The 72089-nt window shown below is 35.2% G+C and overlaps 3 protein-coding genes across 5 annotated transcripts; all 3 read left to right on the top strand.

Annotated features, from left to right (window-relative positions):
* Positions 1 to 13404: 13404 nt before the first annotated feature.
* LOC136226078 (uncharacterized) lies at positions 13405 to 21470 on the top strand. 2 transcript variants are annotated; one of them, XM_066014373.1, is made up of 10 exons: positions 13405 to 13659; positions 13736 to 14265; positions 14373 to 14450; positions 15501 to 15744; positions 16136 to 16390; positions 19303 to 19684; positions 19765 to 19921; positions 20082 to 20369; positions 20668 to 20775; positions 20878 to 21470. In XM_066014373.1, the coding sequence occupies exons 2-10, from the start codon at positions 13738 to 13740 to the stop codon at positions 21298 to 21300; spliced, it is 2463 nt and encodes an 820-aa protein (XP_065870445.1). In that variant the 5' UTR covers positions 13405 to 13659; positions 13736 to 13737; the 3' UTR covers positions 21301 to 21470. The 2 variants fall into 2 exon arrangements, with proteins under 2 accessions (XP_065870445.1, XP_065870446.1); XM_066014374.1 differs by having other exon boundaries at positions 13406 to 13659; positions 19795 to 19921.
* A 12129-nt stretch (positions 21471 to 33599) lies between these two features.
* On the top strand, positions 33600 to 40989 carry LOC136225962 (uncharacterized). Of its 2 annotated transcripts, none has more exons than XM_066014180.1 (14): positions 33600 to 33869; positions 33950 to 34533; positions 34720 to 34797; positions 35570 to 35813; positions 36895 to 37140; positions 37657 to 37872; positions 37992 to 38207; positions 38613 to 38980; positions 39132 to 39335; positions 39419 to 39511; positions 39607 to 39714; positions 39815 to 40162; positions 40254 to 40325; positions 40678 to 40989. In XM_066014180.1, exons 2-14 carry the CDS (start codon positions 33952 to 33954, stop codon positions 40702 to 40704), a joined length of 2802 nt encoding a protein of 933 aa, XP_065870252.1. In that variant the 5' UTR covers positions 33600 to 33869; positions 33950 to 33951; the 3' UTR covers positions 40705 to 40989. The 2 variants fall into 2 exon arrangements, with proteins under 2 accessions (XP_065870252.1, XP_065870253.1); XM_066014181.1 differs by having other exon boundaries at positions 33936 to 34533.
* Positions 40990 to 56989: 16000 nt separating this feature from the next.
* On the top strand, positions 56990 to 63879 carry LOC136226382 (SWR1 complex bromodomain subunit bdf1). Its single transcript, XM_066014836.1, has 8 exons — positions 56990 to 57146; positions 58114 to 58799; positions 58922 to 58999; positions 59362 to 59605; positions 61224 to 61317; positions 61898 to 62030; positions 62914 to 63312; positions 63373 to 63879. The coding sequence occupies exons 2-8, from the start codon at positions 58122 to 58124 to the stop codon at positions 63571 to 63573; spliced, it is 1827 nt and encodes a 608-aa protein (XP_065870908.1). The 5' UTR covers positions 56990 to 57146; positions 58114 to 58121; the 3' UTR covers positions 63574 to 63879.
* Positions 63880 to 72089: the final 8210 nt, after the last annotated feature.

Genomic DNA, 72089 nt, shown 5'->3' with positions numbered 1-72089 from the left:
TATCACCATCGCCCTTTTTGCCATCGTTTTGGATGAACCGATCCAATTTGCCTCTCTCAATGAGACGCTCTATTTCTCGAGCTAACTCCCAACATGCATCTGTGTCATGGCCATTTTTCCTGTGATACTTACAATAATTTTTAGGATTTTTACCAGTATTGGTATACTCCCCCTCTTTTAGTTCGGGGTATGAAATGCTCCGCTTGTGTTGACTGTTCTCAATCCACATAAGCACTTCGCTTTTGGAAGCATTGAGAGGTGTGAAGGAGGTGACAAATGCCGATTTGTTTTTAGAACCTCTTCGCCTACCTCGAGAGGAGGAATCCTGATGTTTGTCCTTTTCCCTATCTCGATGACGAGATTCGCTTTTGTCCCTCCTAGGCGGAGATGCTGATTCACGGCGAATGTCATCTACCTCCATAAAGTCCTTGCAGCGCTCTATTAGTTCTGCCATGCTGGTAGGCTTCTTGCGAATTAGATCCTCCTGTAAACTCTTACAAGTGGTATTTTTTACCAGAGATTCCACTGCCATGGAGATATCTACATCCACAATTTGTATACACAATTTATTGAAGGAGTTTATATAATCTCGAAGGGATTCATTCGCCTTCTGCTTTAATTCAAAGAGCTTCCTGGATTTGACTACTGGAGGGATACAGCCAGCGAATTTAGCACAAAATTCTCTGCTTAGTTGGTCCCAACTATCTATCAAGCCAGGTGGTAATGATTGGAACCAGCCATAAGCAGGACCTCCTAACGTGGTGACAAACATTTTGCACAGCACTGGCTCAGTTGCACGGTTGAGGCGAAGCAATATTCGGTATTTTCGGACATGGGCCTCTGGGTTGTCAACACCCGTGTATATGGCGAGATTTGGTATTTTAAAATGCCTATCCGTTTCTTCTGCCTCAATCCAAGCCGTGAAGGGCGAATCTCGATTGGCGAATGGATTATGCCTGGCATTCTCCTCATTCATGCGAAGCACCGCAGCTCGAACTCTGTCGTCAAAATTCTCCGGATCCACCCTTGGGCGACCCCTCCGTGGAGATCTGCTTGGAGAAGATGATGAACTAGATCCCGAAGATGGATCTGAAGGTGATCGTCTGCCACGTCCGCCTCCGTTTCCACGTCCGCCACTTCCTCCACCTCCACCTCCTCCACCCGGGGGAGCCTGACCGTTACCCCCTCCAGAGCCTCCTGAAGGAATGTGTCCATCATTCCCGTGGTGTGGTGGTGGTGGTGGCTCGCTTGGATGTGGCGCGTCTACTAGCCTTTTGCTGTGTCTACGCCTAGTAGATGGGGGTGATCTGCCCTTGCGGGAGGATCTCGGTCTTCGGGGCGAGGGCGATTCGGTCCGCCTACTTTTCTCTTTTCTACGCTTTTTGTGTTTTCGCCCTTCCGATCCACCCAAGGAGAGATTTGACCGTGGTCGCCTTGGATACCTGATCCGCCCAGATTGATCCCATGGCTAATAGATCCGCCAGCATGAGTTTGATTGTTCCTTTGACTTCCTCCTGCGCCAGCAGGGAATAACTCTCGATTGATCGGTCGTTCTCCCAACGCCGCCGTGGTAGTTATAATAGATTCTGTATTGTGGGCTTGGAGAAACGAAGAATTGTGGGCGTTTGGTCCTAGATTCATCTGGGGCCAAGAAGATATCGTAGATGAAGGCGCTAAGCTCCAAACCGGAGGAATGTTCATGAACGACCGTAGGCGGTCACCTATTTCAGAGCCAAACTTTTCCCCTATAGCTTCTGCACACATTTTGATGAATGCGTCCGGGGGCATACTACTTTCGGCTTGTGTTGTGGGAACATTCGAATCAGTGCGGCCAACACTAGTTATTGGCGGTGTTTCAACCCTTGAGGAGGGGTTATGATCTCCATTTGTCATATTTCTTGTAACCGTGAATGAAAACCCTTTATTTGTTTAAGGATTCCACGCTCACCACACCAATTGATGACAAGTAGAGAAATTTTGATCAACTTCCGTCCCTGTGGGGGCGTCGTTGGGTTCGACGGGGGGAAGCTCCGATGCCAAAGTCAGTAAGGATGAACAAAAGGGCAAACTGAATTGACAAAGGGTAAGGGAATGTGTGTGTGTGTGTACCTGGATAGCCTGAGACGTAGGCTATATATAGCTAGAAAGTTGTAACCTTCAGTAACTAGAAAGTCTCCATTAATGTTCCATTAATGGCGGTTACAAGTTATCCTTAAGCTGGCGGTTAGCTAATTGATAGCTCATTAATGGTCTTTATGGCCAGGTCAGCTCAGCCGTTATAATGGCGAATGAGTGTCCAAGGAGATTCGCCTCATAGGTTCGCCGTCGGGTCTCTTTTAATGGGCCCTTGGAGATCCGGTGATCCGGTGATCCGCCAGGCGGATCTCGTCAATACGCGGCGTTTCCTTAGGTGAATATCCCCCTAAGTCCTCGGGATAATATCTCAATGTTATCAGATTCTTAGATAAGTCAATGGCACTTTTGTTGTCACATTTGACTTCTATTGTTTCTGTTTTAACACCATAATCCTCAAGTTGTTGCTTAATCCATAGGACTTGGGCCACACAGTTTCTAGCAACAACGTACTCAGCTTCAGTTGTAGGCAGGGCTACTGATGACTGCTTCTTACTAAACCACGAAACCAGACAGCTTCTTAGGAATTGACATCCTCCTGAAGTGCTTTTTCGTTCTAGCTTATCTCGTCCATAGTCAGCATCAGTATATCCAATCAGTGTGAAGTCACTTGTATTTGGATACCATAAACCTGCATTAACTGAGCTCTGCAAATATCTGAAAATTCTTTTTACAGCTATTAAGTGAGATTCTCTAGGGTTGCTTGATATCTTGCGCAATAACATACTGAATACTGAATGTCAGGTCTACTGGCAGTAAGATAAAGTAGATAGCCTATCATACCTCGATATAACCTGCTGTCTACAGACTTACCTTTTTCGTCAGCACAAAGGGCAGTGTCAATACCCATTGGGGTTGATATGGGTTTACATTCCTCCATATCAAACTTCTTTAGCATTTCTTTGGCGTACTTAGACTGACTTATGAAGATGCCATTCTTACCTTGCTTGATTTGAAGTCCAAGGAAGAAGTTGAGTTCACCCATCATAGACATTTCGAACTCAGTCTGCATATGTTTACTAAACTCTTTGCATATAGAATATTCAGTAGCACCAAAAATTATGTCATCCACGTAAATTTGTGCAAGTAGGGTATTTTTACCCTTTTTCTTAATGAAAAAGGTTGTGTCAGCTTTGCCTCTGACATAATTACTGGTCAGCAGAAAGTTGGTCAACCTTTCATACCAAGCTCTTGGAGCTTGCTTTAGCCCATATAGGGCCTTTTTGAGTTTATAAACGTGGTTTGGAAATTTTGGATCTTCAAACCCTGGAGGCTGACTGACATATACCTCTTCATTTATAAAGCCATTAAGAAATGCACTCTTAACATCCATTTGATATAATTTAAAGTTCATAAAACTTGCATAGGCACACAGTATACGTATAGCTTCTAACCTAGCATCGGGTGCAAAGGTTTCACCATATTCAATGCCCTCTTGCTGACTATAGCCTTGGGCTACAAGTCGGGCTTTATTTCTGACTACGTTGCCTTGCTCATCTAATTTATTTCTAAAGACCCATTTAGTTCCTATGGTCTTTTGATTCCTCGGCTTAGGCACTAAATCCCATACCTCATTTCTTGTGAATTGATCAAGCTCTTCTTGCATAGCATTGATCCAATATTCATCGTGCTCAGCATCGGCAAAATTCTTTGGCTCATGCACTGAGACAAAGGCAACGTTGCTGAGATACTTCCTAAGCTGATCTCTTGTCATCAGCTTGTTGTCAGCAGCATCAAGAATAGACTTCTCCGAATGTCCTCTTGGAATTTTTATTTCTTTGGGCAATATTGAGTTGTTTGGAATAGGTGTTTCTACAATCTCTACAGGAATAGATTGGTCAGCAAAGGTTATTTCAATTTCTTGCTTACCTTTGGTCAGCCCTTGTATTGATGACTCAGAGGCTTCATCTTGATCAGCGGAAGCTGAGCTTGGTTCATCTTCAACGAGCTGAGTTGACTTTCTTGCAGGGTCAGCTTCATCGAACTCAATATGGACAGACTCTTCTACAACCTAAGTTCGTTTATTATACACCCTATATGCTTTGCTGTTAGTTGAGTACCCTAAAAAGATCGCTTCGTCAGCTTTGGCATCAAATTTTGCAAGATTGTCTTTTGTGTTGAGTATAAAACATTTACACCCAAAGGCACGAAAGTAGCCAATGTTGGGCTTTCGTCCTTTCCAAAGTTCATGTGGGGTTTTCTTAAGAATAGGTCTAACTAAAGCCCTATTGAGAATGTAGCATGCTGTGTGGACAGCTTCACCCCATAAATACTTTGGAAGCCTATTTTCACTCAGCATTGTCCTGACTATTTCGACAATTGTTCTGTTCTTCCTTTCAACAACCCCATTTTGTTGAGGTGTTCTAGGAGCAGAGAAATTGTGGTCAATACCACTGGTTTCACAGAATTCATCAAACTGTTGGTTTTTTAATTCTCCACCATTGTCACTTCTAATGTGAGCTACTTTTAGGTCTTTGTCATTTTCAAGTTTCTTAATCAATGTGCTGAACATCTCAAATGTTTCATCCTTGCTACTCAGCAAGATGATCCAAGTGTACCGAGAGAAATCATCTACAATGACTAAGGAAAATTTCTTACCTCCCAATCTGAGTGGCTGGACAGGTCCGAAAAGATCCAAGTGTAGTAATTCCAATGGTCTTTTGGTTGAGACAATATTTTTACTTTGAAATGACTTCTTAGTTTGTTTGCCTTGCTGACAAGCATTACACAATTGATCTTTTTCAAATTTAAGTTTGGGCAATCCCTCAACTAGTTGCTTTCTAGCTAGTTTGGCAAGAAGGTACATGCTTACATGACCAAGTCTTCTATGCCATAGCCAGGAGTTATCCTCTTTAGACACTAAGCATATATTTTTAGAAAACTGTTTTTCTAGACTCAGCATGTATACATTGTCTACACGAGGGGCAGTTAAAATCACATCGTTTGTTTTTCCCTCGAGTATTTGACACTGAGTATCATCAAATACAACCTTTCTTCCACTCTTGCAAAGCTGAGCTACACTCAGCAGATTGTATTTGAGACCTTTAACTAAGGAGACTGACTCAATAGTTTGGTTACCTCCGATAGTACCTGAGCCGACTATCTTACCCTTCTTATTGTCTCCAAAGCTTACACTTCCACCTCGTTTAAGCTCTAGTGTGATGAACTGAGTTTCATCACCAGTCATGTGCCTCGAGCATGCGCTGTCTATATACCACAATTTTGATTTCTCCACGCATCTCAGGCTCACCTGCATTTTAGACTATTCATCTTTAGGTACCCAATTCTTTTTGGGTCCTCGTTTGTTAGCATAAACAGGTGCAAACTCATATTTCAATTTATGACGACATACTTTTATCGTGTGGCCATTTTTACCACAGAAGTCACAATGAATTACCCTTTGAGGGTGATGTTGAGTGTGGTCAGCATTATTGTGCTGAGCATGCCAACATATCTTAGTGGTATGTCCTTTCTTTCCGTGGAAGTCACATTGGACAATCCGCTTATTGTACCAACACACTTCTCTTATGTGCCCCTTTTTCCCGCAACAGTCACACTGTGTGAACTGTTTATGCTTACTAGTACTTGAGTACTTAACATGGGATTTTTTATTTGAGCCTCTTATTTGGCTCTGTAGGGTAGTGACATCCTTTTTCAGTTTCTTTGAATCTGATTGGACCTCCGAGACAAACTTATGCATAAGTTCTATGTTACTATGCAAAGTTGAGTTGTCTTGGAGGAGATATCGGAGGTCACTCAGCTTGACCTCTTCAATCTCATCACACCGCCTGCTGAGTGCCTTTACTTTCTTATTGCACTTTTTAGTTAGCGCATATAAATCACTCAGGGCGTTTATCATCTCAGTTCTAAGCACAAGTAAGGATGTTACCTCATTATTGTGTTCCTCCTGGTCAGTTTCATCAGAGAGGGCAGCTTGCTCAGAATAAGTGCAGTCAGCATCATCGGCCATGAAACATATATTTGTCATTTCATTTGCATCAGCTTCAGATGAGTTTGACTCATCACTATCACTCTATGTGGCCACCATTGACTTTTTGCTTCCCTTCTTGTCCTTCTTCAGATTAGGGAAGCTTGACTTGATGTGCCCAGTTTGATGACACTCAAAGCATGTGACAGATTTGGGGCTGTCCTTTTTGTATTTATCACTGGACTCAGCTTTGTACCTGTCGCCTCTTCTGAATGGCCTCTTGCTGTTCTTTTCATTCTTTCTGAACAGTTTCTTCATCTTCCTTGTGAACATGGCCATTTCCTCATCGTCCGATGAATCAGCTTCGGTTGAGTCAGCTTTCATGACAAGTGATTTTTGTTTCTTGTCTTCTGACTTTTCTTTTGCTTCAAAATTTTTCATAGAGATCTCATGAGTCAGCAGAGATCCGATTAACTCGTCATATTTATATGTGGTCAAGTCTTGAGCTTCCTCCACGGCAGTTTTCTTAGCTTGCCAACTCTTTGGTAAGCTTTTCAGAATTTTCTTCACCTGCTCTTCTTCAGTGAAGTTCTTGCCGAGCCTTTTTAGCTCATTTATGATGTTGGTGAATCTAGCGTTCATTCCGGAGATGTCCTCATCGTCGTTCATCTCGAACAGCTCGTATAATCTCATATGTTGGTTCACCTTTGACTCCTTGACCTTGCTTGTACCTTCGTAGGTTACTTCAAGCTTTTTCCAAATCTCCTGTGCTGACTCACAACCTGAAATCTTATTGTATTCTGCAGCATCTAACGCACAGTGAAGCATATTGATAGCTGAAGCATTATTTTGTAATTTTTTAAGGTCATCTTCTGACCACTCAGTTTCACTCTTAACAACTTTCTCATTGTCAACAGTTTTATATGGCACATATGGGCCTTGAACTATTGCAAGCCATGCACTCATGTTTGTGGCTTGAATAAAGTTCTTCATCCTATTCTTCCAGAATGTATAATTGGATTCAAAGAATAGGGGAGACCGACTAATTGATAATCCCTCTGGGAGTATCTGTGTTGCTTGATTCCCTGGAAGGAAACGAGTGCTGTTCTCAGCCATTTATCGGGATCAGCTCAAGATAGTTATATCTTTGAGTAGTGAGCTTAGGCTCTGATACCACTTGTTGGTCCCGTGTGATTAGTTCAAAGGGGGGGGGGGTTAGGAACTAATATAACTTTTTTGTATTTAATTAATCTTGCTGACTTGATAATTTTGGTGAGTTTATTAACTCAGCTTTGGTCAACTTGGCCGATCTTAATGTAAGACAGCTTTAGTCAGATGCTGACTAAGACTGTTTCGCTTGAGAGTAGGGAATTGACACTTTTGTGGTCAACTTCCAACTCAACACTCTAATTTAATCAGTGTCAGGTTTAAACAGTTTATATGCTGAGTAAATATAACAAGCAACACATGCACATATATATAGACAAAAGAGTTAGAAATTACGCAGTATCACTTATCCTGGTTCGGCCTCTCTGCCTACGTCCAGTCCCCAGACTCGTCCGGGCTTTTAGAATCCAATACTGAGCTCTTTAAGGGTAGAGCACAAACCGGTTACAAGGCAGTTGAATATGCAAGAGTACCTTCCTCTATTCGTCTACTCAACTCCTACTAAGTGCTACAACCCAGCACCTAGATTTCTCTACCACTGAGTATTTACAACCAAACACTCAACTTAACACTCTCAATTCACAATTGATACAACTTGCTCTTTTTGGGATAAAGAACACTTTAGATGATTACAAAACAATCAATCTAGCATTTACACAGGAATAGAAAGTGGGTGTAAGGTTTCTTTCTTGTTTTTGAGTGCTTTGAACTTGTATTTTTCTCTCTTGTAGTTTCTGTAATTCGGCAATGATCCAAGAGGATTGCTTGTCCTTTTATAGTTGATCTTTGAGGATCAAATGATTTGAATTTGATTTGTCCGTTGAATCCAAAACGGCTCTTTTGGGGGACAAGCTTCTGGTCAGCTTCAGATGTGCAGGCCTATCATGTTTTCTGATTTCCTCAGATGTCAGGCTTGTCTTCTTCCTACAGGCTTTGTCTTCTTGCGGCAGTTTGTCTTATAGCAAAGAAAAGTTGACCCATACACCTCGGAATTTGGCTTTTGCGTAATTCCAAGGCTTCTATTATTGGTGCAGACAGTTGTCGAATTTGTCTTTTAGCTAATGGATCATTCATGTTGTCCTGAAGATCACTCAGCTTCACTTCGATAGTCATTGTCTTTGATTGTCACCAATTCTCATACTGAGTTCTTTTTCACTCAGCTTCCATGGCCAGCTTCGTTCTGCAAGATCTAGTTCTGAAGCAAACTTCTTTTATGCTGAGTTCCGTTCCACTCAGCTTCTTTGACCAGCTTCTTTCTTGAGCTGTTGTTTTGAAGATGACTTATCTTCTCTTATGCTGAGTCGTTATTCACTCAGCTTGTATTGTGTTCTCATGCTGACTTTGTCCTGTCTTAATCTTTATTTCCTTTTGCATTTATACTCAATATTGAACAAACAGATTAGTACAATTAAATCAAAGCACTTAAATTTAATTGTCTCTTAATCATGATTTAAACTTAAATGATTTTGTCAAATCAAAATCTCGTGGAAAGGTGTTTCAACAAAATGCATGTTTTGCGCGACTGTCCAAAAGCGGCAAAAATATGGCTCAAATTCATTCCAATCACTCATCGTACCCAGTTTTTCAATATGGATTGCAAAGACTGGCTTTGGGAGAATTTAACGTATATGGCTGTGTATGATGGTATCCTCTAGTCGTGTCTGTTTTCAATATGCTTGTGGTGGATTTGGAAATGGTGTTGTCAAATGGTGTTTGGAGATGCAGAGTGGGTATGAGATAAGGCGGTATTCGTCATGGCTCGAGCGAAGGAAGTCATAAATTCACGACTTTTGCTAGTTAATTCCATGTGTGCTAAAAGTAGGGATATTTGGATTCGATGGTACCCTCCAAACCCGTCCTAGATTAAGGTAAATACTGATGGTGCCAGTAAAGAAAACCCAGACTCAGCATCTGCTGGGGGCCTAATCATGGATGAGCAGGGGCACTAGAGATGTCGATTTATGGTTAATCTCGACATTTGTGCGGTTGTATTAGCCGAGCTCTAGGGTCTCTACTTCAGGCTTAAAATGGCTTGGGATAGAGGTTACAAAAGGGTCCAAGTGGAGCTTGATTCACAGACTGTTTTGGCAATGATACATGGGGAGACTGACAGGCACCACCGATTAGCTTGGCTGTTGACGAGATGCCAGGAGTACAGGAGTCGAGATTAAGAGCTGAGTCTGATTCATACGTTTCGTGAAGGTAATCAAGCTGCTGATTAGATGGCGAACTTCGCAGGGTCATTTCCTTTGGATCATCACGAGTGTGATGTGCCTCTTGTAGGCCTCCAGGCTATTCTTTGTGAGGATCGGCTTGGCCAGCACTCATATAGGATGGGTCGTTAATGAGTTTTCCTTTCCTTGTTTTGTTTGGGTTTCACCCTCCTCCGATACCAAAAAAAAACATACAAAATTTAATTCATATTCTAAATAAAAAGATGTATATCATGATAAAATATTCATCAAATTATCTATTCATATACATATAAAAATGGCATAATATCAATTTGGATCCTCAAACTAAAACTTCAAAGTCAATTAGGATTTTAAACTATCAAAATCATCAATCAGGTTTCTGAATTAAGTAAAAATCACAATTGAGTCCTCATCCTAAACAAAAATCATTAATTGAGTTCTCATTGAAAATTATTCGGTTGAATAGTTTCAGACCCTATTCTCCAAATGCATTTTGAGCCAACATAGAGATCATTACAGTCAATGTCAAATAGTCACAGTTTCTGATTTTAAAATAATATAAGGGCTCAATTGATGACTTTTGCTTAGTTTAGAGACTTAATTAATGATCTTGATAGTTTAAGATCCTAATTGACTTTGAAATTTTAATTTAAGAATTAAAATGAATGTTATGCCTATAAAAATTTAGGTTCTTTTGATCCAAATATTAACGAACAGGGATTTTCACATGCACCTTAATGAGCAAGTGAATTTGCTCATTCACCGTTAGATATAAGCTTATTAAATCTAAGCCTCATGATAATTTGAATCTTCATCTTAGAATTCTAATAAACCTAGATCTAACGATGAATGAACAAATTCTATATGGTCATTAAAGTGCATGTGATCAAGACTGTATTAACGAATATCTATAATCGAGTATTTTAGTAACGTTTAAGAATCTGCAAGATCATTTTCCATAAAAAAATATATATATGCAAGATCATGTAAAATCAAGAATTTGCAAGATCATGCTCGAGCTTATATAATACAATCGGATGGTGAAAATAAATTCAATAACCGTTCATAATTTTGGAGGGTAAATTTCATTAATAGTATACAACGTTTGCCTATTTTCACAGTTTGGTGTACAACCTTTAATTTGTCACACTAATATGTACGAACTTATAGGTGACCTCCCACTATGGTAGGGATGGCAACGGGTAGTGTACCCGCGGGTACCCGGCACTACCCGACCCTATTGGGACTACCCGTACCCTGTATAAAAGGGTATGAGACGGGTATGGGATTAAAATCATTACCCGTTAGGGTAATGGGACGGGTATGGGAATACCCCCTAGGGTACCCGGTACCCGTTACCCGTCATAAAAAAAATTTATATTAATAAATATCATTGTTTTTTAGATGTAAGACATAAAATTTAAACCCCAACCATTTATTTTTCAACAATTGAGTGATACCACTAAGCTACTTTATTCTTATTAATTAAGGTTCAATTCATTCAATTTTTAGATTGATGATTTATTAAATTTATAGTTTGTTAAATTTGTAATATTTTTTTTGTTATTTATTGATTCTTAACGGGTAAGGGTACCCGCGGGTACCCGCGAATTAAATGGGAAGGGTATGGGATGCAAAAAGTATACCCGTTAGGGTAATGGGACGGGTACGGGTAATTAAAAAATAAAAGGGTAAGGGTTTGGGAATGACATTACCCGCGGGTACCTTACCCGTTGTCATCCCTACACTATGGTGTACAGCAGGTAAAAATGACCGGTCAACGCTCAGTCAACGCGCCACCTCAGCTTTGACCGGTCAAAAAGTCTAAAAAATTCAACCACTTAATATAAAATTACTTATATGCGCTCCATCTATTCATCTTCTCCCTCAATTTCTTTCTCTCTCTTCAAATTTCTCTCTCTAACCTCTTTCTTTCTCTTCGATCAAACTCTTATGGATTCTTATTGGCCCTTATTTTGAAATTGAGGAAGTGTCAGTGATATGGTTATTAGTCCAACTTGTCTTTAGGGAGTTTCATGGTCAGATTGACTTTGTGCTTTAGGAGCGGATTTACTTTAACTTCTTATTGCTTTTCAATTGTGGACAATGTTTGAGTTGTTTCTGTGGGTTTATGTGTTTCTATCATTCAGTGGTTAGTAATATTGACACAATAAATAGGTTACAATGTTACAAGCATTACTGATGCTTCTTGTTACTTTTAATTATTTATCAAAATACAAGTCAAGCAAGTCATAAGTTGGCATTATGATTGATGGAGATGCCCTCTGTTGTTTATTTGAGTTGAGGCCACTGAATGAAATATTTGTGATGCAATACCATGTCCGAGGTATTTAAATCATAAGGTTCAACTTTATGAAAGGAAGGTGTTTGATATTTGCTGCAATTTTTTCGAGCATAAGATGGGCAAAACCATGTCTTGATAAATGTTAGATACCTACTAAATTTGCTTTTCAATCGGTAAATAATTTGATGTTAAAGCTACCTTAGCCTGTGCTTAATTAGCGTCTCTTTGATAATCTTAATATTTGGCAAAAGAAGAGCATGGGCTGCACATATCATTTTAAACAATCAACAGCCAACGGATTTCAAAATTGACAAGAGCTTGATTGAAGAGAGAGAAAGAGATTAGAGAGAGAGAGAGGAATTAGAGAGAGATGAGTTAGAAAGAGAAATTTGAAGAGAGAGAGGTGTTAGAGAGAAATTTGAAGAGAGAATGAAATGGAGGGAAGAAGATGAATATATGGAGAGATAGAGGTATATAAGTAATTTTATATTAAGTGGTTAGATTTTTTTGACTTTTTGACCGGTCAAAGCTGAGGTGGCGCGTTGACTGAGCATTGACCGGTCATTTTTACCTGCTGTACACCATAGTGGGAGGTCACCTATAAATTCGTACATATTAGTGTGACAAATTGAAGGTTGTACATCAAATTGTGAAATGTGACAAAGGTTGTACACGATTGATGAAATTTACTCTAATTTTGGAAGTTTTGAAGGAGATTTGCTATCTCCTGGGAGGAATATCTCGACTTTGAAACTTGAAATTTTAAAATAAATTTTTTGCTTCCATATTAAAAAAAAAAACATTTTCTCTTAAATTAGTTTTTTTTTTGAGATAAATATCAAATTTTAATCTAATGTTTTTGAAGGAAAATATTCAAATTTAATCTTAATTTTTTTAAATAATATTTATATTATATATATATATTTTAAAATTAGCTTGACTGCTATTTAGTAATTGTCACATATACTTTTCAAATATAAATTACGTTTAAAATATTTAATTTAATGTCTCATTATTACAAAATAAATAAATAAATAAAATACTAACAACTAAGTTTATTATATACAAGTTAATCATAAAATTTTGACACGTAATCCTAGATTTTTTTATCAATGTGTTTAGAATGTTTATTGTATTACTAATATAGTTACAAATAATCAACTCAAAAAATGTGAAACTCTTTTAGTTTATCGACCATTTTGATGGAAATGGAAAGACATTAAAAAAAGAGATATACTCCTTTATTTATGTAATCACTAAAATAGTACGACGATGGCCCTTTTAAAGATAGGTGTATGACCCCCGAAAAAATATTACTCCATTCATTCCCTTATATAGACCATTTTAAGGTACTTCATACAAATTAAGAAATATATTGATTAGTTTCAAAAAAAAAAAGAAATATATTGGTTAATTAAAAAAATCTCTCTCGTGTTATTATTAGTGCTATTTTTATTTTTCAATACTTAAAATTTGTTGATATTTTAATACTTAAATATTTAAATACATTTATCATAATATATTATTATATTTCTAATGAAATTCATTCTCTTTTTTATTGAAAATATAAGAAAACACATGGATAATTAATGTTTATATACAACCCTAGGATTGTATATATCATTTTTTTTTTTTTTTTTTTTTATATATAAGTTAAAGATATACTATTTGCTTTGGTTGTTAAAATACGAGGAAATTACTCTCCAAATCGAAGAATCTGCCGTCGGCTTCAGCATCTAGCAAAGAGTAAGACTGTAGCAGCACCATTTTCTTCCTTATCTAACCGAATCGATCTTTCTGTCTCTCTCAGCTATTCCTTCCAGTCTTATAATTCCGATTCATAGATGTTGATATAACTACGCGCTAAAACGGAAACGAAGTTGTAGAAAACCCTAATTTTTCTCATTGAATTCCAACTCAGATCCAATAAGGTACTCTTTCCGTTTGTGGTTTTCCTCCTATTTACATTTGGAATTTATTTAGTTGGTGAATTGTTCTTGTGTATAGACATGAAGCGGAAGCGTCCAGCCCGAAAGAAATCAGCAAAAAAGCCTACCCCGTCGGTAAATGTCGACGAAAGAGTGTTCATAAACTTCGTAACAAAATCTGTGGTAGATGACATTAACAATAATAATCAGTCTGATCAAGTTAATGCTGGAAAGGATTTGAGGTACTCGTCTTCTTCTTCTTCAAGCGACAATGGCGGGTCTTTTCATCTCGAGATAGATAGTAGTGGGCCTGATGAGCCAGCAACTGTTACAGAAAAAAAGAAAGGGGAAACTTCAACTGTTACAAAGAAGAAGAGATCAGTTAGCAATTATGGTTCGCAGAAGAAAGGGGCAACGTCAAGGCAAACTACCAATGCCTCAGTTATGCCACCGAGAGGATTGGTTCCTAATGTTACGTCTTCAAGATCAGGTTCTAAGGTTATGCCTTCTAAGGGATTAAGTTCTTTAAGCAGGCAAGCATTGCCAGCTCCAAAGATATCAAGTCAGGATCCTAGGTACAATAAGTTAGAATTGAAAACCTCCTTAGCGGTATGTGAGAGATATCTTTCTAAATTATGTATTTGTGGAGAAAGTTTGCATTTTTATCCAAGTTTTCTTATGATGTTTTTTTGTTTCTGTTTTTCTTTTTGCTTTAGGTGATAAAGAAGGTAATGGCAATGGATGAAGCTAGACCTTTTAGTGCTCCTGTGGATCCTGTTTCTCAGGGATTACCTGTAAGTGCGAATTACTAAATGGTGCAGTATACATCTTAGTAGAGTGTAGAATTTCTCAAGGATAGCGCTAGGGGCATGTGTTCTCAATTAACTTAATCCGTTGTAACCAAAAAATTAAACTTAATCTATTGGATTATTGAGGTTTGGTAATTATTCTGGCCCAATATATGACCTGAAAACATTGATTGACCAATAAAGAAGAAGAAAAAAAAGAAATATGTTGATTACTTGATAGTGTATCATTTATGTGGACACTTGGTCCTATCTAGCTGCTTTGCGGCTTAAGCTTGGATTGGAAGGATGCAGACAGATACTCAAATCTTTCAGTACTATTTTAGATTCTGGATTTTGTTCACCCAGTTATTTATCACGGAACTGCTTTACACAGAGCAGTTTGTTACCTACCGACTGACTGTTACCTTTGCCAATTTTGGATGAGAGTCTATGATGCACGGAAACGGAAACGGAATTTCTTAAAACATAGGAAACGGAAACGCGGGGGAAACGTGTAAATATTAAAAATACAGGGGCATATTTATAAATATTAAAAAATATAATAAACATAATAAATTATAAATATATAAAATAATTATGGATAAAGTATAAAAAAGTTTTACATTATGGTCTTTAAAAATGTTTCCGTTTCGGGGCGTTTCCGTTTCCCACATCTTGTAGAAACTTTGAAACGTTAGTTCAAGAATGTTTCCGTGCTTCATAGGAGAGAACCTTTAAAGAATTTCTTTCTAAAATTTGTAGCTGCCTTGCATTTGTCTGTTTGTTGCTTTTGGAAGGAATATATTCCTTTCTACTCATGGTGTCTCTACTATTTTCCCTATTGCGATGTAACATGGATAATAAAAATTGTTCTATGGCGTCCAATTATGAAAGTGAAGAAGTGGTTATTATTTGGCGTATTTATCATACTTGTGTTGTCTTACATATTAGCTTGGACTTCGAGTTAGACAGCTTCCTCCACTATAACAAATCTATAACATGGACTGACTCTCTCTTTCATGCATCTTGACGGTTGGGGTGTCTGATGCCAAACAGGATTACTTCACTGTAATAGACACGCCGATGGATTTTGGAACAATATGTAGCAATCTTCAAAGTGGTGTCAAGTACATGAACTCAGATGATGTTTATGAGGATGTAAATTACATCTGGGAAAATTGTCGCAACTACAACAAAAAGGGTGACTATATTGTGTACCTTATGAAGAGGGTAAAAAAGAAGTTTATGAATTACTGGAAGTCAGCCGGGCTACGCGCTGAGATACTGAGGGAGCATAGTGGTATGGATTCATGCTTTTTCTCGCTTTGGCTTACTTGAATACCTGGGGAGCAATTATTTGGGGACTATTGCTATGATTTCATGTGAATGATGTGTGTTAATCATTTTGATGTTTTAGTTAGTATTGTTGTTTATTTCATGTTTGTCTGTCAGTTATTATTAGTCTCTTTGACTATATTCTGTACTGAACTGCAGCACTGTTTACCATTCATTGAACTGTGGCTGTGCTTGCAAGGTAGTTTTTTAATAGTGTAATATATCAGACAATCAAATACTCCAACTTTCACTTATAGGATTGGATGTGCCTTGATAATATATGTATCATGCTTAACATTTGTTTCCACTATTTTACAATTGCTTTTTTAATTATTGTTTATTGGTATACTTTGTAGGCCATTCTCATTCAATGGCTTCTAGTGATCATACTATGTGGCAGAGCAGACATGAGGCATTGTCTGTGGTGAACCGTATGGTAACCAACTCCAATAGGATGCAGAAGGAAAAACCTGGCACCAGCCAGCCTCAGCCTCAAGTAGTTCCATCTGGTAACGTTCAGCCTTATCAGTCTCGTCGTCAGCCTCAGCCAAGTAGCACTCAAGTGCCTTTATTTTCCCAGTTACATGCTGGTGAGGGAAGTAGTTATACAGGTATGTTATTCCTCAATGACAACAACAGGCATATCACAATTTTTCAGTTTTGACATATGTATTATTATCATCCCTAGACTTCGGCCTCGGTGACAACAACAGGCATTTTACAATTTTGCAGTTTCGACATATGTATTATTATCATATCCGTAGATTTCGGCTGCACTAGGACCATCTTTCATTTAGCAAAATATCTAATTTACCTCAGAATTGCACCTGATACAACTTGCTCTTTATGTATTTATTTATTTATGAATATCGGTACCCAATGGCAGAGCCATAAATAAATACTCAGGGGTCAATGTACGAAAATATGTTAAAAGTTACAAATTGATTTTGGGACTAAGTATCAGAGACCAGTAATGCCGTCGCAACTTCCGCTGCTAATGTTAATTCCGTTACATATTCTAAATAGAGTTAAATTACCGACGGAAGCTGTACATTTACCGACAAAATGTCTGTCTGTAAACCTAATTCTCTTTTATTTTTTTATCGGAGTCAAGGGGGTCAATGGACCCTTCTCCGCCTCTGTCGGTACCTATCTTCTGTTGTTTGGGACATCTAGTAACATAAATATGGGCTTGAACTTGCCAATGAAACCAAAAGTTACTTGTTTACAATCGAGTTACTGGATATATGGACATGGGAATGCAAAGTAGTTTTTTTGGGTTCCTAGAATAGCAAATTGATGTATCAAATTGTTATGGCCAATAATGGCCTTGGGATCTGGTTGTATGTCTATGATTTTTCTGTGGTTTTCTTTCTTTAGAACTGCAGATTACTAACAAGGGCTCATTTGGGAGAACTTTTTGATGAAAATACTGCTCGTCTTCGTTCATCTACAGAGGGACTGCCGTAATACAGCTACACACAACTGTCAGCATAGTTGTTAAAGGCGCAAGGCGCACTAAGGCGCCAAGGGGTCCTGGAGCCTAGGCTCAAGGCGAGGCGCTCGCCTTAGAAACACGAGGCGCATAAAATAAAATAAAAATATATACTATTGCATAAACAAACAAACAAAAAAACACGCAAACAAAACAAAACCACATAAAAACATAATACTAAATCATAAATGCAAAAAACACCAAATTAAGTCCATACTTCATAGAGACACGTATACTTTTCTTAACCTAAAGTACCTATCTATAACTAATGTTGCTAAATTAATAACCACTCATTGTCCATAAAAAAGAACACACAACAAAAACTAATAACCATCATCATCAAGATCATCCTCCAAATTAATATGGTCCTCTACATATACTTAATGTGACAGTCTGTCATCATGTTACCAAGAGTGGACAGGCAGTTATATTACTATTACATATGATTTAGTATTGACACAGGACAGAAAATACTTAGACACTTGCACAAAGCACTCGAGTACATATTAGCCCATGACACAAATGATGATTTTTTGAGATGTGGATATAAAATCGAAATAAACTGAAGTATGAGGATAAAAATGTCAAATGAAAATGCTTGATTGAAAGAGATCAGTTTCAATGTTAAGCTCAAATATTTGTTGAGTTGATGATGGATGAAATTTAAATGATAACCACTCACATAGTGCATTTCATAATTGATGCAGCAACTTATATTGGAATTAGAGGTCACTGAACACAATGTCCGCATCTTTCTTGTTCTTGGTGCACATATATAGAATTGTGACCTTAATTGCTTACTGTGACAACTAGCTAGACAGCCATAATCATTCTACTTGAAGAACTAAGTGGAATGCTGCCAGAACTTTTACGATTATGTGGCGATTTTACCACGGGTCAGCATAAATATCAACTATGAACAGTTGACTATTTATATGTGAAAAATTTAAGCATGATTGGCAAGTATAAGCTGCTACAAGATAGCTGTAGGGTTGCTATGTTTCCTTAATTGTAGGAGTAATTTAGGAAAACCTTGTATATATGTGTGTATTCCACCTAAGGTAAATATATTCATGTGGCCCTTCAGAAACATGGTATCCCATGTGTTTCTTTCTGTTTACATGGTACCTTGCAGTATAACACAAGGTTCAAATTGCAGTGAGAAAGGAACCAAATATTAATGGTCACTTGTAAGAGGTTAATAGGTTATATTATATATTACTAACCTGCCATGTCCATTAAGACTGGGAACTGTTATTCAAGTGTGAGTGGTTTGATTAGGAGTCTGATCTTGGATTGAAATTCACCTTCTCCATAAATTGGTTGATGCTAAGTCTTACCCACAGACACATGTAATAAATATGACTTGTTCATCCTTGCAATTGAAGAAGTTCAGATTTACTATCTTCCTTATCCGGCTTCTGATGATAATTATGATCAGTATGTGATCTACAAAATTAAAGCAAGAGCCAAGAGAAGTCTGTTGTATGATGGTTTAGGTCCTCTAAAAGATCCAAATGGATAATTTATTGAGTACGAACTAGTAACAAAGGTCTATCAGATGTGCCTGATTTTGATTTGGACTGGGCACTGCATAGAGGATGACAGTGATAATGGTGATTAATTTGTGCCAATACTTTTAGGATTTTATTTGTAATTAGATTTATTATTCCCATTTGAGTGTGTATCAACAATATCTCATTTTGGACCAGTATTATTGTATGCATATAATTGATAATAATTTCTCTATAATTTTCTCATTGCATATTTTTTAATGTTTAGCGGGTCAGCCTTGGTGCAATGCTAAGGTTGATGCCGTGTGAATAAGATGTCACGGATCCGATTCGTGGAAACAGAGACTTGCAAAAAAAAAAAAAAAAAGGGAAAGGCTGTGTACAATGAACTCGACCCTCCCTGGACCCCGCATAGTGGGAACCTTGTGCACCGTATTTGCACTTATTATATTTTTCAATATATTTGTTAAATATGCATTTACCTAATGAATTGTAATTTCATGGTTGTTTATAGATATGACAAGGAGTAGAGCCCGTGATACTGGTGGCAAGAATAGATGGGATCGAGATTCAGGGGGTAAGACTACTCCAAAGACTAGTGTGCGTACTGGTATGTTTGCGGGAGCATCAATGGCTGATGGAGCAGGTCCATCTGCACCCACCTTTCTCACCCCTAGCTGTTCCCAGACTTCACAGGATGTGCATACACCGCAGCCATCACCAAATAGTCCGCAGTTGCCTGCTATATTTAGACGTACTCAACAGCTAGCACCTCCTGAGCCAGAACCAGAGCCAGAGCCACAACCACAACCACAACCACAACCAGCACTTCCTGAGGATGAAGTTGGAAATTCTGTACTTGGTGGTCGCATTGAGCTCACATTATCTGGGGATGTGTAAGTTTGATGTTTTCATAATATAATAATGATGATGTGATATGCACGTTGATACTTTTGCACTTATGTTGCTTTGACAGCCTTCTGACATGCGTCACTCAATGTTATAGGATATTACCTTCTGATAAGTCTTCACGTGCAATTAGAAAGATATTCGAGAAGAAACTCGATGTAGAAGGAGCAAAATGGAAAATGGTATCACAGGAGACAAAGGAGTTTTATTTTCAAGAGTTTAAGGTATGAGCTGATAGCAGGTTATTGAAAATAAAAAAATTGCAAACAATTCTAATAACGTTTGGATATATCTGCACCTTTTAGTTGAGGACAGAATCTGATTCTCAATTGAGATTTGCATCCAATTATCTGTAATTACTCTGTGTAATCTTAAATTTTGCAGAAATGTTTCTTCTGGGATCAAGCAATTGATCCTATGGTAAAACATGCCTGGCATAAGAAGGCTGCTATGCGTTACAGTGACCTGTTGAGCGAAACAAAGAGCAAGGGCGTTAGACCTGCTTTTATTCCTCATGATGTTTGGAAAAGATGGTTGGAACTGTGGTCTGATCCTGCATATGTCCGCATGTCTCAGCAGAACAAACTGAATCGCCGTAAAGGGGAAGATGGTCCTGCAGGTGCCTGCCACACTGGGGGATCTGTTCCCCATCTCGAGCATAGAAAACGACTTGTGAGTATTGAATATGTCTAACTATTTATAATAATATGATTTGTAAATTGAGACAATTATTGAATTCAGGTGATCTGAATCAAAGTTATGTACATGTCATAAAGCTAGTTTAAGAAATATGAAATTCCTTTGAGTGATGAGTGGTAGAAGGAATGATAATTGCAAGCCTTAAAAGGCATCAAATCGATATGGGTTGTGTAGGGAAATTAATGTTTGTGTTGTCCATGTTTTCAATAGAAATTATGAAAGAGGTGTTATTTTTATGGAATAATCAGTATTTGTTTTCATTTACATACAGGCTGAACAATTGGGTCGGGATCCAACTCCCCATGAGTTATTCGTCTACACTCACACCAGGAAGCATGATGGCCAGTCATTTGTGGACCAGCGAGCCAAAGAAGTCCATGTAAACTTTTCATTTCTCTTTTTGGCACACTACTTGCTAATTTGTTGCTTTCATAAACCATAACTAGAGCAGTGACTATATCTTTTCATTCTGTATTTACAGGAACGGGTGGAGTCTATCAGGGAGCAGATGACACAAAACTCTTCCACAGTGGATGAGTCAAAGGTGTTCTATGAGGCTGCTGGTGGGAAGCGGAGAAGTCGAGTCTATGGACTTGGCTCTGAGGGACCGGAGTACTATAACTCCTATAAGTCGTGCAAAGTTTCAATATTTCCACCCAAAATCCAGTCTGCAGAATTAAAGCAACAACTCGAGCAGTTGCAACAGCAGCAGCATGCTACGGAGGAGCGACATGAAGAAAGATATAATGTTCTGTTGGAAACCATCCAGAAACAAACCGAAATCATTCATGCCATGCACAAACAGATTGAGACCTCACCCCTCACTGCTCCTGCTGATGTTCCTCCTATTACGGCTGCCAAAAAAAGTCCGAAAAGTAAAGCAAAAGCCAGATCTAGGAGATAAATTGATCAAACTGTTGACTTTAATTTTCAGGAGTTGGATTTGTTTTTGTTATTGAAGATGAATGATTAGCTATTATGTTACATATATTTATTAACCTTAATTTGAGTTGTATGTATATTTATAAACCTTAGTTTTTTCGAATTAACAATATAAATGTATGTTTGTTTGTTTGTTTGTTTGTTAATTAAAATTTTGTTAGCCTTACAGATATTTGAATTCAGACAAATATCTGTTAGGCATTGAGAATCTCCCTACAACCTGGGCATATGCCATTTGTTTCATTTGTTCAGGAATGAAGTGGAAGTTGAAGCCATCATATTTCACCCGGTTCAGACATCCAAACCATTTGTAAAGCCCTTGATTTGTGATCTATTAGGGATGACAATGGATACAAGTTTTGCAGGTGTCTATACTATTTGACTCTTAATTGGAGTATTTGAATCTTATATAAAATGATTTGAGATGAGAATAAGATTTTTAAAACGAAACCCGTGAAGGATATGAGACGGGAATGGAAGTACTCCTAGGTACCCGTTACCCTTCATATATTTGCTAATTTATATTCTTTTTCTTTGAATTTATATGGATGCATGCTAAATAACCTTCAATATTAAATATTTTATGTTCTTTTATTGTTATTAAATTGTATATAATGTTATTTAGAATTTTAAGTTTTTTTTTTTTTTTTTTTTTTTGTGTGGAAATTTGTGAATGGTTTTGTTAAATTTGTGGATAATATTATTAAATTTTGAATGGATTTGTTAAATTTGTGGAATATTAAGTTTATGTATATTTTTTTATTTATTTAAACGGATATCCATGGATACCTGTGAATTATGTGGGCGGAAAAAAATTTAGATTTGTGTAAAGGTAATGAGTCCGGACGGGTAGTCCAACGTAGGCATAAAGACTTATATGGCTCATGTAGTATTCAAAATTTTGTCATATATGGTATCATTTGGTAACATTATCTTCTAGGATATTCTAGTATGTGACATTTAACACATTTTGGATGAGAAGTTAACTTATTTGCTAATTATTGTCACATCACACAATAGTTGGCACGTGATTTATACATATGACAATTGTTTTAATATTTATTTTTCATATAGACTTAATATGTGAATAAATAGGAAAGAATTTGTCATTTGGCCTCTGTGGTATTATTTGGTAATATTTGCTCTATGTGTATTCTAATAGGTGACATTTTAACCCATTTTGAATGAAAATTTATTTAATTTTTCACATGGCACAGATGTATTCACAAGGCATTTATTTAATTTATTTGGTAATATTTGCTCGCCTCTCTTTCGTTGCGGGTGCTTTGTGCCATGTGAACAAATTAAATAAATTTTCATTCAAAATGGGTTAAAATGCCACCTATTAGAATACCTTACTAAATAATACCACAGGGAACAAATGACAAAATTTTAAATACTACAAGAGCCAAATAATGCTTTAATCCTTCAAAATATAAAAGGCAAATATAGATATGATAAGTGTCCAAAACCCATTCGCTTCAAATCACTATTTGCCATTTAAAATGTTGATTTTTGCCATTTGATATATTATTTGGTAACATTTGTCTAAAAATCTATTCAAAATACTTGTTTTGTTTATCCTTTTATCTATTATTTGGTAACATTTTCCTATTGATCTAACAAAATTAGTGAAATCTCGGTTGAAATGGATGATAAATTACTGGTTGAGATATCATCAATTTTGATAGTTAAGGGGAAAATACTACTAAATAATAAGTCAAAGATAAAAATCAACATTTTAGATAAATCAATGAGTAAATGTTATAGAATAATAGGTCAAAAATAAAGGCACAAGGCAAATGATACTTTTACCCAAAAGAAAATTATCATACACATAGGAATAAAAAGTAAGTTACATACTAGAACTCTCAACGTTATCAATATTGTACAACTATATAGATGTATTTCAAGTTGTGGCGGATCAAAGGGGGCCAAAAGGGTTTAAGTATGTTAAATATTGAGAAATTTCATAAAAAATTGTGTACATAACTTTTTTCTCTAAAAATCCTAAAAAATTGTGTATATATTATCAGAGAGTAGATTTTCAATACTCCTAGTCAACAAATCTTGAATACGTAACGTATCTCAAGATTACAAGAGTAGATTTTCAAAGCTATATAGATACTTGTCATGGCTTGAAGGTCAAATTCTCATATATTTCCCGTAGCAAAAAGGAATAGAAGCAAATAGTAAATGGAAGCATAAAAAATGATTTGATGCTTTCAAGGAACCACACATCTTCAAGAAAATACATACACTTTTATTGAAAAGTGATATCTTTGTTAGCATTTAAGGAGATAATCAAAGATCTCAAATAGAAAGTAGAAATTTTACGCTACTACCGAAGCAATCGATTCATTTATGTTTGGAATAAATAATTTCTAAATTCAAAAAAACATTCAACATAACATTACATTAGAAATAAGAGATGTTGAAAATATCAACCACTACATCTAACTAATCTGCTGTTACATTAACAAAATGACAAAATAACTTCCAAAATCACATATATTAACCTATTTGAGTGACTTTATTCTAAATAAGAAGTTGAGAAACTTAATTGTAACGTTTTGATGTTCATAGGATCAGTTGCAGTTTTTGGACAATTTAGAAGATTACGGATTTATTAAGCCTATTTAATTTTTATTTTAAGTATATTTGATTTATATTTGTTTGACTAATAAAATTTAGCTTAACTTTTAATTTTAATGGCAAAGACGAATAGTTACGATAAAGAATGTTAGGAAATTCATGCACCTTTAAAACGACAATCCCTTTTGATGCACTAGATTCAATAGGAAGAACAAGTACATTATGAACCTCTGGGAGCCATCGAAATGGATCAGTCTTTTTCTTCTTCTATTTTCATCATCCGCCTCATAGATACTTACTGATTGTTTCTGAGGGATAAGTTGTTCACATATACATTTTCTTCGTTGACCATTTCTTCGGGGTCGAAATGACCCCAAATATCTTTTTTCATAATTCGTTTCTTCCAAAACATAAAACAGATTCGAGCTAATATCAATTAAACCATGGTTGGATGCGAGGTTGAAATTAGTGATATTTTCTTTGCCTGGCCGATGAGTTTTGACTTTAATGGTTGTGCCCACTTCAATAGTGGCATCAAAACTTGATTGAATAACATTCTCTGTCTTTATAGATTGCGGTAGTTATGGATTTATTGTTCGTGATTCAAAATAAACATATAATGGGATAACAACGCTTGGATTCATCCGAAAATACTCTATGAAGCACTCAACATCACTTGAATCAACAATCGGAACTATTATACCAGGAACTTTGTTTGGACCATATGTAGTTTGCATAGTCATACGTACGTCAAATGGTGTTGAATCAACATGGAGAGAAGTGTAGACTCTCTCTTGAAGCATTTCCAAGTTGATTTTCGTTGAAAGTCGAATCAACTTCGATTCACCCCCCATGTGTCATGGCTTTTCCCATTGTTTTCCATAGCAATGTTCGGTTAACATACTGCTACTATTAACAAATAAGGACAATACAACTTAGTGTCAAACAATGTACTAAAGGAAGAAAGAAAATATGTTCCGCAATTACTTGAACTGTGAAGCAACATACTCAACTACGAATTCGCAGGTCTTCGCGGTTAATGGAACCATGAAGTATGTGTATGTTTTGGCTTCACATTTTTATATGATATGCGAAGCCTATAAGCTTCGCAGTTTATGATTTTATGAAGGAAAATCGCAAACCCCGAAGCTGTCGGTAAATCTTAAAACTCCAAATGTAGGATCAATACACAAAACCTATGGTTCCAAAAGAATTTATGAATAGAAAATGAATATAGTACTTACATGAAGAGCTTAGATCTTGGATTGATGTATGAAAATGAAGGGTTCCCAATGAATAGAATAAGAGGAAGGAAATGTCTATGTGGTTATATATATATATATATATATATATATATATATATATATATATAGGAGAGATCAGGTGTGACACATTGCTTATGGTGTGACAAAGCTTATTGTGTGACAATAGTGGCTTTTTAGTAATTGTGTAAAAAATGGAGGGGTATATTTGTAATTTTTCGCGCTTAGTATAAATAGTAATTATGTTAGGGGCAAATTTGTAATCTCATATATTTCTCTCGTTCTTTCTTCTCCGGTGATTCTCTGATATTTCTCTGGTTTTTGCGATTGCGCCGTTACATTTCCGATCGTGTTTTGTTGAGTTTTTGTTTGGATTTCTTTGTTCCGTCTCGCATTTTTGTGTTTGTTGGAATATATCGGTGAGTTCCTGTATATTTTTTTGTTTGTTTTGATCGTTTTTATGTTTTTAGGTTTGTTCATTTCCCTTCGTTTTTTTAAGTTGAATATTTATGGCTCTGATTTCCTATATTTTTTCTTTATCGCTAGGTTAGGCTTTCTGTTTGTGTATTTTTGAAGTATCGGTGAGTTCCTCTGTGTTTTCTTTGTTCATTTTAGATTGTGTTATGCATGTACATTATGTTTGTTTGTTTATATGTTTTGTTTCGGTTTTGTATTTGTTTTGTTTGTTGTTTTTAGGTTTTCAACGGCATTTTATTGTGTTTTTTCATTTTTTGCGTCTATCATTTCTTAGTTTTGTGACATGTATATGTGTTTTTTTTTGTTGTTTTTCAGTATATATCAGAATGTCGAAAGCTTCTTCTTGTAGGGAAGATATTTTGCCTGATCATGTTATTGATCCTGCGTTACTTCGTTCTATAAACTCTGATTATATGGAGGTTGATAAGGACAGGTACTATTTTATGTTTTATGGAACAATATATGTATTCGTCTGGAACAATTTATGTTTTTGTATGGAACTATTTATGTATTCGTTTTGAACAATATATGTATTCGTTTTGAACAATTTATGTATTCGTTTGGAACATTTTTTTAAGTTCGTTTGTAACTATATAGGTATTTTGTTTATTTGGTATTGTTGTTAATTTTGTTATTTTTTATGTTTCAAGGGTCTCTGAAAAGAATAATGAAGGAGCAAGTAAACAGAAATTTGTCAAGAAATCTCATTCTTTAAAGAAGAAGTCATCAAATAGTTGTGTTCGTGTTGATGAAAGTTCTTCAGATGCTCTCAAGGATGTTGAAAGTTGTTCTGATGCTGATGAGTCTTCTTCTGATGATCGGGATAATATTAATGATCCTGATTTTGTTATCAGTGCAAGTACACCATCAGAACAAGCAGATGATGAATATACTGTTTTTGGTTCTGTTGCAAAGAGAAGAAGAGTTGGAGTTAGTTTGAAGGGTGATGTTTCTTCTAAGTTGAAGAGGAAGAATGTTGAGTTTGTGAATGTATCTGGTGCTTCTAAATTGAGAAGGAATAAATTTGAGGTTGTGAAAGGAGTTGGTTCTCCTAGATCTGTGAACAATGATTGTGGAAGAACGATAGAGCTAGGTTTATCTGGTGTAGTATTGAATCAAAGGGTTCGTCCAACAGCCTTTATTAAATTTGTGAAAACTATGCCAGAGACACATAAAGCTGCCATTAGGAGGATAGGTTTTGGTGGTTTTTTATGTTTGGATATTGGAAAGCTTAATGGAATTTTTTGTGGGAAGGTTGTGGATTCTGTTGATCCTGATAGATGTTGTTTCATTCTTTCTGGTAATGACCGGATTGATTTGAGTGTAGAGGATTTTAATTGTGTTTATGGTCTGCCTTGTGGAGGAAAGGAAATATTCGAAGCTGATAGTAAGAGTGGGGATGTTTGGTGTAATTTTTTAAACACTTGGAGGAAGTCTTATGGTTTAAGTACTGGCAGCCCGAAGGATAAGGATGTTCTTTGTAAGCTGAAAAGTCTGTTGGAAGTTGATGTATGTGATGAGTTCATCTGGAACTTTATCGTTATTGTGGTTAATTCTTGCATTCGTTCAAACAAGAACAGGGCATTGTACCATAAGTTTTTATTTAGTTGTATGAATGTCAATGAAATTTCAAAGTTAGATTGGTGTCGTTTTAGTTTTAAGCATCTTATTGATTCAGTTCGTTCTTTCAAGAACGATTCCAATCCGTATTTCTTCACAGGCCCTCTTCCATTTATTCTGGTAATTTTTTTAATATGTTTGAATTTATTTTGAATAATTTATGTATTAGCTTATAATTTGTTTTTCTTATTTTTTTATTGTAGATATGTTATTTTGATCGGTTGCAACGTGGGGTTGATTTGAGGCCACGTTCCTTTCCGCTAACTTCTGTTTGGAATAATGTTCTTATTTCTGAAAGAATAAAGTTGGAAAATGCCAGTGGTTTTGGCAAGGGTATTGTATTAAAGAGATTATCTACATCTGAAGCAGATGTAGAATGTGAAGTCCCGAATGTTGAAGGTAAAAAGAAGAAGAGGAGAGAAGAAGAGAAGAAGAAGAGAGAAGAAAGGAAGAAAAAGAAGCATGTAGAAGAAGGAGAAGATGAAGATACTCAAGAAGGAGTATCTGGCTGTCCCAGTCCCTTCATGGTATGCAACTGTGTTTTTCTTTTATATAGAAGTTTGTGTTTCGTTTTAATAGATTAGTAACTAGTGTTTTTATAAATGCAGGATTTCACTGTCAGGTTTAAATCAGTGGCTAGAAAGTTAGCTAATGTTGTAACTGAGATGTTTATGCTGGTGGATCAAGCTGAAAATATGTTTGATGAGGATGAGTTACCTGTACGGATGAATAGATTTGTTGAAAACATTTTTACGAAGTACAGAGTTAGTAAGGAAGATAGGATGAGTCAGCTTTCTGAGCGAATGCCAGCAAGTGAGCATTCGGGAAGATTATCTAATGAATGTGATGAGGATAATGAATTTTTTAATCTGCCTGTCTTTTGGGAAGAATATGATGCTGTTAATGAAGAATATAACAAGCAGGTTCAGAGAAAGTAGCTGAAGGTTTAGAAAAAGAGAGAGGAGGTGAGATCTCTTTTTCTAAACCTATATATAGGGGTGAGATCCAGCATGACAAGGGCTTAAGTTGTGACAATGAGCTTATTGTGTGACATAACAAAACTACGTCGTTTTCGCAATAAAATTCAAAAAAAAATACGCGTCAATTAGCCTCTGTTCATCACAGGAAAAACGCGCGAATCAAATATCTCAATTCTACTCTGTTCCTCACAGAAAAAATGCGATTTTATTCTCTCACAATCATCGATCGATTTCAAATCTGTATTCAGATTAAACTCTGAGTTTCTTCTCCGTTGAATTAAGGTTCGATTTTCTACTCTCAACATTACTGATCGATTCTCTTGAAATCAACATTATCGATCGACGCAAAGAATGAAAAAACACAAAAAATGCCGTTGACAAAATACAAAACTGAAACAAAACATATAAACAAAAAAACGAAGAACATGCATAACACAAAATCTAAAATGAACAAAGAAAACACAGAGGAACTCACCGATAACTTCAAAAATACACAAACAGAGAGCCGAACCTACCGATAAAGAAAAAAATATAGGAAATCAGAGCCATAAATATTCAACAAAAAAACGAAGGGAAATGAAAAGACATAAAAACGATCAAAACAAACAAAAAAACATACAGGAACTCACCGATATATACCAACAAACACAAAATGCGAGACGGAACAAAGAAATCCAACAAAAAACTCAACAAAAACACGATCGAAAATGAAACGGCGAAACCGAAAAAACGAGAGAAATATCAGAGAATCACCGGAGAAGAAAGAACGAGAGAAATATATGAGATTACAAATTTACCCCTAATATAATAACTATTTATACTAGCGCGTAAAATTACAAATATACCCTTCCGTTTTTTACACAATTACTAAAAAGCCACTGTTGTCACACAATAAGCCTTGTCACATCATAAGCAATGTGTCACACCTGATCTCTCCTCTATATATATATATATATATATATATATATATATATATATATATATATAAATATATAAAAGTGATCTTCCTTTACCTGGTCAAGAAGAATCATTAGGATTACCTAGTCAATAACCATACCCATCAAGATAAAGTTCATGCATTCAAGGAACATAAATTTCACCTCGCTCCACGACATTAATAAGGTGGTCCCTGACCTTCACTTGCATGCGCAACAACACCCGGGAGCCTATCGTACACCGCTTATGGAACCAAATAAGACTAATCGAGACCCTCAGCCTGGATATGTGCTTAGCCTTGAATCTTTTATTAGTGGCGCGTTAACCAGAAGAATAAGCGCGACAAGAGCAATAACATGAAAAGAAGCACGTCGGGTAAGTGTATCTAGACTATTTCGGCAATTCCTAAATGAAATAGTCTAGATATGTAATGAATTTAAATATGTAAATGAGCCTCCAAATTGTCCCGGTTTTGTAATTTACCTATATATATTAAGCCTATTTAATTTTTATTTTAAGTATATTTGATTTTTATTTGTTTTACTAATAAAATTTAGCTTAAATTTTAATTTTAATTTTAATTTTAATGGCAAGGACAAATAGTTACGATAAAAAATGTTAGGGATTTCATAATATATATATATATTTTTTTTGTAAATACGAAAATTAAACATTATTATCAAAAAAAATATAACAATTAATAAATTGAGAAAGTTTTTTTTTAATTAAATGATGGTTATCGAGGAGGAGCCGAAGACGGACATCCCATCAAAGCTGGCACCCCTGGCCTCAACCCCATGACCTAATAAATTGAGAAAGTTAGTTGTAACGTTTTGATATTTATAGGATCAGTTGTAATTTTTGGACAACTTAGGAGGCTGCAGATATATTAAGCCTATTTAATTTTTATTTTAAGTACATTTGATTTTTATTTGTTTGACTAATAAAACAACACCCGGGAGCCTATCGTACACCGCTTATGGAACCAAATAAGACTAATCGAGACCCTCAGCCTGGATATGTGCTTAGCCTTGAATCTTTTATTAGTGGCGCGTTAACCAGAAGAATAAGCGCGACAAGAGCAATAACATGAAAAGAAGCACGTCGGGTAAGTGTATCTAGACTATTTCGGCAATTCCTAAATGAAATAGTCTAGATATGTAATGAATTTAAATATGTAAATGAGCCTCCAAATTGTCCCGGTTTTGTAATTTACCTATATATATTAAGCCTATTTAATTTTTATTTTAAGTATATTTGATTTTTATTTGTTTTACTAATAAAATTTAGCTTAAATTTTAATTTTAATTTTAATTTTAATGGCAAGGACAAATAGTTACGATAAAAAATGTTAGGGATTTCATAATATATATATATATTTTTTTTGTAAATACGAAAATTAAACATTATTATCAAAAAAAATATAACAATTAATAAATTGAGAAAGTTTTTTTTTAATTAAATGATGGTTATCGAGGAGGAGCCGAAGACGGACATCCCATCAAAGCTGGCACCCCTGGCCTCAACCCCATGACCTAATAAATTGAGAAAGTTAGTTGTAACGTTTTGATATTTATAGGATCAGTTGTAATTTTTGGACAACTTAGGAGGCTGCAGATATATTAAGCCTATTTAATTTTTATTTTAAGTACATTTGATTTTTATTTGTTTGACTAATAAAATTTAGCTTAAATTTTAAATTTAATGGCAAGGACGAATATCTACGATAAAAATGTTAAGGATTTCATAATATATATATATTTTTTTTTTTGTAAATACGAAAACTGAACATTATTATCAGGAAAAAAATATAATAATTAATAAACTGAAAAAGTTAATTGTAACTTTTTGATGCTTATAGGATTAGTTGCAGTTTTTGGATAATTTAGGAGGCTGATAATATATTAAGTCTATTTAAATTTTATTTTAAGTATATTTGATTTTTATTTATTTGACTAATAAAATTTAGCCTAAATTTTAATTTTAATGACAATGACGAGTAGTTATGATAAAAAAATGAAAAATGTTAGAGATTTTATAATATATTTTTTTTGTAAATACAAAAATAAGCATTATTATGAGGAAAAAATATAACAATTAATAAATTAGATTTAATACATAATTCACGGGATAAAGTGCAGATTTAATCCTAAATATATGAAATAGTCCAAATTTAATCTTAACGTTTCCGACCATAAAGTTACATAAATTTTGAAAAATTTAGTTTAATTGTTATTTAATTGTCATATTAGACCTTCCAAACAATTTTATCGAGAAAAAATTACAAAATTGGATCAAATGGGAGGTCCATTTACATATTTAGACCAATTACTCAACCTACTACATACATATCTAGATTATATTTTGGTGACTTTCTAAAAATACCCCAAACCTTTCATCTCCCCTATCCTATGTATCGATTTCAACCTTTCATCTTTCCCTTTTCTATATATTTTGCGGGATCACCTCCATTTTCTTCATCATCATGTCTATCTCTTCTTGCTCTTTTTATCTCTCGATTCTTCATCTTCATGTTTTTTCTTCGTCTCTTGGTTTCTTTCTTCTTATGTCAATAAAAGGCATCGTTATTTGACGTTATTATGCATGTTAGTCTGCGTTTATCATATGGTTATTGTCGATTTTAATGGTAAAATGCGGAAATAATGTAAGTATCTACTGCTTCATTTTTTTCTTTTTTTCCAGAAAATAGCTTCGCGAAATGAGTTTTGCGAAGTCTGCGAAGAAAAAATAGGTTGAAAATGACGATTTTGTTTCGCAGAAAACGATTATGCGAAGTCTACGAAGAGAAAATCATTATTTTTAGCATGATTTTTCCACTTCGCAGACTTCACATAATCGTTTTTTGCGAAGCAAAATAGTCTTTCTAGGTTAATTTTCTCTTCGCAGACTTCGCATAATCGTTTTCAGCGAATTAATTTTCTCTTCCCAGACTTCGCATAGTCATTTGTGTTAGAATTATTGTTGCACTCTTGTTGTTATATTTTTTTTTGTTATATATCACTTTGCATATTTTGCAATTTGCTAAGCCTACAAAGATAATACTGCTTATGAACATGTCTTTTACTTCGCATATTGCGAAATCTACGAAGTAAAAGTCATTCTGCGAATTAGTATTGCCTTCGCAGGCTTCGCATATTGTGAAATATGCGAAGTAAATTTCATATTCTTAAACAACATTATCTTCGCAGACTTTGCAAACTGCGAAATATGCGAAGTCAGATGGAAGGGAGAAAGAAAAAAGAATAAGAAATTTCTAAGTGTTATATATATATGAAGGGTATTTTGAAAAAGTCACCAAAATATAGTCTAGCTATGTAGTGGATTGGGTAATTGGTCTAAATATATAAATGTGCGTCCCATTTAACACAATTTTGTAATTTTCACTTTTATCGATAAAGTGAAACAGTTTATACATTTTGTTGGTTTTTTTTATAACTATATCAATACCACGATAAATATTTTAGACATATTGGCAACAAATTTCGTGATTAGCTTGTATGTGATAAATTTAGTTGTTAACATTTTAACAAGTTTTATGTAACTGTATTAGTGACAAATTAAATATTTTAGACGTAATTGATATTTGAAAGGTCTGATGTGACGGTTAAATAACAAGTCAAACTAACATTTTCAAATTTTCGGTAATGTAGGAATAAAATTGATCTTATTGGAAACGTTGAGGTTAAATTTGGAATATTTTATATGTTACGACCAAATTTACACTTTAAAAAAAAAAAAAAACATAAGATCAAATTTATCCTTATCTCCATGAACTTGTCCAAAATGTTTTATTGGGGCTCTAAACTTTCAAAGTTTCCAATAATGCTTTCAACTTGCTTAAAATGTAGCCAATTAATCATTTGATTGTAAATAAGTAAATTGCATGTGGAAAGTGTGTTGCATGCGCCTTGAAAAATATCAACTCATTAACACGTCAGATTGGATTGACACGTAGGAAAAAATAGATTTAATTAATTTTTCACCGTGGAATCCAAAATATCGCATTACGTTTCTTGCACTAGTTGTAACAACACTTCTGTGTGGTGAACTAGACTATTAAAACCCATCTAAAAAGTGAACAATGTAATTATATAATTCACAAAATTATAACTTTTAACAGTAAAAAAATAAGAATTAACCCACTTGCTTTTTTCTTACTTGTTAATTTAAGTTCGACGTATGGCTTACGTGTTAATTTGCTTTATTTTTTCAAGGCACGTATTTATTTTCAACCGATGGAAAATATTTTAGAAGTTCTCTGTTAAAAAAAAAAATTGAAATTCAAATAGCAAATCAACTTTTTAAATAAATTAAAGTAGCTAATGATATATTAAGCTAATAAATTATTTAGCGTTGTTATTATGAGAAATATTGCAAGAGGTAGGGCAACAAAGTCGATATTTATTGGCGTCAAAAATCACAGCAACACCCACTCACTCCTCCCCTCCTCTCTTTCAGCTTTTAGCGACACTGTATCCGCACCCACCTCCTTATTCTTTCTCTAGTTGCCTGCTTTTCAGCCCTCGTGGAAGATGATGTTCGCGATTATCTTGTAGACGAGTCCTCGAATTGGAAGGGAAATTGTAGATTTCTGAAACCCTAATTTCTCATCCTCGAATTTCACTCTCAGATCCAAGAAGGTACCTTTCTTTCTACTCTCATTCTTTCTTTTTTGTTCTTTTAACTTTGACTAAACCCTAATTTAGTTACTTGCGTACAGAAATGAAGCGGAAGCGGCGTGGACGCCCAAAAAAGGCAGTGGCAAAAAAACCTACTCCAGCTCCAGCTCCTGCTCCTGCTCCTGCTCCTGCTCCAGCAGTGGATGCTGACGAAGAAGTGTTTTTGAACTTCGTAGAGCAAAATGTCGACGAAAATTGTGTATCAAATGAAGTTGATAACAATGGGTTTGGTCAATATGATGCTGCAAAGGAGTTCAGTTCTTCGTCATCGTCTTCTTCCTCAAGCGACGATGGAGGATCACGTGATCTTAGGGAAGATGATGGCTGGTCTGATGAACCAGCAACCAGCAGGGGGGTCAACAAATTAGCGAACATGCGTGGTCGGCCCCCAATGAAAGGGGAAGTGTCAAAGAAAGCTACCATTACACCGGTTATTTCATTGAAAGGAGTGGGTTCTACTGTTATTTCATCGAAAGGAGTGGGTTCTACGGGTATGTCAGCAAAAGGAAAGCGTTCTAAGATTGTTTCATCCAGGGGATTGAGTTATATGATTCGGAAAGAGTTACCAAAGAAGCTAAATGAGGATCCTAGGTACAATAAAACAGAATTGCAAGCTTGCTTAGGGGTATGTGGAAGATATCTTTTTATATATCTGACTTGTTGCAAAAGTTTATCTTTTTGTTTGTATGTTGTTAGGATTTGGGAGTTGCAAATTGCTGAGTGTGTGTGTATGCATAGGTACATGCAGATTTGGAAATACTTATGTGATTGTACTTAATTGTTACTTTCTGCTTTTCTTTTTGCTTTGTAGGTGATAAAGAAGATCATGGAAATGGATGAAGCTGTATCATTCTGTTCTCCTGTGGATCCTATTGCTCAGGGAATACCTGTAAGTAATGATTTATACATTTCACTATTTAGTGCAATATATATGTTGGTCGAGTGAAGAGTGTAGACTTCGTCAGTGGAAAACATTAGGATAGGATGTTTGTCTTCAATCAATGCCTCTGCTAGACCCGATATGTTGGACTATTGTATTTCAATATTTATTCTGACCAAATATATGGCCTAAAGCATCAACCGGAAACAATAGCGCATTTGTATTAGTTAATCTCCTAAATCCCTAGATGATTACTGGACCATTTGTGTTAATATTCTGATACTGTATATCTGCATTGCATATTGGCTTATGTGAGGAAGGATGAGCAAAACATTGGCTTATGTGAGGAAGGATGAGCAAAACATTGGCTTTATACAGTAATTTCATATGTGCTGGCTGTTAATATTTGACAAGTTTGGATGAGAGCATATCTAAAGAATTGTTTTTGATGACTTGCTTCTGCAAAGCATTTCTCTATGTGCCCTGTTTTCTGATGGAACAGGTTTCCTTATTGTTTCTGTTCTCACCCTTACATCAACTTAAATGAGAATGATTTTAGGCAAATATTCATGTTCCTTTCTTAACCCTCCAGGGTTCCTGAAGCATAGAATTGAAAAAAGTTATTTTTTGTTGAATTTAACATGCTAATGTTGTCTTACATAGTGCTTGGATTTGAGTTATGATAGGTTTGCTTATAACTGATTTATAAGATGGACTGATCTCTTTCTCTCTCATTCTCTTGTGCATGTTCATGTGTTGGGGGGTGTCTGATGCTGAGCAGGATTATTTCTCTGTCATAGACACACCAATGGATTTTGGAACAGTATATAATAATCTTCAAAATGATGTCAAGTACATGAACTCAGATGAGGTTTACAAAGATGTAGAATACATTTGGGAGAATTGTAGCAAGTACAACAAAAAGGGTGACTATATTGTGTACCTTATGAAAAGAGTGAAAAAGAAGTTCATGAAATACTGGACTGCAGCAGGACTTCGTTCTGAGATGCAGAAGAAGCATGATGGTATGTATTCATGTTCATGGTTTTTCTGATTTTGCTTGATTCTAATTTCTTGGATGGCCTTTCAATACCTCTGCTGGAGAGATTAATGATTAATAAATTGCTATTTTCAAAGAGGAACATTCTGTTTGAATCCAGCAAACAGAAAACAATGATTACCTTTGGTCATTCTCTTCTACGTATTTGTCATCTTCTATACTAGGGTTGTGTTTTGAGTTATTCCTTTATGGTATTTTTTTTTATTTCAAACCCCTCATAGTATTGATATCCAAAACTATTATGGTTTCTAAATCAACCGTAAGTTCTTGTATCTTTTAGATCCCTCAATAATTAACTCTCATTGTGTCAAGACCTCAATTTGTTTTGCCTAAAATCTTTCTTATCCTATTTTATTGGCTGGTAGTTACTACATGTTAATTGTTAAGCATGTCGGAAAGAAAGGTTCCATTGCCATGACTACTTTATTATAGGAACTTTTCAAGGTCCGCATGTATCTATTTTTAATAAAGCTTACTTGAAAACATTTCGATACACATATAGTCTCCTTCAAATTGTTTGCAAAGTCGGACTAGTGCACTGATTTCATGTATATCTTTCAAATCCCACTCAGCACTGAAAATGGGGAATTTTTTGAAATCGTTGCTTTCATATGCTTTATTTATTTGGTGGTATTTATTATTTTTTCATGGAAGTTTAATCATAGGGCATAAGTTTCTCTTCCTTGCCTTTCTTTTTGGAAAAAGAAGAGGAAATCTAGTGTTATTTCATTTTGTTTTGGTGCATTGAGGTTGTGGGTGGTCTCATTTTTGCTTGTTAGTTCAAGTTTGTTGTGGAACAAGTATTTTGTGTACTGATATTTCCTGCAATATTTAATACTGCCAGGAGTGTAGTTATTCTTGCAAGGATTCGGTGTGAATATCAGTAATTATTTTCCAGAAATCATACAGTGTCTGCTTCAACTCTCATATTTATATAGGATATTTTGTCTTTTGACCATCTAATCATCTATTGTATGCATCACAAACATTTGTCTGCACTATTTTAATATTGCTTGCTTAGTTACTATTTTTTGGTTTCTTTATAGGACATTCCCATCTAGCACCTCCAAGTGTTCATGCTATGAGGCAGAGTAGACATGAAGCAATGTCTGTGGTTGACAATATGGTTAACTCCTATCAGATGCATCAGGATAAATTTGGTGGTAGCCAGCCCCGGCCTCAAGCACACCCAAGTTATGCTCATCCTTATCAGTCGCATCAGCCTCAGCCAAGCACCAATCTAATGCCACAATATTCCCAGATGCATGCTGGTGCGGGCAGTAGTTACACAGGTATGCTGTTTCTTAAGAACAACATCAGGAACTGTTGTTGGATGTTCTCTCTACCTTGTGCACGCTGTATCTTTTCCTTCTCCTATTGCCCTTATGTGAAGAAAAGAGTATTGATGAATTGAAATTCTGTTATATAATTGTTTTAGAAGGAAATGTTGCTAACTTATTTTTGTATGTGCAGATATAATCGTTGTTTAACAAATTTTTATTTTATCTTATTCTTCTAAGATATTAGCAATTGAGAGAAGCTAGTCATGCATCTGGTAAAGGATAGAGGGTGATTTGGAAGTCATGTTTAAAATTCATGGGGTTTAGAATACAAACGTACTACTAATTTACTGCAGCTGTCTAATTATGGATTCTTTCTCTCCTCACTCTTGCAAAGATTGCGCTACACGTCTCGTTTTGGAGCTTTCCATCGTTGTTCCAAACAATTTGGAGGACAAAGAATAGCTTATTTCAACATCATACCGTTTCCTTCTCCATCTGTTCACCATTGGTTATTTTTCTGTGCAGGGCATTCATACATGCCAGGACCACCTCTTACAGTTCATCCCATGGAGCAGGAAAAACAAGCATTGAGTCATCCAATTCCTCCAATGATGAGTGGCCCAGCCCATTCCCGTCAACAACAGCCCCAATTGAGCTCACGTTACATGTGGAACTCACATCAAACTACCAGCCAGACACAGCCATCTCAGTCACATTTTCGTACAGATATTGATAATACAGGTATGAAGTTATAGTTTGCTGATTTGCTGGGAGAAACCGTCCTTTTTTGCATCAAATACATTCAATAAATCTGCACTTCATCTTTTTCTAGATTATAACTGGTTATGTTTAATTAATAGGACATCAGCAGTTACCGGATTATGCAGTGAGACATAATGGATATGTGCCTAGGTCATCAATGGATCCCATGCACAGCAGTTTGGGTCAGGCACAGCCACAGCCCCAACATCACTTTGTGAGCCATTACCAACGTAATGAGTCAAATCAGCCTCAGGCAAGTATGGGACCACCTCAGCCTTCCCACCCAGCAGCTAGTGTAGATATTTCCAGTCCAGGTATCCTATCCTTGAAAAGTCATTAAACTATTGTCTGCATTTTATGGTTACCTTTTTCTGTACACTTGTAACTATGTTGTTCTTCTGGCCAATAAATAGAGTTTCTTCCATCATGCAAGGGTTGCTCTAGACAAAGTTAAGTCTGCTTGGTTAAGAACACAAAAGTAAAATTAGAGAAGTCCCTACTGTAGTTGATGATCTTCTAAATTTAATCTCTGTATAATGCAAATGAATGTGTTATCTTCTTGAGTATCTTTGATCTCCATACTGGGTTTAGCAGTCAGTATTCAGCAGTCATAAAAAAAACAATGCAAAACATGTTCCAATGCAAACATTTTTATCCCTTTTCCTTTTTCTTGACATTAACTTCCCTTTTATTTGTTGTCATTTAACTTGGATGACCAGAGATGCCACTGGCAGATGGTAGCAGTAGGGAAAGAAGATACTTGAAAAGATGCACCGCAGGCCCTGCAGATGAAGTTCACGTGGTCTGTGCGCTGCCTCAACAGCCATCTAGGTCACAGGTCTCTACACATGAGAGAAGGAGAGGGGGTCGAGGCCCCACTCGATGCCGCTTCATGTCAGATATTCCTGAAGGTCATCGAATAGTTGTCCCTATCAACACACTGGGGCAGCCAATTGGCCCTGAAGCATCCAAGTTGGCTTCCTTTTTGGGTACTTTAGCACGGGATGGTAAGATGGCGCCGCTTACTTATCTAGATTGGTCAGCAATGCCTGAAGCAATCAAAGAAAACTTGTGGAAATTTGTCCAGGTATCAAGAAATAACACTTATCCTCTAGTGATAAATTATTGTTGTGGGTCCTGACTCCTAACATGAAAAGGGAAAATCATTGTCATAATCCTTAATTACTTTAATGTTTTGGTTCTCTGCTTGATTGTATTTTTCTATTTTCAAAATATAGACAAAGTTTGAGATGGACCCCCTGTGCAAAAATTGGTTCTTGAAGTCTATTGCATCTAAATGGAGGAACTGGAAAGCGAAATTGAAGGCTGATCATTATAACCCCCATGCAACTGATGAGGAACGTCTAAGGGACTGCAACAAAAGAATCTATCCTGATCAATGGGCAGCCCTTGTGGCCCATTGGAACTCTGAAGCTGTGCAGGTATAAGGCAGCCAATGGCTATGGAAATTTAATATTCTTCTCATTTGACTGTATTCAGAAGCTGATACTTATGGCATTTTCAGCTACGTGCCATTAAAAATAAGGCCAATCGTGCAAAGCAGAAGAGTGTCCATGCTTCTGGCTCAAAAAGTTTTGCACGAATACGTGAGGAGGAGGTAAACCTATACCTTTTGCAAATTATATTTCCAACATGGTATGTTATGCCATGAATATAAGTTCCCTTTCATTATTGTTCTTTATGTCATGGCAGCAAGCAAAGAGGTCTGATGGGAAGGAACTGACCAGAAGTGAGCTATACATCCTCACTCGTACGCGAAAAGATGGTCAGCCTGTGGATGATACAGCAGCAGAAGCGATTGTATGTTACCTTAGAGCTTTAGTGTTCTCTTATCGTACTACATATTTTCATTTAGTTGTTAATTGAACTTCTGAAGGTAACACTTAGATTTTGAATTCAGCAAAAACTCCGTGAACATGAAAAAAGGAAAGAGCAGACTTCAGATCAGAGCAGTGACCAAGCTGACACTTTCTGTGAAGTCATGGGAGAAGAAACTACCCATGTGCGGATGTATGGGTTGGGTGGTCCTACCCCCGCCGATCTTTATGGCCGAAAACCTAGTCGTACTAGTCTCTTGAGAGTGGCTTTGGAGGCCAAAAGATCAGCTAATGAGGAGGTGGGCAAGATGTTGACTAAAATGGAGGCTATGGAGGAGAAGTACACATCCTTAGAAGCCCAGATTGCCAAAATGAATGCAAACATGCAGATTCTCATTGACAAAATGGGTGGTTCTTCAGGTTCAAAACAGGTATTTATAGGTGTGTGTGTGTTCTGATTAGAAGATAATAAAAGTATATAGCTTTTGTCTTAACATAAAACTACCTTTTGATCGTGACAAGGTTCCTAACAATGCTCCTGAAGATTCACTGCAAGCACAACTACACTCTTCATCATCAAGTCATGCACTTGAGGTAGTTATATGTATTTTTTTCCTTATGATACATTAATAGTAATAATTAGAATTTGGCATGAAAAAAAGGGTAAAGTACAAAAAGAAAATGCTTGTAGTTTGCTCAATTTGCAAACATTTGTGCATTTTGTAGTTAAAGAATATACGAGTCAATTTTCTGTAAAAAATGCTTGTGGTTTAGTTAATTTGTAAAATCGTTCTTTTTAATTGCTACAAATCTCTTATTGATGCATTTTGACTTAATTTACTGACATGTGAGTCTATACGTTAACACAGTCTCAGTCTCTTTTACATTTGAAAAACACTTATAGAGTTGGAGCAGTAACTAATATATATGTTGGCTGTGAATGCAGGCGGAGTATGACGAAGAAGAGGGGTGATGGTGGATAAACGTATGGTGTGTTTGGTACTGTAACATGTTAGTTGTTCACGGTTTTTAGTGATTACCTTAGACTTGACTTGAGAAAATTTCCTAGATTTAAGGTTGTTGTAATGTAACGGAGTAGTTATTTATCTTTATGATCGGATCGGATGATTAATGCGGGATAATTTCCTTGTTACAACAGTGCTCCCAATTTCCTTAGTTGAAAATGCTTTTTGAGAATACAAGGGTCTGTTTGTTTGATAATATTACTCATTAAGTAACTAAAATTATTATTTTTTAACTTTTCTGAAGAATAATACTAGTTGTAGCTTGTTAAAAAAAATTCATATATACACTATTTTGATTAGCTTTATTCATCATATATTTATGATAAAAGGTTGTATGAACAAAGCCTAAAAGAACCAAATTTGAACTTGTTCATTGTTTGGCACAAAATTTTGCTGTATTTTTGTATCATATTCGGTATGTGGCCAGCATAGGAAAAACTAGTTGAACAATCTCGTTGATCGTATCAAGAATAATCCTTTTTCAGAATCAACCAAAATCTGTAACTTTCGATAATTCAATGCCTGAGAAACAAAAAAAAAATCAAATGACTAATCTCTTCATGCTAAAAGAAATCTCTAAGAATCATCTTTCTTCTATGTCGTCGAATATGATTTTAATGATTTTATTTCGGGTAAATTACAAAAATGGGTCAAATGGGAGGCTCATTTACATATTTAACCCATTTACTCAACCTATTACATATCTAGACTGATTTTAATTAGCATATGCGAAGCCTGGATGTGTTTTGAAGCCTGCGAAGCTAGTGTTTGGTTTACTTGATGAATATGTGAAACCTGCGAAGCTAGTGTTTGGTTTACTTGATGAATTTAATTAGCTAATGTTTGGGTTTACTTGATGAATTTAATTAGCATATGCGAAGCCTGAATGTGTTTTGAAGCTAATTTGTGAAGTGACATATAACAAAAAATGCCAAACAACAACGGATTCTAACATTAAAATCATAACATTATCAAAATTTACAACAAGATTGCCACAATAACAATATTAAAATCATAACATTATCAAAATTTACAACAAGATTGCCACAATAAACTCCTAACAAAACACTTCATAATACATAGGCTTCTATTCACTACCGATGGATGGATGTGTCTCACGGTACAGAACAAGACTTCATTATACATAGACTTTTATTCACCACCGATGGATGGATGTCTCACTATACATATGCTCTTATTCACCACAGGGATGGATTTGTCCCACGGTATAGACTCTTATTCACAACCGATGGTTGGAAGTCCAGGTTTTTTGGAATGGATGTCTCTCATGGCACCCCAGCACGCCAGCTTCCAGGAATGAATATTATGTATTCAATCACCTTTAGAAAAAATTATAGGCAGAAAAAATGAAGATTTGGCTTCGCGAAACGAGGATTCGCTAAGTATGCGAACATAAATGTGCAAGGAAGAAGGTGATTTTACTTAGCGAAACAATGATTTCGCGACGTTTGCGAGGAGGAATGTGACGCTCTAACTTCGCGAAACGATGATTTCGCGGAGTCTGCGAGGAGAAATGTGGCCCTCTGACTTCGCGAAACGATGAATTCGCGGAGTCTGCGAGAGAAATTTATCGAATTACCTCGCAAACTTCGCGTAATCATCGTTTCGCGAAGTCAAATCGATAAATTTCTCGCCACAGACTTCACGAAAACCATATATGCTAAGTGGATTTATGGGAAAAATGTAAAAAAAACAGTATATACTTACATTTTTTGACGAAAACAATATGATAAACTGGGAAAAACGATCAAAATAACGTAGAATCGCCATTTCTTCGATGGTCACAAGAAGAAAGAAACTAAGAAACGAGCAGGAAATGGAAGATGAAGAACCATGGCTTCGTTTTCTAGGATTAGGAAGTTGCAGAATCAAGAGATGAAGAGAGGAAGAAGAGAAATACATTGTGATTTGGAGAAATGGTGCATATTTCGTGCAATTTAAAGGAAGATCAAAAGTCTTGGAATCATTAATGGAGGAGCTGCCAACCGTTTCGCGCAACCAATGAGAAGAGGGGAGAGTGTGTAAGGGGAAGTGGGAAGGTTAGGGGTATTATGAGAAAGTCACACAAAATCAGTCTAGATATGTAGTAGGTAGAGTAAATGGGTTAAATATATAAATTAGCCTCCTATTTGACCTAATTTTGTAATTTTCCCTTTTATTTCTTATTGAAAACATAAGGGTTTTGCTATTCGTCGCCCCTATTTTCCTTACCGTCGCCTCCTGTTTGACATTTTTGCCCTTTTCATTTTTCATTCAAAAAAGTGAAATTCTCTCAACCACGAAGAACAAAACGAAGAAAAATCATGCCTCCAAAACAAGGAAAAATAATTGAACATCTAAGTTTCGTATTTACCAATAATCTGAAATTTAACGAATTTAACTTAAAACGAAATTTTTTTTTCGTTGAATTTGCACTAAACGGGTAGCCCATACGGTCCGGTCCATGGACCGATAGCATGAACTACCCTATTTCACCTAGGCAAAACGGGTGGGCTACCCGTTTTGCCTAGGCAAAATAGGGTAGCCTACCTGTTTTGCCTAGGTGAAAACGGGTAGGCTACCCGTTTTCCTTTAGGGAAAATAAGATTTATTTATTTATTTATTTTAATTATAATAAATATTAATTATAGATAAATTACGTATTAACGCGTGCAATACATAATTTACGTATTTTTTATTTCCAATCAATAATTTATATATACGTTTTTTCTATCCAGTCAATACATAATTTACGTATAATTAAATTTACGTTCTAAAAGGTAAATAAATATAATTTACCAAATAAAAATTAATTGGACACTTCAATACGTATTTTTTATTTCCAATCAATACATAATTTATCTATAATTAATATTTATTATAATTAAAAAAATAAATAAATAAACCCATTTTTTCTAAAGCAAAACGGGTAGCCTACCGGTTTTGCCTAGGTGAAATAGGGTAGTTCATGCTATCGGTCCATGGACCGGACCGTATGGGCTACCCGTTTAATGCAAATTCAACGAAAAAAAAATTCCGTTTCAAGTTAAATTCGTTAAATTTCAGATTATTGGTAAATACGAAACTTAGATGTTCAATTATTTTTCCTTGTTTTGGAGGCATGATTTTTCTTCGTTTTGTTCTTCGTGGTTGAGAGAATTTCACTTTTTTGAATGAAAAATGAAAAGGGCAAAAATGTCAAACAAGAGGCGACGGTAAGGAAAATATGGGCGACGAATAGCAATCCACAAACAGAATTAGATCTTATTTCTTATTGAAAACAGAAGTCCCTAGTTCGAAATTGATTTCAAATAATTCATCACAACTTCTAAAAAAAAAAAAAAAAAAAACTCCATATATTTATTTTTATTTTTAATTTTTTAAAGAACCCATGGAGAATTATAGAACACCAAGGCCTCGTTTGTTTGGGGGAAAATATTGTGTTCTGAAAAATTTTATGCATGGAAATTATTGTGCAGGAAAATAAAATATTTTTCTGTGTTTGGCAACAACACTGGAAAATATTTTACGGTGTTTGGCTACAACACTGAAAATATATTTTCCAACCAGTAAAAACGTGAAAAAACACACAAAAAAATGTGAAATAATATTAAAAACGCAAAAATTGGAAAAATGCGAAAATCACGAAAAGTAAAAAAAATATTAAAAACATGGAAAAAAGTGGAAAACCACGAAAATGTAAAAAAAATTAATGTTAAAAACACGAAAAATGTTTTTTTTCATATTTTTGGCATTTTTTTGTACGTTTTTTTTGTGTTATTAACGTTATTGTGTTTTTTACATTTTTTCGTGTTATTCACGTTTTCATGTTTTTCGTATTTTTCACGTTTTTGTGTTTTTTACGTTTTTATATTTTGTTTGCATTTTTCGTCTTTTCCTGTTTATCGCGTTTTTCACTTATTGTCACGTTTTTGTGTTTTAGCATTTTTCGTATTTTTCACATTTTCGTGTTTCTTTTATATATTTTTCACGTTTTTGTATAATTCGTGTTTTCTCACTTTTTCGTATTGTTCATGTTTTGTGCCTTTTATCAAGTGTTCGCTTTTTTTTTTGCGTTTTTGTGTTTTTCATGTTTGTTCACCTTTTCACAATTTTTTGCGGGTTTTTTCCATATTCTCGTGTTTTGTAACGTTTTCACGTTATTCATGTTTTTTCGTGTTTCATATTTTTGTATTTTTACATTTTTTAACGTTTTTCCCTTTTTTCTCTAGACGCGTATGTTTTGAGAAAAATGTTTTACCCTTTTGAAAAGGGTAAAACATTTTCCCTTATTTCTTCATTCTTTTTTCATTGACTTGCCACCTATTTTCCTGCCCAAACAAACAGTGAAAAATTGGAAAAATATTTTTTTGTAGAATATTTTCCCCCAAACAAACGGGGCCCAAGTTTAGCTTGACACGGTGATACTCATTTTTAGATCCTGTTCTTTTTTTTTTAATTTTGATATAAGTAAGTTAAGTTTAGTTAAGTTCAGCAACATTAAGTTAAGTTAAGTTAAGTTAAGTACAGTTAAACTAATTTCAGTTCAGTAATTATTATTATTTATTATTATTATTTATATATAATTTTAATATTATTTATATATAAATCATCATTATTTATTATAATTGTAATTATTTATATATAATTTATTATTATTTTTTGAACAATATATAATATATTATTATTTATAATAGTTTATAATTTAGTATAATTTATATATATTTCATCATTATTTATTATAATTATTTATAATTTACTTATTATAATTTATAATTTAGTATTATTTATATAGAATTCATCATTACTTATTATAATTATAATTTATTGATAATTTATAATTTAATATTATTTATATATTTCATCATTATTTATTATAATTGTAATTATTTATATATAATTTTTTATTATTTATTATAATTATAATTACTTATATATAATTTATAATTTTTTTATATATATAATTTATCATTTTTTATTATAATTATAATTATTTATATATAATATATAATATATCATTTATCATCATATATATAATTTATCATTATTTATTATAATTATAATTACTTATATGTAAAATATATCATTATATATATATTCTTTATTATAATTATAATTATTTGGTGCACTTAAGTTAAGTTAAGTTCAGTAGCATTTAGTTCAGTTCAGTTAATTTAGTTTAAGTAAAAAAGAACAGGGTCTTACACTACAAACAATAGTTCATCTCTTTAATATGTGACATTCGGTGGTAGAAGTTGTAGGGAATATATCTGATAATGGAGATCATAAGATATCAAGTGTTGCTATAAGTCTGGTTGATAAGATGGATAATTATGAATTTTTATTCATTGCTCATTCAATGAAGCTGAATTTAGGGATTACAAATAATTTATCACAACTTCTACTGGGAAAAACATCAAAATATTGTATCAGCTATCCGTGTGGTTGAAGTGGTTAAAAATCGATTGAAATAATTGGAAATAATGGGTGGAAGAAATCAACACTTTTGTTTCTAAAATTGAGATATTTGTGTCTGATATGGAAGCAAACATCCAAGCTTGCATTCGAAATAGTCGTGATGTCTGGTATGTTTTTACCTTATACGCTTGCTTTTCTCGTTGGTCTTGCCCCTTTCTTCATTTGTAATGGTATCGTTTCAATTTCCTCTATTTTCCACAATTTTTCTCAATTTTTATCCATTGCTGTCGCATTTGTGACGAAATTTGCCGCATTTCGTCACAAATGCGACAAGAGTTGTCGCATTCGTCGCAAATGTGTCGCATTTTTGACGAAATGTGACAAATTTCGTCACAAATGCGACAGCAATGGATGAAAATTGAGAAAATTTGTGGAAAATAGAGGAAAACCATTTCTACGGGAAACTGAACATAATACGTCAATAATCTCAAAAATCGATAATGATTGGTATCAGAAATTGAAGAAGATGAATTGAAGAAGAAGAAGAAGAATAATAATTAGAAGTAGATCAATGATTGAATAGAACTAAGGGTAATTTTGTCCAAAATGGTTGAAAATGTTTAATTTGGTAAGATGAAAGCAAAGTGAGTTAGATATGTAAAATGCCCCTCTTAATTGGGCTAGATTAGTAATTAGCCCTTAAAAGTAGTCTGTTAAATTCAATTTACAAATATAAACTCTAAATTAGAACTTAAAGGCAAAAACTTGAAAAATCAATCCTAAATGGATCCTTTGGTGTTTATTTAAATAAATACTGGATGTTTCTGTGGATAATATCAAAGTCCTACTTTTATTTTTTATATTTTGAACTATTTATCAGTTTTATTATCTTAACGGATAACTCAATCCTAATCATATTTGTGTCCTATAATATAATTGAAGTTTAAATTTAACAAAACAAACATAAACTTAATATTCTGCAAATTTAATAAAAAAATCAAATATTTAAAATTTTAAATATTTTTTTTGAAAGAAAGTACTCATTTATTCAAGCAGAATCATCGGCTAACACATTACAAAGAAATTGAGGAGGGATAATTTCCCAATCCTCGCGATTAGGCAAAGAACACGCCGCCCGTGCAAGCACGTGGACAACTGTATTCGCTGAACGCTTAATAAAACGAATAGAGACACAATCTATTTCTAGAAGTAAGCACCGACAATCCTCGATAACCAAGTCAAGTGCTGACGAAACAGGGCATGGTGAATGTATAGCATTAACCAATAACTGCGAGTCCGACTCGATTTCAATTCCTGACCAGTTGTGGGAGGCAATCCATCGCAGGCTAGCACGACATGCCAGTGCCTCAGCCATGAACGAATCAGATCAGCTTTTTACCATGACACCGCCTGCTGCTAAAAAACCAAAACAACTTCTTGCTACAAAACCAAGCCCAACAGTTCCAGTTCTGGGGATTAGCGCAGCATCAAAGTTAATTCTGACCTTTCCTTGCGCAGGTGGTACCCAACGAGCAGGAAGATGAGGTGGGCTGGCTGTGGACGTTCGGAGTTGTGCGCGAGTCCGGCTATCGAGCAACGAAACAAACCTGTTAAACAAAATTTCAGTAGCAGTCAGCCTGTTATTCTAGACATACTCATTCCTGTTCGTCCAGATGAACCAGCACACGACCGACGCTAGGCTACCATCCGCAGCACGCCTGTTATCAATTAAATAAGTCCAGGACTCTTCAAAACAGCGAAACTGTGCACTCAAATCCCTAATTGGCGAATAATTCCATACTCTTCGAGCAGTAGGACAGGCTATCAGGATATGAAAAGTGTTTTTAACTGCACCATAACACAGCGGACAGCCATTATATACCACAATATGGTGAATGCGCAAGGTTTCACGGTAAGGCAAGCAATTTGTGAGGGCACGCCAGACAAGGTGCTTCGTCTTAGGGGGTGCATGAATGTTCCATATTTTCTGCCATGGGAATGAAGAGATGGATGGCCACAACTGATTCTGAAGTTGGCGGTAGCCATCCTTTACTGTAAATTTTCCATGTTTATTCCCAAACCAGACCCAACAGTCATTAACAGGTCAAACACTTAGGGGAATTTGCCTAATCAGATTGCCATCACGTTCTGTGAAGAGCTCGGAGATTAGCTCAACATCCCAGGCCGACTCGTTCGGGACCCGAAGATCTACGACTGTCTGAATCTCCATTCCATCTAACTGCACACTCTCAACAAAAGGGGCTTTACTGTCAGGCAACCAGGGATCTTCCTAGATGTTTGTATCCAAGCCAGAACCAACAACCCACCGAGCTTTTGAGACAACAAGCTCCTTGGCAACCATGATACTACGCCAGATGAAACTGGGATTATGAGATAGAACAGCCGTGGTAAACTCAGAATGGGGATAATATCTGGCTCTATAAACACGTGCCACCAAGGATTCCAGATGTTTTAAGAGCCTCCAACCCTGATTTGCCGACAAGGCTATGTTAAACTGATGAAGCCGACGGAAGCCCATTCCACCGAATTTCTTTGGTGCACAGAGGTTTTCCCAGGACTTCCAGTGCACTCCTCTGTTTTCCAACCCAACCGAACCCCACCAAAATGAATTCGTCATTTTTTCAAGGTCGGAACACAGCATTTTAGGAAGGAGAAATAGACTCATGATATACGAAGGAAGAGCCTGGATAACAGATTTGAGCATTACCTCCTTGCATGCACGAGATAAGAACTTCGCTTTCCATCCCTTCAGTCTATTTGCAACCATATCTCGTACATAGCCGAAAACTGCAGCCCTGCTCCTACTGATAACACATGGTAATCCCAGGTATTTCCATGCACAAGGTTCAACTGAAACCCCAAGAACCACACTGACAGAACACTGAGTTGGGGTTGGGCAATTGGCGCTGAACGATAGAGAAGATTTTGTAAAATTAATCTGTTGACCAGAAGCCCTCTCATACCGTACAAGGCACTCATTAATGTTCTGACTCTCGCACCCATTTGCTTTAAAAAAAAAGAGGTAACAATCATCTGCAAACAGTAAATGGGAGATGGGGGCATCTCTAGCAATCTTACAGCCATGAATTTCACCTCGATCCTCAAGTGCAGACAGGGAAGCTGACAGACCTTCAGCACATATAAGAAACAGGTAAGGAGAAATAGGGTCTCCCTGTCTCAGACCCCGTTGAGGGATAATAATGTCAAACGATTGGGACCCATTGACAACATGATATCTCGGTTTTATGACACACTCCATTACCAGATCAACCCATCTTTCTGCAAACCCCATACGTGTCATCATACTCTTAAGGAAATCCAATTCTACACAATCATAGGCTTTTGCCATGTCAAGCTTGAGAGCCGCATAGCTTACTTTGCCATGTGTCTTCCTCCTTAGGTAATGATTCACCTCAAAGTCTAACATAATGTTGTCAAAGATGAGCCTGCCTGGGATAAAAGCACTTTGGGTGGGGGAAATTATATTACAGATGACTTCCTTCAGTCTGTTGGCAATTGCTTTTGATAAGATTTTATAGATAACATTACAGAGAGCAATAGGGTAAAGATCAGATACATACTTAGGGGAGTTCTTCTTAGTAATAATGACTAGAGATGTATCATGCAAATCGTCAGGAAGCACACCTGAGTTCAGCCAATACAGACAAGATTTTATGACTTCCGCCCCAACAATGCTCTAATTTTTCTGGTAAAAACATGGATTGAACCCATCTGGACCTGGGCTTTTATTCGGATGCATGGAAAAAATGGACGTTTTAATTTCCTCAGCCATGAAGGGCCGATTTAACCGATCATTCTGCACAACCGAGACACACGATTTAACATGGCAGACCACAGGTTCAGCGTCGCATCCCTTGGAAGTAAACAAATCATGAAAATAATTCACAATTAGAGGTTTCATGCCATTATGCCAACCCACCCATACTCTGGAAGAATGGAAGAATTTTGAGTTGACATCTCCAGCCTCAAGCCATTGCTTTTTTGCTCTCTGCTGCCAGTACAATTCCTGTTGAAGCAGCATAGCGTCATACCTTTTACGAATAGCCATAAGCTCATGTTGAGAGCGGCGGTCCTGATTTCTGAACTTCCTTCGAAGGTCTTCACCCCAAGCAAACAGCGCCTCCCCACACACGGTCTGTCGATGTATCAGATCAGTACCAGTATAAGAGTTCCACGCCTCTTTTATTTTCTATTGATACCCCTCATCAACGAGCCAAACATTTTCAAATCAGAAATAACGAGGCCTAGAGCGCTGCGGACAGGATAAGTAAAGCACTAAAGCGTTGTGGTCAGAGCAGTGAGCTTCCTCATTGCGCACCTGTGCCCCCGGGAACAGACCAAGCCAATCCGAATTTGCCATTACCCGGTCCAATTTCTCTTCTATGAAGCCATCGGAACCCCTACTTTTCTCCCATGTAAACGGATAACCGAGCATCTGAACCTCAAAAAGACCACAAGCCGTGATAGTTTCTCCAAAGCCACGAAGAAGAGAGGGAGGATGTCTATGGCTCCCCCGTTTCTCAGCCTGAGAAAGCATATCATTAAAATCCCCAAGCACAACCCAATCTCCTCTATGAGCAGAAGCCAGCTGTTTAAGAGTCAGCCAAGAAGCCGCCCGTCGATTCCGCTCAGGAAACCCGTAAAAACCGGTTAATCGATACTCCGACAAACCTTGTAAATTGACATAAGCATCAATAAAATTATTAGAGAAACCAAGCAAATGGACCACGTTAGCCGTTTTCCAAAGAAGAGTTAAGCCACCTCCATTATTAACGGGATCATAAAAAAATAGACCTCTATAAGAAATTTTCCGCTTTATTAATTCAACTTTTGCTCGCTTAAATTTAACTTCCATTAAGAAAATAAAATCAGGCTGAAATTTGGACACTAAGTCCATTAACATACGAACCGTACGGGGGTTGCCAATGCCCCGACAGTTCCAACTAAGCGTACTCATTGGCCAGGGAGGGCTTGAGCATCAGGTCCCACCGAATTTTGATAATCACTAGTCTGTTCCCCTTGTGCTCCCACTGAGCCTATGCTGACAGATCATGACGCCTTCGTTTGGCATTTATCACCTCCAAACCATCATCTGAATCTGGACCCAAGCCGCCCTTGTCTGTGCAAACTTTTTCCTGGTTCATCGGACCGTTGTTGTCTGGTCCCACTGCTGATTGAGGTATTACTGTCTGGGGGTAGCCGTTGTTGAAGTAGCACCTGGTTCTGAAGTAGTAACAGGAAGAGAGTTCAGCAGCCACTTGGATTGAGGCATGGAGGGGCCCCGACGAACAGGTGTACGGAGCCAGGGGTCGTAGGCCTTATCAACTTTGTCAGGATCAGTTACCTCTAGTAATGCAGGACAATACTTATCCGGGTGACCAATGCGGCCACGGTAAAAACAAAACTGGGGCAAACGCTCGTATTTGAAGTTGATCTAGGAGACAACACCCCCAACCATGCTAATCTTCATTTTCCGCTTTAGCGAGAGAGACACATTCAGCGTAACTCTAATGCGCAGAAAGAGGCGTCATATACCATTGAAGTTATGAGGATCAGATTCCACAAAGATTCCAATAAAATTTCCAATACCAATAGCAACCTTCTTTGACATGAAACCATATGGGAGGTCATGTATTTGAACCCAAAAATCTGACTAATCAAGGGCTAGGTCCATCGGGTTATCTCCAGTTTCAAGTTTCCGAGTTATCAGCAAGAGCTGCTCAAAGGTCCAGGCCCCCCTTTGATCACGCGGTCGCGTTTTAGCGGGTGGAAGAAGTCAAAGCGGAAAAGATTTATTCCCATCTCTTCAATATACAAGCCTTTTGAAGGGTTCCATAGGTCTGTCAGTGTGTTTTTCATAACTGGGACCTTGAAGCTTCTATCCGTAAGGAATCGACCTAGAAGGCTCCAGGTTGGTGCAGCAGAACGAACAGCAACGTCTTCGGTTGATAGGATCAGTCCTGAAGAGCTTTCATCCTCGAGGGTAAGCTGGGCACCATATCTTGTTAAATCGTCCATGAGTGAGGGTGGGGCAATAAGGAGATAGGGTACCAGAAGCAAAATAGAACGGTGGTGAAGCAACTGTTGGCGGCGGCGATCAGCAAAAGGAGACGAAACCTTGTCAAACGCAAGGACTAGAGAAAACGAAACCTTGTCAAACGCAAGGACTAGAGAAAACGTAACCTTGTGTCTCTTTTAAAATTCTAAATATAAATCATCAAATATTAAATATTAAAACTCATCATTTTTTTCATTTTTTTTGGTCGAATTCATTAAACTTCAAGAGATCAAACATATAAATTAGCAAATATAGTACATGTAACGAGTAACGGATATTAAGGGTATTCTAATTCTCGTCTCATACCTCTCGTGAGTATTGTTTTTTAAATCTCATTCCTATTTCAAACTCTTTACTGCCCCATTAGAATTAAGTAGTAGTGAATACTTGTAAGGTCATGTTCTTTATTACTTAATTTCAGTAACAATTAGTTCATTTCAGTTCAATTTAGTTCAGTTCAGCATTTAGTTTCAGCATCCAATTTCAGCATTCAGTAATTTATCATTATTTATTATAATCATAATTATTTATATATAATTTATTATTATAATTATTATTATTATTTATCTATATTTTATCATTATCTATAAATTAGATAAAAGTCAAGAAATGGTAGTTTATTAAAGTATACATCGCTTAATGATGCACATGTGATGTGTAGATGACAAGATTCATGACTGAGAAGATAATTTAATGAATTATTTCTCAAATTTACTCAATTTATCAATGTTAGGAATAAAATTGCACAATTTTAGACGTTAGAGGTAAAATTACTCCTGACCCAAAATGTTAGGAGTATTTTTTGCACATTACCCCATAATTGTAATAAAAAGTTAAGAGTTTGTATTCATATGAAAATTTGTATTTAATTTCATAGGTTTTAAATTGTATGTAAATTTGTGTTTGTATGTAATTTGTATTTTTAATTTAAATTAGACCCATTTTTATTTAATTTCATAGACTTTTATCGAGCCGAGCTTTTATTTGATATTCAATTTAGTTTTATCTTTAGTACTAATATATTTATTTACTATTGTTACTATTATTATTATTAGAACCATTATTATTATTATTATTATAAGCTTATTAATGTCCAATATTATCATTAAAATTATTTTAAAGTCTAATATCATCATTATTGTTAAGTTCGGCAGCATTCAGTTAAATTCAATTCAGTTCAATTTAGTTCAATTCAGTTTTTTTCAGCGATAAAGAACATAGCCTAAAATTCGTACATATTGTCATCCCAAGTTTTTTTTATTAGGGATAAAGTACCAAAAGTCTACGGTTTTACCTTTTCATTTGTTCCAGCAGCCACAATCTCTCCTTCATCTTCTCGATCTCCATCTCCTTTCTTCGTCTCTCTTCTTAGCCTTCTCGAGTCTGAAACCTAAAAGAGCTCGCTCCGTCCATGGCCGCCGCTGCTTCCTCGACGGCGATGACTCTCCCAGGGTCGGCTCTAGGGGGAGGCCGCATAGGCGGCCGCCTAGGACCTCCGATTTATGGGGGCCTCCGATCAGAATTTCTTTCAAATTTGACAATTATTAGGATTCCTATGGTTACAAAGTATATGGACTTAGATTTATAACAAAAAATAGTGCTAGACTAAATGATAAAGGCATAATAGATGTATTTGTAAGGGTGAGAGTTTGATTTCTTGGATTAGCATTTTTTTGTTCACATTTTTCTTGAATTTTTTTTATATATATATTTGGAAACAATGTATAAACTATTATTTTGTTATTGTAGTGATTTTTAAATTTTTTATTTTTTATAAATTACAAGACGAAATTCACTTATGAATTACAATTTGTAATTTGGTCTGATTTATTTAAAATTTTAATATAACCACTAATTTATTATTTGATCTGATTTATTTAAAATTTCAATATTTTGGTCACTAATTTATTATTTAGTGTGATTTATTTAAAATTTTAATATTTGGCCAATAATTTATTATTTGGTCACATTTAGACCATAAACTATTTAAATTGATGAAATTTCACTCAATTTTGACGATTTCTTGGATCATCATTTTTTTTCACATTTTCTCTTTTTTTTTTCTTTCTTTCACTCAATTTGCTCATTCACCGTTAGATATAAGCTTATTAAATCTAAGCCTCATGATGCTTTGAATCTCCACCTTAGGATTCTAATAAGCCTATTAAGGTGCATGTGATCAAAACTGTTGGAGATTCTACATACTCATTAAGGTGCATGTGATCAAAACTGTTGGAAATAATATATAAACTATTATTTTTGTTACTATAGTGATTTTTAAATTTTTTATTTTTTATAAATTACAAGACAAAATAACTTATGAATTACAATTTGTAATTTGGTGTAAAATATTATTTAGACTCTGATTTATTTAAAATTTTAATATTTGACCACTAATTTAGTATTTGGTCACATTTGGACCATAAATTATTCAAATTGATGAAATTTCACTTAATTTTGATGAAGTCTTGATAAAATCGTTTCCTTATGATATTGGTGATCCGCCCGTCGGATCTCTTTATTTCAATACGCCGTGGTATTCTCGTATCAGGTGACCAACACATGGCATTCTTAGACAAATATCTCTTTTGATCCTTGGGATAATATCACAATGTTATCAATATGTATGTTTTTATATCCTAAATATTTTATATTATTATTTTTATATAGTATAATTCATATATTAATGGTATTTATATAATACTTTATTTAATAAAAAATAAATAAATACAAAAAATACAAATCCGATTAATTCATAATAAAACGCGACTCAACCAATCTTTAATCACCAAGATAAATTCTTCTTTTTCTTTCCATAGAATCTTACGATTAGGTTCGAGTTCAGCCGTCCAATATTGATTTTCAGAAATTAATATTTTATCATCTGTTTGCTTCTCTCATGACTGGTGAGAAGAAACTTGATTTTATATATATAAAAGAAAACTCGATTTTACATATACAAAAACAAAAAAAAAAAATTTCTTAGCTTTATATTATTACTAGTCAAAAACTCGTGCGATGCACGGGATATGCAACTTTTATATAATTTAGATAAATAAATAAATTGACATATTTACCTTTAAGTAATTTTATATCATGTATGAAATTTTTTTTATATCATGTATATTTAAAATTAATATATATTTTTTATTAATAATTCAAATTAAATTAAATTAATTATGAAAATAATTGAATAATTTTTTTATAGAATTTTAATTAAAGGTGAATGATTTATTTATTTTACAAAATTCAATGATTTATACTTTTTAATAATTTTAATACATTTTTTATATTTTTTTATGACTGAGATTCTGTGAAACAATAATAATAAAATAGTAGATTAATTAAGAAATATATTAGAATATAATGAAAAACTAAAAATTGAATTAAACTACAATTAAAATTAAATATTATATTTACGATACAAAAGAATTACAATCTATGTTAAGCAAAAATTGAATTAAATTATAATTAAAATTAAAATTAAATATTATATCTACGATACAAAAGAATTACAATCTATGTTAAAATGGAAGCAACATCAATATATTATACTATAAACTATTACGATCAATATTTTTCTAATACTGCACATGAAGAAACTTTATCAATTCAATATGTTACATATAAAAAAATAAAATTCATAACAATTAATCACAAATTCATCTTGATGATAAGCATTTTGCTTGATGAAATTTCATGATCACCAAGTATTCAGATTCAATTAATTATGCTATAATAACCCAATATATCCAATTAAATCAGCTTAAGGTGATGATTTCTCCTATTTTCATCTCGTAATATCTAATCAAGACATTCAATCAATTTGTTCTTCATTCTTTCAATGTATCGAATAATTGGCTTGAGAAACATAAGAATTTCTTGTAATTTTTGGCACTTTTGTGTTTTCCAGTTTTAGTTGTCCATGCATCTTCTATTTCTATCGAATTTCTTCAATTGGAGATATCAATTTGAAAAAAAACGACAAATAAAAAAAATATGGATAAGGTAGCGAGAGGTATAGAACCTGGATAATAGACGAAATGAATTTGAAATATGAAACTATAACTATTGTTTAATAAAAAATAAAACAACAACACAATTGAGAACAAAATAATTATAACACATGGAAAAAATCGAATAATTACCCTCAGAAATATAATATAGTCTATCATAGCCAATGAATATAATAGTGGAATACTATCTATCATGCTTTATATAGAAGTTTATTTGTGACTTTTGGATTTCCTTTGCTTTGTGTTTTTTCATATTCCTGTAACTCTTACTTTCTTTTATTATTTTAATTAATGAGCTAGTAATTGTTTAATATATTATAAATATAAATATATTATTTTTAATTAATTAAATTTTTTTAATTTTGATTTTTACTACGTTGACAACTCATTAAAAAGACCTCTAAAACACTTCTCCTAATTTCTCTCTGCTTCCACTATTATATATAGTATAGATAAATTATATGACTTGAATTATAGTTAATAATACATTGGTTTTACTATTTAATATTTATTATTTTTAAAATAATATTAATTTTAGATATGAAAAAAAAGTACACAATGTGCCTAACATCTCCAAAATTTTGGAGACGGCCCTGAACTCTCCCCGCGAACGGTGACAGATCCACATGTTAAGAAGGAGACTTGGCTTTCGTTGGTATCTTATCCTTTTTATTATCACAAATTGTTGGAGCGACGCCGTTTCGGGGTTAGTGTCGTATGGCATTAAATATCGTGATCCACATGGAAAAAAGAAAATACTAAAACCTTCAAATCCGAAACACCAAAAACTTCCCTCTCTCAAAACTCAAATCATCTAACGTTGTTAGCTCCGATTTATCCTTTTCAAAATTAAAAGGTAAGCCGCTATTTATCCTTGCCACTCCTTTTTCTTTCTCTAATTTCTTTTAAAAAAAACAGAAATTCCCTGGGTTTTCCCGTTGATTCTATAGGGTTTTGGAGCAGTTAAGATTAATTGCTGTCCTGATTAAGGGTTTCTTTCAAATCGTTGCAATTTCAATTTTAGATTTATAACACTGCTTTGAAACCTTGATCTTTTCTTAGTTTCATTGTTGAAGTGTTAGATTTTATGTTAATGCATATTTCTCTCACTTTGTCTTTTAAGTCGAGGCAATGGGGTTGGAAATTACTCTTGCCTTTGTTTGGGAGTTTAGAGGTTACTGGCTGTGAGGGTTAAAAGAGGTAATGGAAATGGACGTTTAAAATTACCTTCTTTGGGAGTTGAAATTTAACTCCCTTTAGTAGTTTAAGGAATGTTAAATTTACTCAGAGATAAAAAAAAAAAAAAAATTAATGAACTTTAGCCTCTGTTTGAGAGTTTAGAGCTTAATGGGGGTGAGAGTTAAAAAGAGGTAATGGAAGTGATGGAAATAAAAGTTAAAAATTAACCTTATTTGGGAGTTTATAGAATGTAAATGAACTTCATTTGGGAGTTAAAATATACAAGGAAAGGAAGGTTAATGGAAGTAAACATTTAACTTCCATTAACCTTCCTGTACTCTCCAAAAACAACTCCCAAACAAGGTTAACGTGATATTTAAGCTTCCATTACTCCCACTTACCTCCATTAACTTCCTCCCAAACAAGGGCTTACATTACTTCCATTACCCCCAATTTGGAGGTTAGAGTTTGGAGTTTACGAAGTAAACGTTTCACTTCTATTAACCTTCATTTACTCTCCAAAAAAACTCTCAAACAAGGTTAATGTGATATTTAACCTTCCATTACTCCCATTAACTCCCTCCCTAACAAGGGCTTAATTGATACTGATCACCTGCTGAAGCTTTTATCTTTCCTTTGTTTAGCTTACACAATGAAGCGAAAAAGACGAAACAAGAAAGGCAAGAAAAAGGGGGGCCCTAATGCCGCCGTCACAGAAGAGGCAGCTGTAAAATTAGTCAATTTAGAAAGGGAAGATGATTCTGGTGCAGATGAGTATGATGATGGAGATGATAATAATAACAATGATGATTATGATGATGATAATGAAAATGAGGATGAGGATGAGGATAAGGATAAGAACAAAGAACAACAATATGAATCTGTAATGGAGGTTGATACGCCTTCTTCGACTGGTACAGACCAACCACTGAATCTTGCAAGTATCAAGCCTGATGGTTTAATCGATAAGACGGCTGAGAAGTCAATTGGCCGTGTTAAGGTTAAGCTCAAGACGTCAAAGCCGTTGGAATCACAGAGTGATACTGATAAAAGTAGCCTGCAGATGGGTTTGGAGAAGCAAGGTGTGGCCATTGATAAAATGGAAGATACTGGCAACTCAGCGTCTGAAGTTAAAGCTGGAGTTTTTGGGACTGGGTCAAAGAAACCTGGTAGTATAAAGATCAAGTCTTCCAAAGTTTTGGGTGGTTCAACTGTTGAAAAGTGCAGCAATACAGTGATGGCACAGGATGAGATTTTACAACAAAAAGAACCGAGGACACCTCCTCAGGAATCTCAATATAATAAGCAAGAGTTAGATTCTTCCTTGTCGGTATGTTCCAAATTAAACTGTGCTTTTTTACTATCAAATATGCAAGTCAATGCCATTGGAGTTGTAGTTTAAATTCAATATGCTATGTTTCTTACTGTTTCATGATTCTGTTAAATCTTCAGGTGATTAAGAAGGTAATGAAAATGGATGCAGCTGAACCTTTTAATGTCCCTGTGAATCCTGAAGCTCTGGGAATACCTGTAAGTATATATAGCTGCTGCCAAAAGATGCATTTTGTAGTTAGATTTGTGGCCCCACCTATGTATCTACAGTTTTCTTTCTTCTCCCTCACTATTTGGTGGCTTTAGAAGTTTTCATGTTTAGGCTTCCAGAAGTGAATTTTTAAAAATTTAATCGCTCTTGCAAAAATTATGACATCCACTAGGAGTCATAATCTTCGGATGGATGGTTGCAAATGCATTTTCCTCTACAGTTTTTCTATATAATTACTGACCCCATACATTCCTTGGAATATGATTTTCATTCTTCTTGTTTTCTATCTGAATATATATATATATATAACGTCTTCTTCTTCTCCGCTTCTTTTGGATTCTGAAACCAGGATTATTTTGATGTCATTCATACACCAATGGACTTTGGAACAGTATGCAGCAATCTTGAAAAAGGTGATAAATATATGAATTCGGTGGATGTGTATAAGGATGTTCAGTTTATTTGGGACAACTGCTATAAGTACAACAATAAGGGTGACTATATATTGGATCTCATGAGGAGGGTGAAGAAGAATTTCATGAAGTATTGGACAGCAGCGGGTTTGTTCACTGAACAATCAAGAGGTTCCAGTGGTGAGGTTTTATGATTCTGTTCTTTCTCTAAATTTGTATTTTGTCCTGAACTTTTCTTATTCGCATGTTATTTAACATAATTATATTGTTCTTTTTGTTATGCATCACAATTTGAGGTGCAGTGATGAACCAGGCCTTTTCACTATGTTTATAGAGATCAATGTTGTTTTTATTCGGATTATGTACAAAAAGGTTACATGCCATATGAATACTTAATTTTCCCATTTTTGTTAATTCCTTATCTCAAACAAAGAGGGCGAGCCTTGGCGCAACGGTAAAACGTTGTTGTCGTGTGACCAGAGGTCACGGGTTCGAGTCTTAGGAGCGGCCTCTTGCCAATTAAATTGGCAAGGGAAGGCTTGCCCCCAATACACCCTTGTGGTGGGACCCCTCCCCGGACCCTCGCTCAGCGGGGACGCGTAATGCGACCGGGCCGCCCTTATCTCAAACAAGCTCTATTATGGGCAGCTATAGTTATTTTAATTATTTCTCCTTACTTTCCGTTCTCCTGTTTTATGTGGTTTTTACCCTCTTTTTTTTTATTTTGCCGTGTGTTGAAGAGTCCATCGTTTCTATTTCATGTTTGTGATGGCACTGATATAGGTGGATATCTTCCTTTGCTTGTGCATCCTTATTTTCAGTGTTAAATGTGGTCAGTGCATGCAATCCATAAAAAATTTTGCCCCTTGCATAGCTAGAGAAGAAACTTCTATTAGGTGTTTACAATAATTGTTTTCATTTGCAGCTGGTCTAATATTATTTTTATGTTAATGATTTATTATATCAGTTAGGTAGTTTCAATTGCTGCTAGAAACATGTCTATTTTTGTGTGTTTTCCTCTGTATTGGGTTTTTTTTGTCTGGGGTGCTAGATGTACTAATGGTTTCATTGAGATCGGTTGGCTTTAGTTATATGATAACTATCGATTTAATTATCAGTCTTACAATTCATTGTATGTGACATGTTGGAATATGATGGAATGACATCTCACTGGGCTCCGTTACTGTAACGGCTCTACAGTTTACCAATGTAACATTACGATTAATTACCTTAAGGATCCTGTCTATTCTTTTCTTGTGTGAGAATTGCATTCGTTCTTTCTCCTTGGCATTCTTTATCTCTAAATCTAATGCTATTGTGCCTCTTCTATTATTCACTTAAGTCAGTTTTCAACCTAAATCTGAGCCATTTGATATGCATTTGATTCTCAACTCATGCTCTTACCCAGCCTTAATCGAGTTATTTACATTTTTAGCCATTTAAATAATCAAATATATTTCTATTGTCTTAAAATCCCTGCAACTGGGATGTGTTTGCTGCCACCAAACTAACTCTTCTTAATTAAAAAAAATATCAGTCTGCTTCAATCGGAAAACCTAATTCCCTCTTTCTAGTTTCTTCAACTTCAGGTCCTAACCTTTTGGCGATCACAGTTGCTTGTAGTTTGATGCACATTCTTGTTTCATGGGTTTTTATGAGTTACATTGTTTAGTCAAATATCTGTTTCTTGTTTTAAGATTTGGGTCTCATCAATCCAAAAGGATGCAGGAATCCATTGTTTCAAAGTTCCATTTCCCCCCAATCAATGCCAGTCTTATGAACTTCTGTATTCTTCCAGGTGGTGAAGGCACTCAAGGGGATGATGCAGGAGCTTCTGGTCAGGGTCATGGTAAAAGTAGTCAATTAAAGCAGAAGAAGAAAAAGGGTCATGGGTACATCTCTGCAGGCTTTTCATTTTTTATTAGCTCATAGCATATATTAGAAGTTATTTTCAGTTTCTTTGCTTCACTGTGAAAGATCTTTTGTATCAATTGTGATGCTTAGATTTTGAGTATCCAACTTTTAGATGTCATCTTGGTTTCTATGGTAATAATGCTGCATCAGATAATTCTTGCAATAGATAATTCTTGCAATAAATAATGCATGGACATATAATTAGCATATGATGATAATTTTTTTGTTATTTTTCTCTCAATCCTTCTGCTATACTATTGTTATTAGGCTCAATTTAACTACTGTGGGATATGTTTCTTTTTTTTCCAAACTTGCAAATCACTTGCTTAAAATCTTGTCTTACAAAATTTGGATGAAATCAGCTTCATTCTAAAGATACACGAAACCTGTCTTTTGTGATGGGGTTTGAATTATAATGAGAAAATGGATATGATGTGGCTGTTTTTAGCTTGCTGTTCATGTTAGAACATAATATGTTGTCACACAAGATGTTATATTCTCATATGATAATTATGAATTTCCTTAGTTTTGAGTTACATAGATACTTGTAATTTGCAGAAGGCGTCATAAATTCGATTGTCTGTGTGCTATATGTGTTCTAAAGCGGCGTAGAAGGGAGCGTGAGGAGAATGCCCGTCTTGCTAAAGGTGGAGTAATGGATAGCAAACTTGCCCATGATTTGAAACAAGAGGTGTGTTTATATGCTTTGAATTTTTATTATTTAGTAATGCTTGTATTTAGGGTTGTCCAGGGCTCGAATTGCTTCCGTTATTTAGGGTCTATTATTCAAACAGATGGAGATGTTGCTCATAGCATTAAATCTGGTTGGTCGAAGTGGAAGAGTGCTACGGGTTTCCTTTGCGATCCCGGCATGCCTAATAGATTGAAGGGAAAATTCTACCGCACGGCAATTAGACCTGCATTGTTATATGGTACGGAATGTTGGACAGTGAAACACTGTCACATTCATAAGATGTCGGTGGCGGAGATGCGTATGTTACGATGGATATGTGGTCATACGAGAAAGGATCAGGTGGGGAATGAAATAATTAGGACGAAAGTAGGGGTTACATCTATTGAGAATAAAATGAGGGAAAATCGACTAAGGTGGTTTGACCATGTAAGAAGAAAAGTGCTTGATGCTCCGGTTAGAAGGATTGAAGAGTGGTAGAGGGATAAAATGGTGAGGGGTATGGGAAGGGCCAAGCAAACTGAGTAGTGAGTGATTGAGAATGATATGAGTTTATTGGGGATTGAGGAAAATATGACAGTGGAGACAGAGTGGAGGGAGAGAATTTATGTCGCTGACACGACTTGATTTCACGGTATCGTACGATAGTTCATGTTAGCCCGACCCCGAATCATTTCGGGACTAAGGCTTTGTTGTTGTTGTAGTAATGCTTGTATTTGAATTGTACTGTTCAATTGATACTTAAGTAATACAAAGGTTTGGCACCTCTGTGGTTCCCTTGCACTTTGCAATATCTTTTAATTTCCCATTATAAATAAAGTACTACATGGTGCTGCGATTATAAAAAAAACTGGTATTAAATACTTTTACTATCTTCTTGTAGGGATCTTTACTTATAGAAAGTCCTGGTGGTGAGGATTCGATATCAAACATGGATGAATCATTAGATCAAGAAGCAGATGCTGAGGTGGAAGGAGAGGAGACAAAATTGGAGGAAACTGAGCAGCAATATAGTTCTGGAAAAGAAAAGTACGAGGAGCCAGATAAGGAGGATGACGAGGAAGAGGAAGAGGAAGAGAATAATGAAATGGAGATAGAGATTCAAAAGAAAGGGAAGGCTGAAACATCAGAAAATGTAGAGACTGGTAATAGATCAGGAGAACGTATTCAGCAATCTCAGCTTGGTTTGACTGAGGACACAGGTGCAGTATTCCAGACACATACTCAGAAAGGAGATGTAATCGAGGAAGAAACTGCTGAAGTTCACCGTAACATGCACAAGGTAAAATAGTGTATTCTGTTTGTGAATTTTGATTATCTAACTGACTGGTTTGAGTTGCAGGAATCCAAAGAAAGGCTGCAGAAGGCTAAAATGTATGAGAAATTCCGTTCAGAAAACCCGTTGCTTCTGAATTTGTGCCAAACTCTCTTCCCCGGTGACAACCGAAGGTCTCTCTGGAGTGGGCCACAGTCACTGTTTCAGCAGCAGGGTTCAGTTGAGACAAGTTCCATTCATGCTACTATTGAAACTTTGATGAAATAGATGCTTGCTAATTTCCGTGGATCTGGGCAATAGTGCTTATATCGGAGATATTTCGCCTAAGGCAGCCTTTTGCAAATGATTTTGTAGTGGTTAGAGTTTACACCTCATGATCTTCACCACAGCTTTAACTAATTGCTGAAGAGGGAAATATTAAGAACATGTACAAACTGTAAATATGTAATGGTCTTCTGCAGTGTAGGTATGCTTTGGCTTAACAATAGCCAGCTGAAACATGGAGCAGAAATGTAGAAAACATACTCAATATTAGACAATTTATTTTCTTAGTTATGGATTAACATTTTTGTATGTTAGCTCTTTACTTTTGGGGGCATTTAGTAGAAGAACAAATGAAGGATTCTGGAATTCAACAGCAATACCATGAAGAGAACTTGTTCTAATGATTCTTTATGTTTTTATATTGTATATTTTTATCTTCTTCTTATCGTAAGCGTATTGTGCGCAATTTTTTTTTTTTTAAATATTGTATATTTTTATCTTCTTATATTTTTCAAATAAATATAATTTTTTTTATTCTTAAAAAGTGTGATAGTAAATTACTTTTTAATGCAATTTATGGGTTTTCTTTATTATTATTATTATTATTTTTTTGAAATAAAGCTTCATTAATGGGCCAAAAAATGACAAAAGTTTAATACAGAACAAGGAATAAAACTTGGGATATCATTAAAAAAACACGGACTAGCATGTTGAGAAGCCGTTCTTGTCAAGGCATAAGCAAAGCTATTTGCTTGTCTTCTGATAAATTGGATAGTAAATCCGTTGTTAGCGAACATGAGTGTCTGGCATTGAGCGACAATATCTCCAAATTCAGATTGATCCGTTTTGTCAGACAGGAGCGCCTTTGTCAATATCTGTGAATCAGTTTCAAATAGAACTTTTTCATAACCCGATTCAATAGCCCACCTAATTGCTTGCAGCAAAGACCACGCTTCCGCTTCTATTATTATTATTATTATTATTATTATTATTATTATTATTATTATTATTAGTCAAATAGTCCCAATTTGGCTAGATCAAATTTGAGAGGAAGGTATTCGGATAATAAAAGGCAAAAATAATGTCTATTTCCAAACTAAATGTGTTAAGGGATTGGCATTTTGTCGGTCCTTTATTATAATGACATGTTTCCTATTATCTTTCGGGAGGTCCAAAACGTGATAGAGAGCCGCTTTCTCCCTAACTTTTTGTTTTTTTAATATAAACTATTAAGAAGTTTAATAATAATTATAAGAAAATTAAAATTAATAACTTAATAGAAGTAATTTTGAATGACACAAATATTGTTTTAATATACTATATTATAAATTTCTTCTTTTTATAATTATTCTTTTTATAATTATTATTACTTATACTTGTTGTGGAAGACACTGAGACGAATACTGCTTGGTATAAGTTGCTCATTGACACATCGAGCTTGTGGGATTTATTGTTGACCGAGATGATAAGGCCAAAGAGCAAACTAACAAGAATGATGAGGTTAAGGAGCGAGTTGGCAGGGATGATGAGAGAAAGGAGCAAGATGGTAGGGATGATGATCGTGATGATTCTCCACGGGCATCTCAGGCATCCCCTGGTACGATTTTTGAGATCATGAGGTTGGTACTCGAGCACTAGAAGTGGTCCAAAGGACAATTTGCGAAGATGGATGCAAATTTCTCTACTCGATTTCCTGAATTAGGTGCTCAAGTTTCCATATTAGAGAGACGTGTACATTTTACAGGATTCCAATCTACGGTCTCATGTTGAGATATTAGAGGATAACGTGCACACCTTATAGGGTTCGAGCGCGGATAATGTTGAGGTGCATATAATTGGTGTATCTTTTTATCATTTGAATTGTAATACTATATAGTAAAACCTTGTTGACAGGTTAAAACAGAAGAGGGTAACAAACAACGAGATGAATAGCTACTCCGTTCCTTCTATCATCTAGCCCAATATGTCTATCACTAAGGGCGACTTGTGCGTAAATGAAAAAGTTGTTATAGAAGAACAATGTCAGATTAAGAAACGAGACCGACAATTATGGGCCCCTTATACTCATTATGATGCTACGAAGCTAAAAAAATATAAAAAAACGGATAAGATTCGTACTGCATTAGGATCGAGTAATTTGATTGATTCGCGACTAAAGGAGGTGTATGTGGAGTGTAAAGCGACGACTGATGCCAATAGTACTAGGATTGTGAAAGGAATGATGTTGCAATCGAATGTTAAATGGTTCCATATTCTAGATAGTAGACCTAAATGCTTTAAGGGAGATGTATGCATTCACTTTCAACGTTAGTTAATTAATTCACCCATAATTCGAATAATTCTTTATATATTTCGATTGGTTGTATCAGCACACTGATAAGTTGATGATTTGTAAAAATACCTATAATATTTATGACCACGAGCAATTTTACCTCTAACGTCTAAAATTGTGCACTTTTACCCCTAACATTGGCAGTGAAGAGCAATTTTATCCCTAACGTTATCAAGTTGGGTTAAATTTGAGAAATAATTCATCAAACTGTCTTTACAGTCATGAATCTTGTCATCTACACTTCATATGTGAGTCATTTATCACTCATTAGTAACAAATCATAAACATATATGGAATAAAAATGTTTGGTATCCATTAAGAGTAGTCCGGTTTGGTGGTTTCGAACTTAATGAGAAATATGGCATGTGTACACAGTCTGAAGACCTATTGGGTATGGCAGCGAAGTGTTGGGTAAGACCATATAGGATATGCAATGTTAAGAGACGTCTCGTATATGTTGTGAATTATTATTGAAATATAAGGGGATGATCTCAGAAATGGATACAAAATTATATGTTTTTATGTTTTTGGTTTAGTACTTTGACTATATTATGAACTTAAGTTTTGAGTATATTTTATAAGGTTTTAATTAAATCCCTTTATAAATATATATATATATAGCTATGTTAAGTAAAGTTGGTTTTTATAGCTGATAGTTTCTTATTGAGATTTTTGTCTCATTTTTTTTTCCAAATGTTTTTAATGTTTTAGGCGAGAAAGAGCAAGGTATAGGAGAAGTCACTAGTCGATAAACAAGGTTCAAGTCATCGAGTTTGTCTTAAGTTAGGACATTTGCCTTTGTAGTAATTTGGAGATTTGGTTATGTTGGGTAGTATTTGACACTTAAATGTAATAGAAATATGGGGTAAATTTCATCAATGGTGTACAACCTTTACCCTAAATCACACTTTGGTGTACAACCTTTAATTTGTCACACTAATATGTACGAACTTAGAAGTGACCTCCCACTATGGTGTACAGCCGGTTAAAATGACCGGTCAACACGGTCAAACCTGCCATTTCACCTTTTACCAACTCATTCCTTGAAAAATATGGGACCCACTTTACGTTTAATTTCTATCATACCCTCTTCTTCATTGTTTTCCTGCTCTCCTCAAAAGCATTAAACCAGATCCGCAAATCCTCTCTCTCTTTCTATCCTTTCTCTCTCTATCAATGGACTGTAACTCAGCTCTACATGTTCAATTTGGGTAATCCTCCCATAGAAGCAGCCACATCATCGAGTAACCAGTGATAACCCCAGTCTGAAGATCTCCTTCTAGATTCTTTGGCACTTGGCGACTGGAAAAAATGGGTGCGTTCCTTCAAAATGTTAATCGGTTGCGGAAGCGAGTGGATGATGAGGAAGATGTTTGCTGTTATTTCACAGAGTATGATGAAATAGTATGATAAATTGCATCTAAAAAGAAGTCACACAGTATGTTGAAACAACAAATCTCTCAATTATGAATCTGCTATAAACTGTCGATTCAAAGTAAAATTGGAAATATAAACATATCTATATGCAATCAATTTTAACAATTCAAACTAGTTTATACCTTTCCCAGAATAATTAATTGAATGAATCAAAACGTTTTAGTTGGAAATTTAGGAACTTACTTGGGACTGCTACTGAGGCTGATGAAGAGTATGCAACTATGGATGAGGTTGATGTTGAAACGTGCAAAGGACTAAATTGAATTAAACAAACTTCAAAGTGAAGGATTAGTGACCAGATGCCACATGGTAATCCAATGCATGAGACAAAAACTACTTCTCATTTCTTATGTAAGCAATATTTAAAATTTTAATTAAATTTACGAGTGGAATGAATAAGTAATAAGCAATATTTAAAATTTTAATTAAACTTGGAAGTGGAATAAATAAGTAATTAGTGCTGCACTTTGATGAATCCCATGCCATCATATAAAACGTAATAGATGAGAAATTGTCCATAGCTGGTTAGATTTGATTTTGTTAAGTTTAATTAAAAATTAGAAACCTATTTATTGTTTCCACATGCCCTTGAAAAAATTAGAAATTTATTATTGTTTTGAAAGGAAGAGATTGAAAGTTTTCCAGAGAAAGGAAAAGATAGATAGGGAGTTGGAATGAAGGAGGTAAGGGTAGTTTAGTAATAGTATAAGGAACAAGGGTATTTTAGTGTTATCATAGGGGTGGGTCCCACTCTTAAGTGTCGATTGTGATCTTTCTATTTCACGTCTGATGCCGATTGAGGTCGTCTAGGGTCGGGTGTGACACTTACCCCTAATCCGGATTCGGGGCGGGTCCAAGGATTACGGTATTTAAACCCCTCCCAATCGCCGTTGTGGGGGATCGATCCTGAGACCGCCCTACCAAGCGCAGCCCCATGCTACCACTGCGCCAACCAACAATTGGTAACTTTTTATTTTGTTTTAATTTGATAATTATATTGATTCTTCGTGTGTTTATTACAATAATATTGTATTATAAAAATTAGATAATCAAAATTTAACTAGCAAAAAAAGTTGAAAAAAAAAGAATAAATAAAAAATACAAATAACAAGAACATTAATATAAATAAGTTAAAGACATTATATGTAGGAATAAGGTACCAAAATAAGCCTATGGTTTTTGGAGAAGTATCAATTTAGGTTCAACGTACAAAATAGCACAAATATAGGTTTAACATTTAAAAATGTATGAATTTAGGCCTCGATAACTGATTGTAAGGGGTGAGAGATACCACTTTTATAGAGTTAATGGAGTAAGAGTCTGTTTGGTTACTTGATGTTTGATGTTTGTTGTTCCTGTTTTTCAGATAAAGGACTGTGGTTTACTTTTTGTCAAAACGAGGATTGAGGTTTCGCACTTGGATTAATGCTATTAAAACCATATTTAATGACCTGAAAATGAAAATTTTCAAAAATTAAAGTTGTTCAATGTCATATTTTCCATGGAACTACATTTTCGATTTTCGAAAATCATCTTTTTTGGAACTTTCTCTCTCTAAACATTAACTTTCTCTCTCTTTACCAAACTTCGTCTAAATAATCTCAAAATAAAAAAGTTGAAGAATGAAAGTTGCTTAGAATATTAGTATTTCTTAAAATATGTCATTTTTGAAGTAGTCAATGGTGATTTTAATAGTATTAGTCGAAAAAGTCCTTATTTTGTTAAAGTTAAAAACATCAATCATCGTTTTGACAAAAAGTAAACCACAGTCCTTTATCTGAAAATTAGTGAAACCACATGGGTTTTATTTAAAATTTACCCTTAAAAATATAAAATCCAACAAAAACATAACCTAATTTCTATTTGTTTGTGTCCCTCATTCCCCTCAGACTCAATATACACTCTCTGTAGTTTTATGACGGGGCGTTTGTTAGGAATGATATAGGAGGTGTGATAGGGATAAAAAATACGAGATAAGTTATCCCGCGTTTGTTTATGAGATAGAAGGGTGAGACAGATGAGGGATAAGTCTCTTATCCCTCAAATCCTATACCCAGGAGGGGGGTGGTATAAGGAGGTGGGATAAGCTCATGCGATTTTAATAGGATGAAAAAGTCTATCTTATCCCTCAAATTAATGTTATGTAGTTTAAATAAGGTTAAAATAGTAAAATGTATTATTTTATCCCTATCCCACATACCAAACATTGAATAATAATTCTCGAATTATATTTTTATCCTTATCCCAACTATTTATCCTTGTCCATATCCCAACCTTTATCCTTATACATATCCCAATAGAATATCAAACGCCCTTGAGTGTAATAGACATGCATTTTAGAGGAATATAAATTAGAGGTGGCAAAATACGACACAGATTTTTAGTGTTAGTGTTGAGCTTAATAGGTAATGGATAATGACATTAAAAAATCCGGGTCATGTTCGGGTCAACCCGAAAAACACGAAAAGTAAAAATTACAAAAATACCCTCAGGGTTTCACATTTGATATTAAAAACATGGGTTAAGGTGCAAAAATATACCTAACGTTTTGGGTCAGGAGCAATTTTACCCCTAACGTCTAAAATTATGCAATTTTACCCCTAATGTTTATAACCAAGAGCAATTTTACCCCTAACGTTGATAAATTGGATCAATTTCAGACACTATTATAAAATATAGTCATTTTTTTTCTTTATTTTGCACCAATTGCATATCAATTTGTTCTAAAAAAAAGGATATAATGTTTTTTTGTAATTTAATAATAAAATTGGAGATTAATATTTATAAATTCGGTGAATTTTTTGAATTTTTTTGTCTAATTCGTACAAAAGACAGTATATTTTTAATATTTTTTTCTTATTTTTTTCACATTCCAACATATGTTTGTGATTTGTTACTGATAAAATATGTGTGAAGTGTAGATGACAAGATTCATGACCGAGAAGACAGTTTGATGAATTATTTCTCAAATTGACTCAATTTATCAACGTTAGGGGTAAAATTGCTCTTGGCTTCCAACATTAGGGGTAAAATTGCACCATTTTAGACGTTAGGGGTAAAATTGCTCCTGACCCAAAACGTTAGGGGTATTTTTACACCTTAACCCTAAAAACATTTTAGATATTTTTTTTTGAAAGAATAAATTTTAGGGATAAGATACCAAAATAGGTCTAAGGTTTTTGAGAAATATCAATTTATGCTCAACGTTCAAAATAGCACCAATTTAGGCTTAACGTTTACAACATAATATAAATTTAGGGTTAACGTTTACAATATAGCATCAATATAAGCCTCACGTACAAAATAACATCAATATAGGCTTAACGTTTACAAAATAATGAGCCTAAATTTATATTATGTTGTAAACGTTAAGCCTAAATTGGTGCTATTTTGAACGTTTAACCTAAATCGGTACTTCTCTAAAAACCTTAGAGCATGTCTAATGGTGGCACCACCAAAGTGGTGCCACCTAAACGTAAATGAGGTCCAGAAGTAACAAGCCAGTAGAGGAGGCTTGTAACTTTAGTATTTTTTTGGGCCAAAATAAATTTAAAAATAAATAAAAATTAGTAGTTAGGCGCTGACTAACAATGGAGTCTATTCTTGCAAATCTGCCTTTGAAGCTTTTTCCCTTAACAGGACTGATAATCCCTCGGATATTTGGAAGACCATTTGGTCCCTTAAAATCCCCTACCGCATGAGGAGCTTCCTGTGGCTGGGCGTTAAAGACAGATTACTTACTAACTCAGATAGATACAGAAGGCATTTGGCGACCTCTGGAGCTTGCGGTAGATGTAGAGGCCATGTTGAATCGTTGTGCCACGCTCTTAGGGATTTCCCTAAGAGTGAAGAGGTTTGGAAGAAAATTCTCCCTCATCATACTTTCTCTTCCTTCATGTCCCATTCTGTGAACGACTGGTTCTCAGATGGTATTAGGGGAAAGTTATTGTCTTATATGGAGCATGGGGACATTTTCTTTGCCATTATCTGTCATCAAGTGTGGAAATGGAGGAACGAGGAGATTTTTGATAATAAAGTTGTGCTTTTGTCTAACTTAGCTGAGTTCTTCTTGAAGAAACTCTCCTCTATTATTGATAGTTTCAAAGGTGAGTCCCTTGCCAGATCTTCCCCGAGTAGTGATGTCCACCTCGTGAGCTGGAGCAGGCCGAGAGAGGGGGTTGTGAAGCTGAATACTTATGGTTCCTGCCTCAGTAATGGTAAGATTGCTGCCGGAGGTGTTCTTAGGGATGCGGGAGGCGCCTGGCTTTCTGGGTTTACCCAGAATTTGGGTTTGGGTTCTTCCTTTTCTGCGGAGCTCTGGGGCATTCTCTCTGGGATCCAGCTGGCGATTAGGCTGGGTGTTAAGAGGCTTTCTGTGGAGTCAGATAACTTGGAGGCCATCAATATGATTTTGGGTAGTCATGCCATGTGTCTTAATAGCCGCAACCTTATTAAAGCTATTAAGAGGCTTAGCCCCTCATTTGATATCCTTGAGTTCAGCCACATTTTCCGGGAGCAGAACCGTGTTGCAGATCATTTGGCGGCGGCAGGCCATGAGGGGGTGTTAGGTGTTTCTACCCTTACCGTTCCCCCTATCGCTCTTTCTCCTCTTCTTTTAGATGATAGGATTGGGGTTAGCTTTCCTAGGCTAATCCCGGTGTAGTTGCTTGTTTTGCTTTGCTTTCCTTTCCTTTTCTACCAAAAAAAAAGAAGCAAAATAGTGGAGGCTTTGGCTTTCCTCCGTACACTC

Source organism: Euphorbia lathyris, chromosome 4, assembly GCF_963576675.1.
Source record: "Euphorbia lathyris chromosome 4, ddEupLath1.1, whole genome shotgun sequence".
In the NCBI taxonomy this organism is placed as follows: Eukaryota; Viridiplantae; Streptophyta; class Magnoliopsida; order Malpighiales; family Euphorbiaceae; genus Euphorbia; species Euphorbia lathyris.
This window is presented reverse-complemented; position numbering and strand designations above follow the sequence as displayed.

What these genes read in the sequence shown, in the direction of transcription:
- LOC136226078 (XM_066014373.1), top strand. Translation starts at nt 13,738, where the DNA reads ATGAAGCGGAAGCGTCCAGCCCGAAAGAAATCAGCAAAAAAGCCTACC. An exon ending in TGAGGGAAGTAGTTATACAG is followed by an intron (nt 16,391 to 19,302) that starts GTATGTTATTCC and finishes GGTTGTTTATAG; the next exon opens with ATATGACAAGGAGTAGAGCC. An exon ending in CTCACATTATCTGGGGATGT is followed by an intron (nt 19,685 to 19,764) that starts GTAAGTTTGATG and finishes TTGCTTTGACAG; the next exon opens with CCTTCTGACATGCGTCACTC.
- LOC136225962 (XM_066014180.1), top strand. Translation starts at nt 33,952, where the DNA reads ATGAAGCGGAAGCGGCGTGGACGCCCAAAAAAGGCAGTGGCAAAAAAA. An exon ending in GGAACTCTGAAGCTGTGCAG is followed by an intron (nt 39,336 to 39,418) that starts GTATAAGGCAGC and finishes TGGCATTTTCAG; the next exon opens with CTACGTGCCATTAAAAATAA. An exon ending in CATCAAGTCATGCACTTGAG is followed by an intron (nt 40,326 to 40,677) that starts GTAGTTATATGT and finishes CTGTGAATGCAG; the next exon opens with GCGGAGTATGACGAAGAAGA.
- LOC136226382 (XM_066014836.1), top strand. Translation starts at nt 58,122, where the DNA reads ATGAAGCGAAAAAGACGAAACAAGAAAGGCAAGAAAAAGGGGGGCCCT. An exon ending in ACAATCAAGAGGTTCCAGTG is followed by an intron (nt 59,606 to 61,223) that starts GTGAGGTTTTAT and finishes GTATTCTTCCAG; the next exon opens with GTGGTGAAGGCACTCAAGGG. An exon ending in AAGAAGAAAAAGGGTCATGG is followed by an intron (nt 61,318 to 61,897) that starts GTACATCTCTGC and finishes TGTAATTTGCAG; the next exon opens with AAGGCGTCATAAATTCGATT.